General features: G+C 45.4%; 3 protein-coding genes across 4 annotated transcripts; 2 read left to right on the top strand and 1 right to left on the bottom strand.

The window, feature by feature from the left end:
* The first annotated feature begins 10368 nt into the window (after positions 1-10368).
* Positions 10369-12600, top strand: LOC141021024 (uncharacterized). Its single transcript, XM_073495958.1, has 3 exons — positions 10369-10557; positions 11393-11497; positions 11974-12600. Exons 1-3 carry the CDS (start codon positions 10378-10380, stop codon positions 12067-12069), a joined length of 381 nt encoding a protein of 126 aa, XP_073352059.1. The 5' UTR covers positions 10369-10377; the 3' UTR covers positions 12070-12600.
* Positions 12601-39945: 27345 nt separating this feature from the next.
* LOC109739543 (probable ion channel POLLUX) lies at positions 39946-44887 on the top strand. Of its 2 annotated transcripts, none has more exons than XR_012205440.1 (12): positions 39946-40638; positions 40731-40799; positions 40897-41508; positions 41938-42120; positions 42231-42290; positions 42383-42586; positions 42737-42985; positions 43124-43222; positions 43303-43497; positions 43691-43767; positions 43859-44122; positions 44326-44887. XR_012205440.1 is itself a non-coding variant. In XM_020298626.4 (12 exons), exons 1-12 carry the CDS (start codon positions 40066-40068, stop codon positions 44542-44544), a joined length of 2820 nt encoding a protein of 939 aa, XP_020154215.1. In that variant the 5' UTR covers positions 39946-40065; the 3' UTR covers positions 44545-44887. The 2 variants fall into 2 exon arrangements, 1 of the variants encoding a protein (XP_020154215.1); XM_020298626.4 differs by having other exon boundaries at positions 43675-43767.
* A 655-nt stretch (positions 44888-45542) lies between these two features.
* Positions 45543-50001, bottom strand: LOC109739544 (serine/threonine-protein kinase SAPK4). Its single transcript, XM_020298627.4, has 9 exons — positions 49554-50001; positions 49332-49406; positions 48741-48842; positions 48602-48655; positions 48281-48373; positions 48102-48194; positions 46426-46530; positions 46224-46322; positions 45543-46120 (listed from the first exon to the last, which is right to left on the bottom strand). Exons 1-9 carry the CDS (start codon positions 49671-49673, stop codon positions 45770-45772), a joined length of 1092 nt encoding a protein of 363 aa, XP_020154216.1. The 5' UTR covers positions 49674-50001; the 3' UTR covers positions 45543-45769.
* Between the last annotated feature and the right edge of the window lie 21906 nt (positions 50002-71907).

Raw genomic sequence — 71907 nt, 5'->3', positions numbered from 1 at the left:
GATTTTTGTCCTCTTTTCCAAACTTGTCCTCATCAGGAGTGCAGTAATCCTTGTATATGTCATCAGGGATTTCAAAAGCAGTATTAACCTCGGGCCTCTTTCCTCCCTTCTGTGGCTTCTTTCCATCAGCCATTTTCTTCAGATGAGGAATTTGAACAATGGAATTCTCTGAAGAAGTATGCAACTTTTCTTCAAGGAACGCTGCAAATGAGTTAAGTTGATGAGAACCTAGTGATTCAGCAGCGGACATGAGTACCTGTGAACAGAGTATAGTTGCGAGGAATTTGGAAAGGTCATATGCGTTCTCAGAAGGTTTTTTCAAAAAGAACAAGTTTGAGGAATTTGACCAGATGAGTCTTGAGGAATTTCACTAAGCTTTCTTTGTCTTAGGTTCCAGAGTTGTATAGATCAAAGATCCACACAATTGAGGAATCTTGAAGAAAAACGTAGCTTAGAGAAACGTATCAAGAACAGATGACATGTGAGGTGTTTAGTGTGTGAGGATTTAAAAAAACACCTTTGAGGATTTTGTAGAAATCATTTGAATCAAAGAGGGCAGTAAAAGTAACTTTTAATTACCCTGGACGAAGAACACGACGAACTGTGAGGTGGAGATGTGAAGTTCGTCTATGCAAATCTTCCACGCCCTAACTCGGCGGAGGAAGATAGCTACGGCGGCGGCGGAGTGAAGATTTCCGCGGCCGGCGCAAGTACGGCGGCGACGAGGTTGAGGCAGTGAAGCTCTTCCTCACCGGCGACGATGAAGTAGCGGTGGCGCTAGGGTTTGAGAAGCTCGAGCGGGAGAGAGAGGTCGAGCAGAGTAAAGGAAGTGAGGAAGGGGAGAGGGGTATTTATAGCCACGGTGAAGAACTATTCGCCCGAAGATTTTGGACGAACGTTCCCCTGACCCTTCTCATTCGCTTGACATGTGTCACCCACGTACTGAGAAGTGGAGATCGTGTGAGATCGTGGGTGAATAGATAAGTGTTATCGTGGAATGCGGAACGGTTTGAGCGGCAAAACCAAAAATTTTGGATAAGATAAGTTTTAAAGTTGCGTTCGCAAATTCTTCAGCTGACAAGGACACAGTGAAGATTTTGAACGAGTTTCAAATAGAACGCACATGAAGAATTTGTGAATAGATTGGGTTGAGTATAGCATAGAGGGGGAAGGGTCCGATCACATTCACTTAGCAGAAAAACCAACTTGAAAAATTAGCCATAAGTGAATGTTGTATATATATATATATATATAGCCAATGAAGAAAAACGACGGAAACAGTGAAGACATTGCAAAGTTGAAGAATTTGAACAACTCAGGAATTTCAAAACTGAGGAAAAACTCAAATTGAAGATTTCCAACTTTTGGTGGTGGCGTGACCCACCGTATAAGAATAATGATTTCAGACACTGCGTACAATTGTCGTAGGGTTCTGAGAATCAAATTCTTTGTTAATTTCTTCACACTTAGAGTGTTATTCTTCATTGATTGAATAAAAACGTTTCTTCATGTGTTGCACATCTAAGTCATCAATTTTGCATAAGTGTTAGGATGAGTGTCATTTTCAAAGAACATTCGAAGATTCTAAGATATTTAGCTCACACCACAACTTGCTAAATCTCTTCTCATCCAAGGGCTTTGTGAAGATATCGGCTAGCTGTTCTTCAGTCTTCACATGCTCAATAGAAATGTCGCCCTTCAACACATGATCGCGAAGAAAATGATGACGAATCTGAATGTGCTTTGTCTTCGAGTGCTGAACTGGGTTGTGAGCAATCTTGATGGCACTCTCATTGTCATAGAAGAGAGGCACATTCTTCACATTGACGCCGTAGTCCTTGAGAGTTTGCTTCATCCATAGCAATTGAGCACAGCAAGAACCAACAGCAATGTACTCAGCTTCAACAGTAGACAGTGATACGCAGTTCTGTTTCTTCGAGGACCAACAGACCAAAGATCGTCCGAGGAAATGACATGTACCAGATGTAGACTTGCGGTCCACATGATCACCAGCATTGTCAGAGTCAGAATATCCAATGAGATCAAAAGCCGAGCCCTTGGGGTACATAATCCAAGTGTTGGTCTGTGAGCTAGATATCGAAGAATATGTTTCACAGCCTTATGTTGTGATTCCTTCGGTGTAGCTTGAAATCGGGCACACATGCAAAAACTAAGCATTATATCTGGCCTAGATGCACATAAGTACAATAAAGAACCAATCATGGAGCGGTATACCTTATGATCGAAGTCAATACCATTTTCATCAGTGCACAGATGGCCATTTGTGGGCATAGGAATTTTGACGCCTTTGCAATCTTGCATGCCGAATTTCCTCAGTACATCCTTGAGGTATTTCTCCTGAGATATGAATATGCCATTGCGCCGTTGACGAATTTGAAGACCTAAGAAGAATTTCAATTCTCCCATCATAGACATTTGATATTCTTCACTCATCAGATAGGCAAATTCATCACTATAACGTTGGTCAGTACAGCCAAAGATAATATCATCAACATATATTTGGCACACAAATAGTTCACCATCATAAGACTTAGTGAAAAGAGTAGAGTCGAGTGAACCGGGTTTGAAGCCTTTCTTCATGAGGAATTCCTTCAAAGTATCATACCACGCCCGAGGGGCCTGCTTGAGGCCATAGAGGGCCTTATTGAGTCTGAAGACTTTGTCTGGATGCTTTGGATCTTCAAAACCTGGGGGTTGAGCAACATATACTTCTTCCTCAAGCTTACCATTGAGGAATGCACTTTTCACATCCATTTGATATAAAGTGATATCATGATGGTTAGCATAAGCAAGTAATATGCGAATAGCCTCAAGTCTAGCAACAGGTGCAAAAGTTTCATCGAAATCAATTCCTTCAACCTGTGTGTAGCCTTGAGCTACTAGCCGTGCCTTATTCCTCACCACAAGGCCATTTTCATCTTGCTTGTTGCGGTAGATCCACTTTGTGCCAATGATATTGTGCTTGCGAGGATCTGGACGTTTGACCAGTTGCCAGGCGTTGTTGAGCTCGAATTGATGTAATTCTTCTTGCATGGTCTGAATCCACTCAGGCTCCAGAAATGCTTCATCTACCTTAGTGGGCTCTGTGATAGAGACAAAAGCATAGTGCCCACAAAATTTAGATAAATGTGAAGCTTTTGAGCGTGTGAGAGGACCTGGTGCTTCAATGTCATCGATGATCTTTTCAACTTGCACTTCTTTTGCAACGCGAGGATGAGCTGGTTGTCGTCGAGGAATTTGATCAGCATTTTCTTCAGCACCATTTTCTTCAGCATTTTCTCCACGTTCATTAGCTCGACGTTCTTCATGTTCCGGAATGAATTCTTCAGCAGATTCTTCGATAGGAATGACATCCTCGGTAGCCTTGAACTTGATAGTTTCCTCAGGTGCTGGTTCATCTATCACAGAAGGTAGGTGCTCTCTTTGCGAGCCATTAGTTTCATCGAACCGCACATCTACAGTTTCAACAACCTTGTGAAGAACGTTGTTGAAGACTCTGTATGTGTGCGAGTCCTTTCCGTAACCAAGCATAAAACCTTCATGTGCTTTCGGTGCAAATTTAGCATTGTAATGAGGATCTCTAATCCAACATTTAGCACCGAAAACTTTGAAATAACTCACATTGGGTTTCTTGTCAGTGAGGAGTTCATAAGCAGTCTAAGGACGTGAGAAATGAAAGTTCATTTCTTCATGATTAGCCTGCGTCCATTCAGGCACTTTTCAGGTCTCCAGCAAATTCTTTAGACATTTGAGCACGTCTGGAGACCTGTCCCTGCATAAGAGACTAGTTCTTTTTCTTCACCACCCACATCTGAAGGGGTGGCAAAGAGTTCATCACTCTGCGAGCTGCATACGAGAAAGGTGGCATAGAAGCCAATCCATTTCGTTTCACATAAGAGGAGTTAGGGTAAGCATATGAATAAGCAGAGAAATTCTTTGAGGACTTATGAACATAAGGATTAGAAGAATAATGCTCATATTCATATACCTTAGCTCTTCCCTGCGAGACAGAGTTGTTAGCACGATAATAATCATATGAGGACTTTGATCCTTTTGAGGAATAAGATCCACGTGAGGAATTCGGTCCGTATGAGGACTTGGATCCATATGAAGAATTTGGTCCATATGAAGAATTTGATCTGGGCTTCCTATTCTTCACAGCTGGTGTCATGAGGACATTCACCTGAAGACTTTCAAGGCACCTTTTGGGAACCCAGATTTTCTTCATAGGGGAACCGTTCCTGCAGTTAGTGCCAACATATCTAGCAAATACTTCACCATTCTGATTTTTGAACAGTTTATAGTTGGAGTCAAATGACTCATCAGAAGAATGAGAAGATTCACATGTAAAGCCAGATAAATTAGATGGATCAACTAGAGGTCCCTTTGCAGCAACCCATGAGGTTTTGGGGTACTGCTCAGGCTTCCAATATGTACCATCAGCATTGAGTTTCCTCTCAAAGGCAATATCCTCTTTTCTAGGGTTCCTGTTGAGGATCTGCTTTTTAAGCACATCACAAAGAGTCTGATGCCCTTTGAGGCTTTTGTACATGCCTGTCATGTACAATTCCTTCAGCCCTGCATCGTCAGTTATACTAGCAATGTCCTTAGATGAGGAATTAGTGATAGCAGAGGCAGGTGAAGAATTTGTAACATTAGAAGCATTTGAACATTCAGGTGAAGAATTAGCAGATTCACGTTCAATGCACTTTAAGCATGGAGGAACAAATTCTTCCTGAGAAGCGCTGATTTGTTGAGCAAGTAATGAATCGCTCTCCTTCTGAAGATCTTCATAACTCACTCTTAGCTTCTCAAGATCTTGCTTTCTTTGAAGAAATTCATAAGAAAGCTTCTCATGATCAGATAAGAGAGTGTTATGATGACCTTGAAGGTTGTCAAACCTAGCCTGAAGTCTCTGAAGATTTTCAGTCAAGGTTTTAGTGCGATCCATTTCTTCACCCAACATATCATCACTTTTGTCTAGCATGTTTTGAACCTTTTCAAAAGCCCTTTGTTGTTTCACAGCAATCTTAGCAAGTTTAGAATAGCTGGGCTTGAGGTTTTCATCAGATTCATTCTCACTTGATTCAGAGGAGGTATATTTGAGTACCTTGGCACCCTTTGCCATGAAGCAATAGGTGGGAGCATAGTCATCATTGCCTTCATCAAGCCTGTTGGTGAAGCCATTTTCTTCAGAGTTGAAGATAGACTTGCTGACGAATGCAGTAGCGAGAGCCAGACTCGCCACACCAGACTCGGACTCCTCAGATGCCCCCTCTTCCTCATTTTCTTTAGATTCAGCCTCAGTCCATTTCCTTGCCAATGAATGCCCGAGCCTTCTTGGAGCTGCTCTTCTTGTGTGATGAAGATTTTGAGGATTTTGATGATGAAGATTTGGAGGATTTCTTCTTTTTCTTCGCATCATCAGAACTATAATCCTTGTATTTCTTCTTCTTTGATTCCTTTTCCCACTGAGGACAATCTTGAATGTAGTGTCCAGGTTTCTTGCATTTGTGACAAAGCCTTTTCTTGTAGTCACTGGACAAGGAATCATCACTCCTTGAGGGTCTTCCAAAGCGACCACGTCTTGAGAACTTCTGAAATTTCTTCACGAGCAGTGCTAGTTCATGGCTCAGTTCTTCAGGATCACCAAGGATGCTGCCAGAGTCTTCATCTTCAGACTCAGAAACTGCTTTGGCCTTCAGTGCACGTGATCTGCCATAGCTCGAACCATAGAGATCTCTCTTTTCAGCAAGCTGGAACTCATGAGTATTCAGCCTCTCGAGGATATCAGCGGGATCAAGTGACTTGTAATCAGCACGTTCTTGTATCATCAATGCCAGAGTATCAAATGAGGAATCAAGCGATCTCAACAATTTCTTCACCACCTCATGGTCGGTGATGTCAGTGGCACCAAGCGCTTGATGCTCATTTGAGATGTCAGTGAGGCAATCGAAGGTTTGTTGAACATTTTCATTGTCGAGTCTTTTGAAGCGGTTGAAGAGATTGCGAAGAACATCAACTCGAGAGTCATGCTGAGTTGAGACTCCTTCATTCACTTTGGACAGCCTATCCCAGATAAGCTTAGCAGTTTCCAAAGCACTCACTCTTCCATACTGTCCTTTGCTCAGATGGCCACATATGATATTCTTCGCTTGAGAGTCGAGTTGCTTGAATCTCTTCACATCAGCAGCATTCAGAGAAGGTGTGACTGAGGGAACACCATTTTCCACAACATACCAGAGATCGTTATCAATTGCCTCAAGATGCATTCGCATCTTATTCTTCCAGAAGGGGTAGTCCGTCCCATCGAAGGTAGGACACCCAGCAGAGACCTTGATCATACCTACGGTCGACATAACTAAAACTCCAGGCGGTTAAACCAAAATCACACAAAACAAGGGAGTACCTTGCTCTGATACCAATTGAAAGTGCGTTATATCGACTAGAGGGGGGTGAATAGGCGATTTTTATGAATTCTTCACTGAGGAATTTGCGGGTGAGGAAATTCCTTAGTGAAGAACTACTTGCAGCGGAATAAGTACTCAGAAGTAAACATAACCGGATACAAGCATGGTCACCATGATGAAATGAAGACAAAGGATAACACAGGATGAAGACAAACAGACTGAAGAAATTGAACTGAGGAAATTGAGAAAGTCTTCATTCAAAGTCTTCAAACACAGATATGACAAGCACACAACACAGTAATGAGGAAATGAAAGAGTTGAGGAAATAGAACCAGTAGGCTTGGTGAAGACAATGATTTGGTAGACCAGTTCCAAGTGTTGTCTCAGTTGTACATCTGGTTGGAGCGGCTAGGTATTTAAACCCGAGGACACACAGTCCCGGACACATAGTCCTCATCGTATTCTCCTTGAGCTAAGGTCACACAGACCGCGTCCAATCACTCGCGGTAAGTCTTCAGGTTACTTCCGAACCTTCACAAACTCGGTCACTCGACGATCCACAATTCCTCTTGGATGCTTTAGACCATGACGCCTAACCGTCTGGAAGAAGCACAGTCTTCAAAGGTAACAAGCGTCGGATCCACCCAGGATCAATCTCTTCAGTGATGCTCAATCACTTTGGGTTTGTAGGTGTTTGGGTTTGGGTTTTCCTCACTCGATGCTTTTCGCTCAAAGTCCTCGGAGGATGGGATGCTCTCAAATGACAAGTGTCAGTTTCTCTCGGAGCAGCCAACCAGCTAGTGGTTGTAGGGGGCGGCTATTTATAGCCTAGGGAGCAGCCCGATATGATAAGACATAAATGCCCTTCAATGATATGACCGTTAGGTGGGTAGATATTTTGGGACAGCTGGCACAAGGCACAACAACGGTCGGAAATTTGAGGCTCAAATTCCTCAGGGCTATCATGTTCCCCACTGTGTAGGCAATCCGCACTGGCGAATTCCTAACTCCTCAGTCAGAACAAATTCCTTAGAGACCAGAAGAACTTCGTCTCTGTTACTGAAGAATATGACTGAACTGTATGATATTTCCAATGGCTTCACTCGAAGGGATTGGTAGGTGTAGGATTTTGAGTTGAGCATCACATGGAAATTTTTCCTTAGTATTTTCTCGACCCCCTTTAACAGTATGGTGTTTCCTATGACTCAAGAAAGAGAAAATGAAACTGCGAAAACAAAAGTCTTCACGCTTCATGTTCCTCAAATGAATACCAAGTCTTCAAGGTCACACCAATTTCTTCACTTTCAAAGTCTTCAGAAATCCAAAGTCTTCAGTCGAAGAACTTCATTTTTAGGGGTCGACTTTCTCTGTAAATATCAAACTCCTCATAGACTTATAGACCTGTGTACACTCATAAACACATTAGTCTCTTAACCTACAAGTCTTCAATACACCAAAATCACTAAGGGGCACTAGATGCACTTACACAGCCTGCTCTCCTCCCGCCCCTTCTTGCAACCCTAAGATTTATTTTGTGCCGCACCATTCATGATTGTTCATGTTCGGTTGTGTTCGTTCAATGGTTTATCTCTTTGTTGTGCTGCTAGGAGAATTGCTTGGCCACTACAGAATTCAACTAACTGTGCCATCAAACTCACCTGTAAGTGACACACTTATGGTTTTATGAATTGCTGATGCTACTCTCAGAAGTGTTGAAATGACTTCAGAGCTCAGGAGGTTCTCAATCTTGTGTACATGTTAGTGTTGTATATTGCCTCCTTTTAGTCTCACTACTGGTCCCTCTCACACTACTTCACTGTCATCATTTATCAAGTGTGCAACATGTTACTTTCTCACATGTGTACCGTTTTTTAGTTTGTATCTACTGTTGCGGAATGCGGAGTACATCCTTTTTTGTTTTTTATAAATGTCATTCTGTGTAGTTACCCATCTTCCGTTGCTCTTTGTTCCTGTTCGATGGTGGCGCCCTAGGAACGGATGACTAAATTTAGTCATGTTGTCATGTGTGAGGGTGATGTGAAAGGATGAACAAATAATTGGATCTTCAGTAAGATCGCTCAATAGATGGTTTCATGTGCTTGTACTAATTCCGAATTATTTCAGTGTTGCCACATTTTCCAATGGGGTGAAATACATCACAGGTGGTTATTCAAGTAGTACTTCAACGAGGTCATTATAAATACATTCTGATTAGGTAGAGGCGTGCGTCATGTGTTTTAGTTTCTGATAGGAACACAAAATAAATCTATTTAACTCTTTAGACAATTGCATGCACGTCGCACACTTATGGCATGACGGCGAATCAAAATGCACAAAGCAAATGCAATATGACTTGACACTTTAATTTATAGGAACATGTATAAATTGTGAGTGGATTTTTGTTTGATCAGCATTGTTCCTCTGTATGCTGACATGCTTATTGATTTGGTGATCATTCATCATTTATAGTTTGCACGTGCATAGATACAAGCAGTGAACAAATGGATCATTCATGTTTCCTCTCTCGGTTTTAAGGGTACACCTTCTCTCTTCATAGACTTGTACACCAGCCTTGCTTTCTTATACTTAGGACTGCATAACTCTCACTTACTTTTGTATGAAACATACAGTATGCACAAGTTCCAGTTACTAAATTAAAGCTATTTCCTTTTACCATTCAGAATGTTGCAAGCTATCAAGCCATACCATATCCCTCTCCATGATGTATGCATACCCCCCCCCCCTAAGCATTCAAGAGAAAGTAGAAGAGTCCTTGGAACTCAGGTCCTTTTTTTCTGTGATCTTTCTATTTCTCTGCTTTTGTGCATGAAGTTGTATTTTCAAGCAATGGATTGATGCAATGTCAAGATTACTCTTGTGTTGTTTTTCTATGATCTTGCTATTTTTTTTGCTTTTGTGGTTTATGTTCCCACATGCCCATCTATCATTTATGATTAATTCCAGTCTGTACCGGTTCTTGCCTCTTGTCAGTATTTTTGGCATGCAATTTGATATGCCTGTGTTGACTAGAGGAAAGACTATGCCCTAGGCTTACCATTATGGATATTTCCATATGTTAAGTTTTAATTCATTAGCATATTGTCTTTTTTTAATTCATTGCAACCCCCTTTTTTTGTTCATGATAGCCATCTGATGCTTTTGGTTTATGGACAAAACATGCATGTGTACAAAGTGGTGAATTGCATTTCACAGGGCAAGATAACCAAGAGTAAAAGAACACATGGTATTCTCTAACACAACAAAGCGATAAATTTGGTCTATTGGTGCAGATAAAGAACAAAAAACTTATTTGAAAGATGTTTACCCTGCCAGTGAGTGGGTTGTGTTTGTCATCATATACTACACATCACTTGTCAGTTTTGCTTAGAGATCTCATATTCAGAGTCTCCAGTATTTTGAGGAGCTTAAGAGAAAAACTAACCAATACTTCATCTTTTTTTTGCAAGGAACCATCACATGATCTCATGGCAATAGATGGTTATATATTTTTGCTCCCCGATGCACTGATATTTTGAGAATATATTCATGCCTAAATAATGCAGTTGGAAGTGATATATGTGTTCACTAGAATGGACTTTCTTACTTGACAAAACATATCAGACTTGAAAAATGATGCCTTGAAGCAAAGGGTGAAGAGTATAGCTCAGGAGCGAGTAATTCAACATGGTAAGTAATTTCAGATGCCCTCTTAGTTTTGAGGCAGTGAGATTCTCCTGCTTAGGCATTTCCTGCATGACTTGCTCTTGTTTCTTATTTCAGATATTCAGTTTCTTAATGAACAAAGCCCAAAAGCGACGCCACCGCTTCCAACCCTAAGCGGCACAACCACTCCCAATAAATAACCTAACCTAGCTATTCATTATTGCACCCATCCGCATTTCTACACACTTCTGATCAGAGCCCTCTAGGGTTTTCTTCCACCACCATGCGTGGCTGCGAGCGATGCAGGCTCTACAAGAAGAATCTCGCCAAGGTGCACAACTACAGAAAGGCGACTGTGTCGCCAGCGCTCCGCGGCAACCAGATCCGCAAGAAACACACCCATCGCCGGAAGGAGGACGCTCCGATAGCTCGAGTCGCGCTACACGGCGCCGCAATTCATCGGGTACATCAATTCAACTCTATTCTCATGGACACTTCTAATAAAATATTCAGATCCGCTTTTCAAGCACTAGCTCATGCATTACAAGGTCGTATCTGCTCTTTGTAGTTCAAGCATTAGTTTAATTTACTCTGTGATTTATCTGATTGGCTTTAGGTTAAGTTCATGGATTATATTACTTTACTTTGGTCATTGATTAAGTTTTTCACTTCAGGATTAATTAAATGAATGCTTAACTATTCGCATCTTCCTGTCATACTTGTACTTTAAAACCTTTGATTCATGTCTCTCGAACAAAGGGGATCAGATGGGTTGTGCATACACTTGCGTTCTTCAAAATAGTTTAGCCGAGTTCATTACATGGGGCCTCTATGTTTTTCTTGCTCTATTCACGGTGTATGGAATCATTATTATAGCCCTATAATTTCCTTTCTGCACCTACCTATAAGAAGAAGATGGCCTGAGGTGATTTGCTTCTGTTTTCATGATATATAAGTGTAGGCTCTATTGCTGCCAAATTTTGTTCATGTTTTGGTATAAATTGTCTCTTGTTTCCTGCAATTTGGTTCCTACAATGAGTTGCATTTCTCATATAAAATTAATGTGATGTAGTTTATCAATATCACCTGAATTAGACCATCTGATTCATGGTAGTGGTATAGTGGAACAAAAATACTTTCTGAGTTAATGTGTTCTTTTTCTATATCTAGAACTGCTCTTTCATTTCGATTTGTCAAAAGTTTGACTTGCTTGTGATGGTTAATATCTAGAATTGTTTCATGGAGTACTATTATTTTTATCTATACTTTAAGCGTTTGCTTATTCCTCATGAAAAAAGGTGGTCACATCGGTGGCGCTCCGCGGCAACCAGATCCACAAGAAACGCATCCATCGCAGGCAAGAACACACTCAAGCCGCACTAATTGGCGGCGCAACCCATCAGGTACAACACTTCACTCTATTCTCATGGAAACTTCTGTCAAAACATTCAGATATGCTTTTCATGCACTGGCTCATGCGTTACAAGATAGTGTTTGCTCTTTGTGGCTCAATCATTAGTTTCATTTAGTCTGTGATTTACCTCATTGCCTTTAGGATTAGTCCATAGATTATACTATTTTAATTTGGTCATTGATTAAGTTTTTTGCTTCAGTATCAATTACATAAATGGTTAGCTCTCCGCATCGCGCGTGTCGTACTCTTGCACTTTAAAAATATCTGATTCATGGCTCTTGGCCAAAGGGGGTCAGATGGGTTGTGCATGCACTTGTGTTTTTCAAAATAATTTACCTAAGTTCAGTACATGGGGCCTGATACGTCGATTTTGCATCATGCTTTTATATCAATATTTATTGCATTATGGGCTGTTATTACACACTATTTCACAATACTTATGCCTATTCTCCCTTATTTTACAAGGTTTACATAAGGAGGGAGAATGCCGGCAGCTGGAATTCTGGGCTGGAAAACGAGCAAATATTAGAGACCTATTCTGCACAACTCCAAAAGTCCTGAAACTCCACGAAAGTTATTTTTGGAAATAATAAAAAATATTGAGCGGAAGAAATACCAGAGGGGGCCCACACCCTGGCCACGAGAGTGGAGGCGCGCCCTACCCCCCTGGGCGCGCCCCCTGCCTCGTGGGCCCCCTTATGGCCTTCCGGTGCCCATCTTCTGCTATATGAAGTCTTTCGTCTGAAGAAAAATCATAAGCAAGCTTTCGGGATGAGACTCAGCCGCCACGAGGCGGAACCTTGGCGGAACCAATCTAGGGCTCTGGCGGAGCTGTTCTGCAGGGGACACTTCCCTCCGGGAGGGGGAAATCATCGCCATCGTCATCACCAACGCTCCTCTCATCGTGAGAGGCCAATCTCCATCAACATCTTCACCAGCACCATCTCCTCTCAAACCCTAGTTCATCTCTTGTATCCAATTCTTGTCTCTAAGTCTAGGATTGGTACCTGTAGGTTGCTAGTAGTGTTGATTACTCCTTGTAGTTGATGCTAGTTGGTTTATTTGGTGGAAGATCATATGTTCAGATCCTATATGCATATTAATACTCCTCTAATTATGAACATGAATATGCTTTGTGAGTAGTTACGTTTGTTCCTGAGGACATGGGAGAAGTCTTGCTATTAGTAGTCATGTGAATTTGGTAATCGTTCGATATTTTGATGAGATGTATGTTGTCTATCCTCTAGTGGTGTTATGTGAACGTCGACTACATGACACTTCACCATTATTTGGGCCTAGAGGAAGGCATTGGGAAGTAATAAGTAGATGATGGGTTGCTAGAGTGACAGAAGCTTAAACCCTAGTTTATGCGTTGCTTCGTAAGGGGCTGATTTGGATCCACATGTTTCATGCTATGGTTAGGTTTACCTTAATACTTCTTTTGTAGTTGCGGATGCTTGCAATAGGGGTTAATCATAAGTGGGATGCTTGTCCAAGTAAGGACAGCACCCAAGCACCGGTCCACCCACATATCAAATTATCAAAGTACCGAATGCGAATCATATGAACGTGATGAAAACTAGCTTGACGATAATTCCCATGTGTCCTCGGGAGCGCTTTTCTCTATATAAGAGTTTGTCCAGGCTTGTCCTTTGCTACAAAAAGGATTGGGCCACCTTGCTGCACTTTATTTACTTTTGTTACTTGTTGCTCGTTACAAATTATCTTATCACAAAACTATCTGTTACCTATAATTTCAGGGCTTGCAGAGAATACCTTGCTGAAAACCGCTTATCATTTCCTTCTGCTCCTCGTTGGGTTCGACACTATTACTTATCGAAAGGACTACGATAGATCCCCTATACTTGTGGGTCATCAAGACTCTTTTCTGGCGCCGTTGCCGGGGAGTGAAGTGCCTTTGGTAGGTGGAATTTGGTAAGGAAAAATTTATATAGTGTGCTGAAATTTACTGTCACTTGTTACTATGGAAAGTAATCCTCTGAGGGGCTTGTTCGGGGTATCTTCACCCCGACCAGTAGAGCAAAGAGTTGCTCCTCAACCTACTGAACCTACTGAAAATGAAAATGTCTACTTTGAAATTCCTTCGGGTATGTTAGAAAAACTGCTGGCTAATCCTTTTGCAGGAGACGGAGCAATGCATCTTGATGAGCACCTAATATATGTGGATGAAGTTTGTGGATTATTTAAGCTTGCAGGTATACCCGATGATGTTATTAAGAAGAAGGTCTTCCCTTTATCTTTGAACTGAGATGCATTGACATGGTATAGGCTATGTGATGATATGGGATCATGGAACTACAAACGATTGAAATTGGAATTTCATCAGAAGTTCTATCCTATGCATCTTGTTCATCGTGATCGCAATTATATATATAATTTTTGGCCTCACGAAGGAGAAAGCATCGCTCAAGCTTGGGGGAGGCTTAAATCAATGTTATATTCATGCCCCAATCATGATCTCCCAAGAGAAATAATTATTCAAGAAACTTATGCTCGGCTTTCTGATAACAATCGCACCATGCTCGATACTTCTTGTGCTGGCTCTTTTATGATGAAGACCATTGAATTCAAATGGGATTTATTGGAAAGAATTAAACGCAACTCTGAAGATTGGGATCTCGACGAAGGTAAGGAGTCAGGTATGACACCTAAGTTTGATTGTGTTAAATCTTTTATGGATACCGATGTTTTCCGTAAATTTAGCACTAAATATGGACTTGATTCTGAGATAGTAGCTTCTTTCTGTGAATCCTTTGCTACTCATGTTGATCTCCCTAAGGAGAAGTGGTTTAAATATCACCCTCCCATAGAAGTAAAAGTAGCTGCACCTATTAAAGTTGAAGAAAAGACTATCACTTATAATGATCCTATTGTTCCTACTACCTATGTTGAGAAACCACCTTTCCCTGTTAGAATAAAGGATCATGCTAAAGCTTCAATTGTGGTTCGTAAAAGCAATATAAGAACTTATACACCTCCTGAGCAAGTTAAAGTTGAACCTAATATTGCTATTGTTAAAGATCTCTTGTCTGATAATATTGATGGGCATGTTATTCATTTCCGTGATGAAACTGCTAGAATTGCCAAACCTTGTGCTAAAGATAAACATAGACCTGTGGTAGGCATGCCTGTTATTTCTGTTAAAATAGGAGATCATTGTTATCATGGCTTATGCGATATGGGTGCTAGTGCTAGTGCTATACCTCATGACTTATACAAAGAAATTATGCATGATATTGCACCTGCTGAGATAGAAGATATTGATGTTACCATCAAGCTTGCCAATAGAGATACCATATCACCCATTGGAATTGTTAGAGATGTTGAGGTCTTGTGTGGGAAAACTAAATATCCTGCTAATTTTCTTGTTCTTGGTTCCCCACAAGATAGCTTTTGTCCCATTATATTTGGTAGACCCTTCTTAAACACTATTAATGCTAGGATAGACTGCGAAAAGGATGTTGTTACTATTGGTCTAGGTGATATGTCTCATGAGTTTAATTTCTCTAAATTTCGTAGACAACACCGTGAAGAGGAATTGCCTAGTAAGGATGAAATTATTGGTCTTGCTTCTATTGCCGTACCTCCTAATGATCCTTTGGAACAATATTTGCTAGACCATGAAAATGATATGTTTATGAATGAAAGAAGGGAAATAGATGAAGTATTCTTTAAACAGGAACCCATCCTGAAACACAATTTGCCTGTAGAAATCCTAGGGGATCCTCCTCCACCCAAGGGTGATCCCGTGTTTGAGCTTAAACCATTACTTGATACTCTGAAATATGCTTATCTTGATGAGAAAAAGATATATCCTGTTATTATTAGTGCTAACCTTTCAGAGCATGAAGAAGAGAGATTATTGAAAACTCTGAAGAAGCACCGCACTGCTATTGGGTATACTCTTGATGATCTTAAGGGCATTAGTCCCACTCTATGTCAACACAAAATAAATTTAGAGACCGATGCCAAACCAGTTCGTGATCACCAACAACGGCTGAATCCTAAGATGAAAGAAGTGGTAAGAAATGAAATACTAAAGCTCCTTGAGGCAGGTATAATTTATCCCGTTGCTGATAGTCAGTGGGTAAGTCTTGTCCATTGTGTTCCTAAGAAAGGAGGTATTACTGTCGTTCCTAATGATAAAGATGAATTGATCCCGCAAAGAATTATTACAGGTTATAGGATGGTAATTGATTTCCGCAAATTGAATAAAGCTACTAAAAAGGATCATTACCCCTTACCTTTTATCGATCAAATGCTAGAAAGATTATCCAAACATACACATTTTTGCTTTCTAGATGGTTATTCTGGTTTCTCTCAAATACCTGTGTCAGCTGATGATCAATCAAAGACCACTTTTACTTGCCCTTTCGGTACTTTTGCTTATAGACGTATGCCTTTTGGTTTATGTAATGCACCTGCTACCTTTCAAAGATGCATGATGGCTATATTCTCTGACTTTTGTGAAAAGATTTGTGAGGTTTTCATGGACGATTACTCCGTCTATGGATCCTCTTTTGATGATTGCTTGAGCAACCTTGATCGAGTTTTGCAGAGATGTGAAGAAACTAATCTTGTCTTGAACTAGGAGAAGTGCCACTTTATGGTTAATGAAGGTATTGTCTTGGGGCATAAAATTTCTGAAAGAGGTATTGAAGTTGATAAAGCCAAGGTTGATGCTATTGAAAAGATGCCATGTCCCAAGGACATTAAAGGTATAAGAAGTTTCCTTGGTCATTCCGGTTTTTATAGGAGGTTCATTAAGGACTTCTCAAAAATTTCTCGGCCTCTGACTAATTTATTACAAAAATATATACCATTTGTCTTTGATGATGATTCTGTAGAAGCATTTGAAATACTTAAGAAAGCATTGATCTCTGCACCTATTGTTCAGCCACTTGATTGGAATTTACCCTTTGAAATTATGTGTGATGCTAGTGATTATGCTGTAGGTGCTGTTCTAGGGCAAAGAGTTGATAAGAAATTAAATGTTATTCAATATGCTAGTAAAACTCTAGACAATGCTCAGAAAAATTATGCTACTACTGAAAAAGAACTCTTAGCAGTTGTATTTGCTTGTGATAAGTTCAGACCTTATATTGTTGATTCTAAAGTAACTATTCACATAGATCATGTTGCTATTAAATATCTTATGGAAAAGAAAGATGCTAAACCTAGACTTATTAGATGGGTTCTTTTGCTACAAGAATTTGATCTACATATTATTGATAGAAAGGGAGCTGAGAACCCCGTTGCAGACAACTTGTCTAGGTTAGAAAATGTTCTTTATGACCCACTACCTATTGATGATAGCTTTCCTGATGAACAATTAAATGTCATAAATGCTTCTCGTACTACTCCATGGTATGCTGATTATGCTAATTACATCGTTCCTAAATTCATACCACCTAGTTTCACATACCAACAAAAGAAAAAGTTTTTCTATGACTTGAGACATTACTTTTGGGATGACCCACATCTTTATAAAGAAGGAGTAGATGGTGTTATTAGACGTTGTGTACCTGAGCATGAACATGAACAGATCCTACGCAAGTGTCACTCTGAGGCTTATGGAGGACACCACACTGGAGACAGAACTGCACATAAGGTATTGCAATCCAGTTTTTATTAGCCTACTCTCTTCAAGGATGCCCGTAAGTTTGTTTTATCTTGTGATGAATGTCAAAGAATTGGTAATATTAGTAGACGTCAAGAAATGCCTATGAATTATTCACTTGTCATTGAACCATTTGATGTTTGGGGCTTTGATTATGTGGGACCTTTTCCTGCCTCTAATGGATACACACATATTTTAGTTGCTATTGATTACGTTACTAAGTGGGTAGAAGCTATTCCAACTAGTAGTGCTGATCATAACACTTCTATTTAAATGCTTAAAGAAGTTATTTTTCCGAGGTTTGGAGTCCCTAGATATTTAATGACTGATGGTGGTTCACATTTTATTCATGGTGCTTTCTGAAAAATGCTTGCTAAATATGATGTTAATCGTAGAATTGCATCTGCTTATCACCCACAGTCTAGTGGTCAGGTAGAATTGAGCAATAGAGAGCTCAAATTAATTTTGCAAAAGACTGTTAATAGATTTAGAAAGAATTGGTCCAAGAAACTTGATGATGCATTATGGGCCTATAGAACTGCATATAAAAATCCTATGGGTATGTCTCCGTATAAAATGGTTTATGGAAAAGCATGTCACTTACCTCTCGAACTAGAACATAAGGCTTATTGGGCTATTAAGGAGCTCAACTATGATTTCAAACTTGCCGGTGAGAAGAGGTTATTTGACATTAGCTCACTTGATGAATGGAGAACCCAAGCCTATGAGAATGCCAAATTGTTTAAAGAAAAAGTTAAAAGATGGCATGACAAAAGGATACAAAAGCGTGAGTTTAATGTAGGTGATTATGTATTGCTATACAACTCTCGTTTAAGATTTTTGCAGGGAAACTTCTCTCTAAATGGGAAGGCCCTTACGTTATCGAGGAGGTCTATCATTCCGGTGCCATAAAAAACAACAACTTCGAAGGCACAAATCCGAAGGTGGTGAACAGTCAAAGAATTAAACATTATATCTCAGGTAATCCTATAAATGTGGAAACCAATGTTATTGAAACCGTAACCCCAGAGGAATACATAAGGGACACTTTCCGGAACATTTCAGATTCCGAAAAGGAATAGGTATGTGGTACGGTAAGTAAACCGACTCCAAAACAGTTCTAAAGGCAATTTTTCTCCGTTTTGGAATATTTAGAAAAATAGAAAAATAAGAAGCAGTCCGGGAAGGACACAAGGCCTCCACGAGGATGGAGGGCGCGCCCTACCCTACTGGGCGCGCCCCCCTGTCTCGTGGGCACCTCGTGGGCACCTCGTGCGCTCTCTGGACTCCGTTTTCTTGCATGATACGTATTTTGGTCGGTAAAAATTCATTATATAATCTCCCGAAGGTTTTGACTCATGTATCACGCAAATATCCTCTGTTCTTGTTTCGAGCTATTTTTCTGACAGATCTAGATCATCATGACGTCTCCAAGTGCCCCCAAGGACAAGTTCTTCGAGAAGGTCACCAATCCCTACCTCGCGGAGGTGCTGCAACACCCTCAAACCATTGAGATGCATGAGGGGGTGCTGCACATCTGCGATGTTGAGGGACCGAGGAAGACCGGAAGCGTGGAGACAAGGCTCGAGGCAATGGAGCAACAAGTTTTCAAGTGCCAGGAGATGGTGGAGTGTGGACTTGATTCCAATCACATGATGATCGCGGAGTTCACCAACAACCACAAGCTGGATGCCAAGGACATTGGGGAGGCCATCTTCAAGCTCCACGAGAAAATCGAGCACCTCCAAGCCCAAATCTATTACCTGCAAAACCAAAACTGTGAGTATGAATATAGATTCAAGAGAATGAGTTTGGCTGCAGATTTGAGGATCCCGGAGACTCGATCATCCTTCTATGATGGTGAGCCCATGCCTTGGAAGATGGACGACAAGACTACTTCATCAACAACCCCATCACCACCACTTCTGAGGAAGGAGACATAACCACATGGGTATGGGCACTCCCCTTGGCAACTGCCAAGCTTGGGGGAGGTGCCCCGGTATCGTATCACCATCACATCTCTATCTTTACCTTTTTCTTAGTTCGATCCTTTTAGTAGTATCTTGATCTAGTAGAATAAAGTTTTGGTATGATCTAGTTTTGAGTTTTGCTTTATGATCTTTCTATGTAATCGAGTCCGTGAGCTATATATATAATAAAGATTAGTGTTGAGTCAAGGGCTTGATTATCTTGCTATGATCTTGAGTGAATAAAAGAAAGAGAAAAGAATAAAAAGAAACAAAGAGATCATATTGATTTTATGGAGAGTAATGACTTCACATAGAAAGAGTATGATGATTAAAAGTTGTTGAAAGTTGACAAACATAGCTTTGGTCATCGTTGCAATTAATAGGAACTAATAAAGAAAGAGAGGTTTCACATATAAATATACTATCTTGGACATCTTTTATGATTGCGAGCACTCATTAAAATATGACATGCTAAAGAGTTGATGTTGGACAAGGAAGACAACGTAATGGGTTATGTTTTCTTATATCTGAGATAAAGTATATTGTCATGGATCATCCAACCTGTTGAGCTTGCCTTTCCCCCTCATGCTAGCCAAATTCTTTGCACCAAGTAGAGATACTACTTGTGCTTCCAAAAACCCTTAAACCAGTTTTGTCATGAGAGTCCACCATATCTACCTATGGATTGAGTAAGATCCTTCAAGTAAGTTGTCATCGGTGCAAGCAATAAAAATTGCTCTCTAAATATGTATGATTGATTGGTGTGGAGGAAATAAGCTTTATACGATCTTGTGATGTGGAAGAAATAAAAGCGACGGACTGCATAATAAAGGTTCATATCACAAGTGGCAATATAAAGTGACGTTCTTTCGCATTAAGATTTTGTGCATCCAACCCTGAAAGCGCATGGCAACCTTTGCTTCCCTCTGCGAAGGGCTTATCTTTTATGTTTATCTTCTACCTTATGCAAGAGTCATGGTGATCTTCACCTTTCCTTTTTACATTTTATCCTTTGGCAAGCATAGTATGTTGGAAAGATCCTGATATATATATATATATATAATTGGATGTAAGTTAGCATGACTTATTATTGTTGACATTATCCTTGAGGTAAAAGGTTGGGAGGCGAAACTATAAGCCCCTATCTTTCTCCGTGTCCGATTAAAACTCCGTAACCACAAGTATTGCGTGACTGTTAGCAATTGTGAAAGACTAAATGATAGTTGAGTATGTGGACTTGCTGAAAAGCTTTGACATAGACTCTTTCTGATGTTATGATAAATTGCAATTGCTTCAGTGACTGAGATTGTAGTTTGTTGGTTCTCAATAAAGTTTCTGATTCATACTTTGCATTGTGAATAGATTATTACTTGAGCATAAGAGATCATATGACAATATCCATATATGTTGCTGTTATGAGAATGATCATGATGCCCTCATGTCCGTATTTTATTTTATCGACACCTCTACCTCTAAACATGTGGACATATTTATCGTTATCGGCTTTCGCTTGAGGACAAGCGAGGTCTAAGCTTGGTGGAGTTGATACGTCCATTTTGCATCATGCTTTTATATCAATATTTATTGCATTATGGGCTGCTATTACACATTATGTCATAATACTTATGCCTATTCTCTCTTATTTTACAAGGTTTACATAAGGAGGGAGAATGCCGGCAGATGGAATTCTGGGCTGGAAAAGGAGCAAATATTAGAGACCTATTCTGCACAACTCCAAAAGTCCTGAAACTCCACGAAAGTTATTTTTGGAAATAATAAAAAATATTGAGCGAAAGAAATACCAGAGGGGGCCCACACCCTGGCCACGAGGGTGGGGGGCGCGCCCTACCCCCTGGGCGCGCCCCCTGCCTCGTGGGCCCCCTGTTGGCCTTCCGGTGCCCATCTTCTGCTATATGAAGTCTTTCGTCCGAAGAAAAATCATAAGCAAGCTTTTGGGACAAGACTCCGCCGCCACGAGGCGGAACCAATCTAGGGCTCTGGCGGAGCTGTTCTGCCGGGGACACTTCCCTCCGGGAGGGGGAAATCATCGCCATCGTCATCACCAACGCTCCTCTCATCGGGAGAGGGTAATCTCCATCAACATCTTCACCAGCACCATCTCCTCTCAAACCCTAGTTCATCTCTTGTATCCAATTCTTGTCTCTAAGTCTAGGATTGGTACCTGTAGGTTGCTAGTAGTGTTGATTACTCCTTGTAGTTGATGCTAGTTGGTTTATTTGGTGGAAGATCATATGTTCAGATCCTATATGCATATTAATACTCCTCTAATTATGAACATGAATATGCTTTGTGAGTAGTTACGTTTGTCCCTGAGGACATGGGAGAAGTCTTGCTATTAGTAGTCATGTGAATTTGGTATTCGTTCGATATTTTGATGAGATGTATGTTGTCTATCCTCTAGTGGTGTTATGTGAACGTCGACTACATGACACTTCACCATTATTTGGGCCTAGAGGTAGGCATTGGGAAGTAATAAGTAGATGATGGGTTTCTAGAGTGACAGAAGCTTAAACCCTAGTTTATGCGTTGCTTCGTAAGGGGCTGATTTGGATCCACATGTTTCATGCTATGGTTAGGTTTACCTTAATACTTCTTTTGTAGTTGCAGATGCTTGCAATAGGGGTTAATCATAAGTGGGATGCTTGTCCAAGTAAGGACAGCACCCAAGCACCGGTCCACCCACATATCAAATTATCAAAGTACCGAACGCGAATCATATGAACGTGATGAAAACTAGCTTGACGATAATTCCCATGTGTCCTCGGGAGCGCTTTTCTCTATATAAGAGTTTGTCCAGGCTTGTCCTTTGCTACAAAAAGGATTGGGCCACCTTGCTGCACTTTATTTACTTTTGTTACTTGTTGCTTGTTACAAATTATCTTATCACAAAACTATCTGTTACCTATAATTTCAGTGCTTGCAGAGAATACCTTGTTGAAAACCGCTTATCATTTCCTTCTGCTCCTCGTTGGTTTCGACACTCTTACTTATCGAAAGGACTACGATAGATCCCCTATACTTGTGGGTCATCAGGGCCTCTATTTCTTTCCTCTTCTATTTTCGCTATATGGAAACGTTACTGTACGAATCCAATTTCCTTCTATGTTGGTAACCTGATGCATTCAAAAATAATAATTAACTACCAGATCTTATACCTGTTTACACATTTCTCACAGAAATGATATATATGACATGATTATTTCCTGAACAAGGACCATGTGTGTTTACTCTCGTTGTACGTCTCTCAACCATATTGATGTATTTAGTTGCTCAATACTAATAAAGCTCATTCTCCAATTTCTAATTATGTATAAAATCTGCTTCCTTGCATATACTTCCTCTAAATTATCACACATCTAATTCTTCCTCATCTACATTACAAAAACTAAAATGCACATAAAGGCTACATGCACTTCATCGCTGCTCAAACAGTTCTCATTTACAGACCTATTTCTTCTATCACTAACGGCAATACTCATCCTGGATATCTTCCTTTCAACTAAAAATCTTCTTATTTGCATTCAGGAGCTCTTTTATTAATGTTGCATTTCTGTACACCGGCATTTTCTGCTGAAGACTGTTTTTTGTATAGTTCAGAAACTTGTTTGTTTTTTATTATGTATTGTTCACAGCTTCTCAACATATAGCACAACGTTCAGCTGTGGCAAATACTGAAAATGTTAACTTAGGTACCCAGTATTCATATTCTCAAGCCACTAACATATGAAGCTACTCCATCATCTCAAGGGGCTATTGCTGGTACATTAAGCAGAGTTCAGTTCAGAGGCTACTCCGTCAATCATGTTATTTACATATTTATGCGATTGTCACTTGTTAGCTTGTTAACTTTGAATTAAAATCATTTTTTTGTTGAATTTTCTAGTGGTGATTGTATAGTGCGCATATTGTTGAGCTGCCCGATGGGTACCCAGTGGGTATGGGTACCCGGTGGGTTTGGGTATGGGCATGGTTTTGTACCCGTGGGCATGGGTATGGGTGAGGTTTTGTGCCCGTGAGCAACATGGGCATGGGTATGAGATTATTGTACCCGCCTCATACCCTATCAATCGATACTATAGAGTCCCACTTTTTTATTGATGTTTTAACATGTTGATTAATTCTCACTAAATATTTGTGCTTGTAACTTTATTTTTTGAACACAACTGCTAATGCTTTAGTGACATGCACCCACTATGTGAAAATGATAAATTTGAATTGCCATGTCTATCTCTAAGCTCAATTTTCTTTCGCCGGCATTCTTGCTCACTATAATACTTTCTTCTCAACGAGATTCATTCAACTCTCTTTTGCAATATTACCGATTGCTTACTATATGAACTTTGGTACAAGTTATTTTCATTTGTTTGTTCTTAGCTCATACATTATGTTGTAGAAACTCAAAATTATGATCTACCCTGGCCCGCGTATTCACGTGCACAATTGCACCTCCAAGTCAGGTGCGCACAGGACCGCCCAGGAGGCGCGCCCCAACCACTAGTTTAAGTTATCTGCTATAGCTTTCTTCATGTCAAGTATCTGTTCCTTCGACCATGAGATCATGCAACTCCCGGATACCAAAGGAATACCTTGTGTGCTATCAAATGTCACTTCATAATTGGGTGATCATAAAGGTGCTCTACAGGTATCTTTGAGGGTGTCTGTTGGGTTGGCATGGATCGAGGCTGGGATTTGTCACTCCGTTTGACGGAGAGGTATCTATGGGCCCTCTCGGTAATACAACATCACAAGAAGCTTGCAAGCAATGTGACTAAGGAGTTAGTCACGGGATCTTGTATTATAGAAGGAGTAAAGAGACTTGCCGGTAATGAGATTGAACTAGGTATGAGATACTGACGATCGAATCTCGGGCAAGTAACATACCGACAGACAAAGGGAACTACATACAGGATTAACCGAATTCTTGACATCGTGGTTCAACCGATAAAGATCTTCGTGGAATATGTACAAAACAATATGGGCATCCAGGTCCAGCTATTGGTTATTGACCGGAGAGGTGTCTCGGTCATGACTACATGATTCTCGAACCCGCAGGGTCGCACGCTTAATGTTCGTTGACGCTAGAGTAGTATTGGGATATTTGATGATTGGTAACCGAATGTTGTTCAGAGTCACAGATGAGATCCTGGACGTCACGAGGAGTCTCAGAATGGTCGGGAGGTAAATATTTATATATGGAAAGTTGTTTTCAGGGTTCCGGAATTTTTTTCAGTTTTTTCGGTATTGTACCGGGAAGCTTCCAGAAGGTTCCAGAAACTTCCAGAGGAGTCCGGAAGTCCACCAAGGGTCCCACCACGTCCCAAGGGTCAGCATGGGCTGAGGGGAGGCGCCATGGCCTTATTGGGCCAGGCGCACACAAGTCCCTCAAGGCCCATGCAGTTGGGAAAGGTGGAAAGTCCACTTTTGTATGGAAGGGAAGGAGGAGGACTAGGATTCCACCTCCTCCCCCCTTGGCTGCGCCCTAGGGTTTGGAGGGGCTATTCCCCACGCCCCTCCACCAATATATAGAGGGGAGGTGTGCCCCAAGAGGACACACAAAGCCCTGGCGCCCCTCTCTCTCCCGTTACTCTGTAGTTCCACCGTCTCATCCCGGCGACGCTTAGTGAAGCATTGTCGGTGCTCCACCACCACCATCACCACCACGCCGTCATGTTGATTGTGATCCCATCTACTTCTCATCTCCCTCTTGTTGGATCAAGAAGGAGGAGACGTCATCGAGCCGCACGTGTGCTAAACTCGGAGGTGTCGTCCGTTCGGCACTAGATCGGTTGGATCGTGATCGGATCGTGAAGAGTATGACTACATCAACCGCATTATATACGTGCTTAGCGATCTACAAGGGTATGTATATGCTCTCCCCCTCCCATAGCTATTCATCTCCATGGATAGATCTTGCGTGTGCGTAGAATTTTTTTTGTTTTCCTTGCAACGTTCCCAAACAAGATGGGGATGTGTTACCGAAGTTCCCTCCCTTTAGGGGAGGTACGTCTCCGTTGGAGCGGTGTGTAGGCACAACGCTCCCCAAGAAGCTACTAGGGCCACCGTATTCTCCTCACGCCATCGCACAATGCAAGATGCCATGATTTCACTAGTGGTGCCCTTGAAGGCGGCGACCGAACCTTTACAAACAAGGTTGGGGCTCTCTCCACAACTTATTTGGAGGCTCCCAACACCACCACGAAGCCTCACCGCAATGGAATGTGGCTCGGAGGTGACCTCTTTAGTCTAGGGTGCCCAAACACCCAACAGTAACAAGATCCGCAGTGGATTAGTGGGGAGGGGGGAATCAATATCTCTTGGTGGAAGTGTAGATCAAGGCCCTCTCCTCCAAACCCTAGAAGATCAACAAGTTTTGATGGCTAGGGAGAGGGTTGGGCGAAAATGAGATTTAGGGAAACAAGAAAGCTTGGAGGAAAAGAGGTGGTCTTCTTGGGGAAGAAGACCCCTTTTATATAGTGGGACGAAATATCCAACCGTTATGCTCATCCCGCAGTAAAGCGGTACTACCGTTTCAGGCGGCGGCACCAGCCAGCAAGTACACTAGTACTGAAGTGGTAGTGCCGCTGGAGCGGTACTCCCTTCCATCGGAGCGTTACTACCCGTTAGGATCGCTTGGCCCAGTGGAACCATGGGACTGAAGTTGTATCAGAGCATCAGTACCGCACGAAACGGTACTCGGGTTAACTACCGCCCTAGGTACCGTGAATGCTGCAAAGGGTAATAGAAGCCCCAAAATAAGCGGCAGTAGAATGCGGAAGTACCATAATAAGTGGTACTATCGCTCTACTATCATGGTACTTTTGTTAATTGTGGGAGGGCTAGCGGAAGGCCCAAAACAAGCGGTTGTGTGTACGTTACTGGTCTGCGGTAGTACCGCCAAGCAGTACTACCGCTTGAGTGCTACAAACTTGCCCAAGCAAAAGTAGTGGACTCCTCCATGTTTCTAGAATGGTTAGTGGGTGCATATGAGTACGTGTACGTGTTGATTCCACCCTAACCTTTCCAAAATGGACCCCCTCTTAATAGTATGGTTTTCCTACGACTCAAATCCATCGAAAAAGAAACGTCGAAAAAACTGTCTTCACTCTCTATCACCGAGGGGAATAAAATCGTCTTGTGCCATGCATAAGAATAACTGAAATGCTCAATGCACACCGTTAGTCCGCAAATAGCATTGTCATCAATCACCAAAACTATTAGAGAGAAATATGCCCTAACAATCTCCCCCTTTTGGTGGATTGATGACAACACCCGATTTGCACAAAGGATATCAAGGAATATAATGCAAACCAAAAATCTACAAAATATAGACGGGCTCCCCCTAGATGTGTGCACTATTTGAATATGTTTTTTGAATGCAAAGCACACACAGTAGGATCAACACTCCCCCTATATTTTATAGACTAGGCAATACTTGCAACAAACATAATATGAACACTAAGCATGGTTGCAAGTATGAGCATGTGAGCATGAAGATAAAGGGCAACAGTATAAGCTTCTCCACACAGAACATAAAACATAATAAAGATAAATAATGTAGTGTATGTCTCACACCATACATAAGCATAGTCTCAAGGTCTCAAACCAAAGCAAAGCAAATAAGATAAAGAGTTCACAAGCATAGAAAGCGAAGCAAATAAAGGCAAAGAGTGACTCGGCAACCCTACAAATCACCTGGTCCTAAACTCTCTCCCCCTTTGGCATCAAGACGCCAAAAGGCAAAGAGTGACACTACGTGTCCCCAGGTGGTAGCACTACTCCTCATCCATGGAGTTATTGGTCTCCTCCTCATCACCATCGTGTTCCTCAGACTCAATGATCTCCTCATCAACACCAGGTGCAGAGGTGGATGCGTTGGAATCATCTGTGTCTTTCCAGCGACAGCTGTTGGAGATCCACCTCTCCGCGGAAGTAATCTTGTCCTCAGAACCACTTGGAGCCTCCAAGTCCAACTTTTATCATCATGGCCACCTGGCGACGATGAGACATCTTCTCCGCTGCATGAGCCTCATACATCTTGTGCTGCATGTCGATCTGAAGGAAGAAAAGTTTCCTCACCTTCCTCTTGAGCTTGCCAGCCCATATTGGCTGCTCAATGGTTGGCACATAATCAGGCTCATCAGACTCTCCATACTTAGCACACGGAATCTCAACCTCGGGAGCCAATGCAGTGTTGGAAATATGCCCTAGAGGCAATAATAAATGGTTATTATTATATTTCTTTGTTCATGGTAATTGTCTATTATTCATGCTATAATTGTATTATCCGGAAATCGTAATACATGTGTGAATACATAGACCACAAAGTGTCCCTAGTAAGCCTCTAGTTGACTAGCTCGTTGATCGACAGATAGTCATGGTTTCCTGACTATGGACATTGGATGTCATTGATAACGGGATCACATCATTAGGAGAATGATGTGATGGACAAGACCCAATCCTAAGCATAGCATAAAAGATTGTGTAGTTTCGTTTGCTAGAGCTTTTCCAATGTCAAGTATCTTTTCCTTAGACCATGAGATCGTGCAACTCCCGGATACCGTAAGAGTGCTTTGGGTGTGCCAAACGTCACAACGTAACTGGGTGACTATAAAGGTGCACTACGGGTATCTCCGAAAGTGTCTGTTGGGTTGGCACGGATCGAGACTGGGATTTGTCACTCCGTGTGACGGAGAGGTATCTCTGGGCCCACTCGGTAATGCATCATCATAATGAGCTCAATGTGACTAAGGCGTTAGTCACGGGATCATGCATTGCGGTACGAGTAAAGAGACTTGCCAGTAACGAGATTGAACAAGGTATTGGGATACCGACGATCGAATCTCGGGCAAGTAACATGCCGATTGACAAAGGGAATTGCATACGGGATTGATTGAATCCTCGACACCGTGGTTCATCCGATGAGATCATCGTGGAACATGTGGGAGCCAACATGGGTATCCAGATCCCGCTGTTGGTTATTGACCGGAGAGGCGTCTCGGTCATGTCTGCATGTCTCCCGAACCCGTAGGGTCTACACACTTAAGGTTCGGTGACGCTAGGGTTGTAGAGATATATGTATGCGGAAACCCGAAAGTTGTTCGGAGTCCTGGATGAGATCCCGGACGTCACGAGAGGTTCCGGAATGGTCCGGAGGTGAAGAATTATATATAGGAAGTCCAGTTTCGGCCACCGGGAAAGTTTCGGGGGTTACCGGTATTGTACCGGGACCACCGGAAGGATCCCGGGGGTCCATCGGGTGGGGCCACCTATCCCGGAGGGCCCCATGGGCTGAAAGTGGAAGGGAACCAGCCCTTAGTGGGCTGGGGCGCCCCCCTTGGGCCTCCCCCCATGCGCCTAGGGTTGGGAACCCTAGGGGGGAGTTCCCCCTTGCCTTGGGGGGCAAGGCAACCCCTTCCCCCCCTTTGGCCGCCGCCCCCCCTTTGGATCTCATCTCCAGGGCCGGCGCCCCCCCAGGGGGCCTATATAAAGGGGGGGAGGGAGGGCAGCATACTACAGCCTTGGGCGCCTCCCTCCTCCCCTGCAACACCTCTCTCTCTCTCGCGTAGAAGCTCGGCGAAGCCCTGCCGGAGAACCGCTACATCCACCACCACGCCGTCGTGCTGTTGGATCTCCATCAACCTCTCCTTCCCCCTTGCTGGATCAAGAAGGAGGAGACGTCGCTGCACCGTACGTGTGTTGAACGCGGAGGTGCCGTCCGTTCGGCATTCGGTCATCGGTGATTTGGATCACGGCGAGTACGACTCCGTCATCCACATTTATTGGAACGCTTCCGCTCGCGATCTACAAGGGTATGTAGATGCACTCCCTTCCCCTCGTTGCTAGTATACTCCATAGATGCATCTTGGTGAACGTAGGAAAATTTTAAAATTATGCTACGATTCCCAACAGTGGCATCATGAGCCAGGTCTATGCGTAGTTACTATGCACGAGTAGAACACAAAGCAGTTGTGGGTGTTGAGTTTGCCAATTCTTCTTGCCGCTACTAGTCGTTTCTTGTTTCGGCGGCATTGTAGGATGAAGCGGCCCGGACCGACCTTACACGTACGCTTACGTGAGACAGGTTCCACCGACTGACATGCACTAGTTGCATAAGGTGGCCAGCGGGTGTCTGTCTCTCCTACTTTAGTCGGAACGGATTCGATGAAAAGGGTCCTTATGAAGGGTAAATAGAAATTGGCAAATCACGTTGTGGTCATACGTAGGTAAGAAATCGTTCTTGCTAGAAACCTACAAACCACGTAAAAACTTGCAACAACAATTAGAGGACGTCTAACTGGTTTTTGCAGCAAGTGCTATGTGATGTGATATGGCCAGAAGATGTGATGAATGATATATGTGATGTATGAGATTGATCATATTCTTGTAATAGGAATCACGACTTGCATTTCGATGAGTATGACAACCGGCAGGAGCCATAGGAGTTGTCTTTATTATTTTGCATGACCTGCGTGTCATTGAATAACGCCATGTAAATTACTTTACTTTGTTGCTAAACGGGTTAGCCATAGAAGTAGAAGTAATCGTTGGCGTGACGACTTCATGAAGACACAATGATGGAGATCATGATGATGGAGATCATGGTGTCATGCCGGTGACAAAGATGATCATGGTGCCCCGAAGATGGAGATCAAAGGAGCATGATGATATTGGCCATATCATGTCACTATTTGATTGCATGTGATGTTTATCATGTTTTTACATCTTATTTGCTTAGAACGACGGTAGCAAGTAGGATGATCCCTTATAATAATTTCAAGAAAGTGTTCACCCTAACTGTGCACCGTTGCGAAGGTTCGTTGTTTCGAAGCACCACGTGATGATCGAGTGTGATAGATTCTAACGTTCGAATACAACGGGTGTTGACGAGCCTAGCATGTACAGACATGGCCTCGGAACACACGCAATACACTTAGGTTGACTTGACGAGCCTAGCATGTACAGACATGGCCTCGGAACACGGAGGACCGAAAGGTCGAGCATGAGTCGTATAGAAGATACGATCAACATGGAGATGTTCACCGATCTTGACTAGTCCGTCTCACGTGATGATCGGACACGGCCTAGTTGAATTCGGATCATGTTTCACTTAGATGACTAGAGGGATGTCTATCTGAGTGGGAGTTCATTAAAAATTTGATTAGATGAACTTAATTATCATGAACTTAGTCTAAAATCTTTACACTATGTATTGTAGATCAAATGGCCCACGTTGTCCTCAATTTCAACGCGTTCCTAGAGAAAACCAAGCTGAAAGATGATGGCAGCAACTATACGGACTGGGTCCGGAACCTGAGGATCATCCTCATAGCAGCCAAGAAAGATTATGTCTTAGAAGCACCGCTAGGTGAAGCACCAATCCCTGAGAACCAAGACGTTATGAACGCTTGGCAGCAGCGTGCTGATGATTACTCCCTCGTTCAGTGCGGCATGCTTTACAGCTTAGAACCGGGTCTCCAAAAGCGTTTTGAGAAACATGGAGCATATGAGATGTTCGAGGAGCTGAAACTGGTTTTTCAAGCTCATGCCCGGGTCGAGAGATATGATGTCTCCGACAAGTTCTTCAGCTGTAAAATGGAGGAGAACAGTTCTGTTAGTGAGCGCATACTCAGAATGTCTGGGTTGCATAACCGCTTGTCTCAGCTTGGAGTTAATCTCCCGGATGACGCGGTCGTTGACAGAATCCTCCAGTCGCTTCCACCAAGCTACAAGAGCTTTGTGATGAACTTCAATATGCAGGGGATGGAAAAGACCATTCCTGAGGTATATTCAATGCTGAAATCAGCTGAGGTAGAAATCAGAAAAGAACATCAAGTGTTGATGGTGAATAAAACCACTAAGTTCAAGAAGGGCAAGGGTAAGAAGAACTTCAAGAAGGACGGCAAGGGAGTTGCCGCGCCCGGTAAGCCAGTTACCGGGAAGAAGTCAAAGAATGGACCCAAGCCCGAGACTGAGTGCTTTTATTGCAAGGGAAGTGGTCACTGGAAGCGGAACTGCCCCAAATATTTAGCGGACAAGAAGAAGGCCGGCAACACCCAAGGTATATGTGATATACAAGTAATTGATGTGTACCTTACCAGTACTCGTAGTAGCTCCTGGGTATTTGATACCGGTGCGGTTGCTCATATTTGTAACTCAAAGCAGGAACTACGGAATAAACGGAGACTGGCAAAGGACGAGGTGACGATGCGCGTCGGGAATGGTCCCAAGGTCGATGTGATCGCCGTTGGCACGCTACCTCTGCATCTACCCACGGGATTAGTTTTAAACCTCAATAATTGTTATTTAGTGCCAGCTTTGAGCATGAACGTTGTATCTGGATCTCGTTTAATTCGAGATGGCTACTCATTTAAATCTGAGAATAATGGTTGTTCTATTTATTTGAGAGATATGTTTTATGGTCATGCCCTGCTGGTCAATGGTTTATTTTTGATGAATCTCGAACGTGATGTTACACATGTTCATAGTGTGAATACCAAAAGATGTAAAGTTGATAACGATAGTCCCACATACTTGTGGCACTACCGCCTTGGTCACATTGGTGTCAAGCGCATGAAGAAGCTCCATGCAGATGGACTTTTGGAGTCTCTTGATTACGAATCATTTGACACGTGCGAACCATGCCTCATGGGTAAGATGACCAAGACTCCGTTCTCCGGAACAATGGAGCGAGCAACCAACTTATTGGAAATCATACATACCGATGTGTGTGGTCCAATGAGTGTTGAGGCTCGCGGAGGATATCGTTATGTTCTCACTCTCACTGATGATTTAAGTAGATATGGGTATGTCTACCTGATGAAACACAAGTCTGAAACCTTTGAAAAGTTCAAGGAATTTCAGAGTGAAGTTGAGAATCAACGTGACAGGAGAATAAAATTCCTACGATCAGATCGTGGTGGAGAATATTTAAGTCACGAGTTTGGTGCACACTTAAGGAAATGTGGAATAGTTTCACAACTCACGCCGCCTGGAACACCTCAGAGAAATGGTGTGTCCGAACATCGTAATCGCACTCTATTGGATATGGTGCGATCTATGATGTCTCTTACCGATTTACCGCTCTCATTTTGGGGTTATGCTTTAGAGACTGCCGCATTCACTTTAAATAGGGCTCCGTCGAAATCCGTTGAGACGACACCATATGAATTATGGTTTGGGAAGAAACCTAAGCCGTCGTTTCTAAAAGTTTGGGGATGCGATGCTTATGTCAAGAAACTTCAACCTGAAAAGCTCGAACCCAAATCGGAAAAATGCGTCTTCATAGGATACCCTAAGGAAACTATTGGGTATACCTTCTACCTCAGATCCGAAGGCAAGATCTTCGTTGCCAAGAATGGGTCCTTTCTGGAGAAGGAGTTTCTCTCGAAAGAATTGAGTGGGAGGAAAGTGGAACTTGATGAGGTGATAGTCACCCCTTCCGAACCGGAAAGTAGCGCAGCGCGGGAAAATGTTCCTGTGGTGCCTACACCGACTAGGGAGGAAGTTAATGATAATGATCATGAAGCTTCGAATCAAGTTACTGAACTTCGTAGGTCCACAAGGACACGTTCCGCACCAGAGTGGTACGGCAACCCTGTCCTGGAAATCATGTTGTTAGACAACGGTGAACCTTCGAACTATGAAGAAGCGATGGCGGGCCCGGATTCCGACAAATGGCTAGAAGCCATGAAATCCGAGATAGAATCCATGTATGAAAACAAAGTATGGACTTTGACTGACTTGCCCGATGAGCGGCGACCCATAGAAAACAAATGGATCTTTAAGAAGAAGACGGACGCAGATGGTAATGTGACCATCTACAAAGCTCGACTTGTCGCTAAGGGTTATCGACAAGTTCAAGGGGTTGACTACGATGAGACTTTCTCACCCGTAGCGAAGCTGAAGTCCGTCCGAATCATGTTAGCAATTGCCGCATACTATGATTATGAGATATGGCAGATGGATGTCAAAACGGCATTCCTTAACGGCTTCCTTAAGGAAGAGTTGTATATGATGCAGCCGGAAGGTTTTGTCGATCCTAAGAATGCTAACAAAGTATGCAAGCTCCAACGCTCAATTTATGGGCTGGTGCAAGCATCTCGGAGTTGGAACATTCGCTTTGATGAGATGATCAAAGCGTTTGGGTTTACACAGACTTATGGAGAAGCCTGTGTTTACAAGAAAGTGAGTGGGAGCTTTGTAGCATTTCTCATATTATATGTGGATGACATATTGTTGATGGGAAATGATATAGAATTCTTGGAGAGTATAAAGGCCTATTTGAATAAGTGTTTTTCAATGAAGGACCTTGGAGAAGCTGCTTATATATTAGGCATCAAGATCTATAGAGATAGATCAAGACGCCTCATTGGTCTTTCACAAAGTACATACCTTGACAAGATATTGAAGAAGTTCAATATGGATCAGTCCAAGAAGGGGTTCTTGCCTGTATTGCAAGGTGTGCAATTGAGCACGGCTCAATGCCCGACCACGGCAGAAGATATAGAAGAGATGAGTGTCATCCCCTATGCCTCGGCCATAGGGTCTATTATGTATGCCATGCTGTGTACCAGACCTGATGTAAACCTTGCCGTAAGTTTGGTAGGAAGGTACCAAAGTAATCCCGGCAAGGAACACTGGACAGCGGTCAAGAATATCCTGAAGTACCTGAAGAGGACTAAGGATATGTTTCTCGTTTATGGAGGTGACGAAGAGCTTGTCGTAAAGGGTTACGTCGACGCTAGCTTCGACACAGATCTGGATGACTCGAAGTCACAAACCGGATACGTGTATATTTTGAATGGAGGAGCAGTAAGCTGGTGCAGTTGCAAGCAAAGCGTCGTGGCGGGATCTACATGTGAAGCGGAGTACATGGCAGCCTCGGAGGCAGCACAGGAAGCAGTCTGGATGAAGGAGTTCATTACCGACCTAGGGGTGATTCCCAATGCGTCGGGCCCAATGACTCTCTTCTGTGACAACACTGGAGCCATTGCCCTTACGAAGGAGCCCAGGTTTCACAGGAAGACCAGGCATATCAAGCGTCGCTTGAACTCCATTCGTGAAAGTGTTCAAAATGGAGACATAGATATTTGTAAAGTACACACGGACCTGAATGTAGCAGATCCGTTGACTAAACCTCTCCCTAGGGCAAAACATGATCAACACCAGGACGCAATGGGTGTTCGATTCATCACAATGTAACTAGATTATTGACTCTAGTGCAAGTGGAAGACTGTTGGAAATATGCCCTAGAGGCAATAATAAATGGTTATTATTATATTTCTTTGTTCATGGTAATTGTCTATTATTCATGCTATAATTGTATTATCCGGAAATCGTAATACATGTGTGAATACATAGACCACAAAGTGTCCCTAGTAAGCCTCTAGTTGACTAGCTCGTTGATCGACAGATAGTCATGGTTTCCTGACTATGGACATTGGATGTCATTGATAACGGGATCACATCATTAGGAGAATGATGTGATGGACAAGACCCAATCCTAAGCATAGCATAAAAGATTGTGTAGTTTCGTTTGCTAGAGCTTTTCCAATGTCAAGTATCTTTTCCTTAGACCATGAGATCGTGCAACTCCCGGATACCGTAAGAGTGCTTTGGGTGTGCCAAACGTCACAACGTAACTGGGTGACTATAAAGGTGCACTACGGGTATCTCCGAAAGTGTCTGTTGGGTTGGCACGGATCGAGACTGGGATTTGTCACTCCGTGTGACGGAGAGGTATCTCTGGGCCCACTCGGTAATGCATCATCATAATGAGCTCAATGTGACTAAGGCGTTAGTCACGGGATCATGCATTGCGGTACGAGTAAAGAGACTTGCCAGTAACGAGATTGAACAAGGTATTGGGATACCGACGATCGAATCTCGGGCAAGTAACATACCGATTGACAAAGGGAATTGCATACGGGATTGATTGAATCCTCGACACCGTGGTTCATCCGATGAGATCATCGTGGAACATGTGGGAGCCAACATGGGTATCCAGATCCCGCTGTTGGTTATTGACCGGAGAGGCGTCTCGGTCATGTCTGCATGTCTCCCGAACCCGTAGGGTCTACACACTTAAGGTTCGGTGACGCTAGGGTTGTAGAGATATATGTATGCGGAAACCCGAAAGTTGTTCGGAGTCCCGGATGAGATCCCGGACGTCACGAGAGGTTTCGGAATGGTCCGGAGGTGAAGAATTATATATAGGAAGTCCAGTTTCGGCCACCGGGAAAGTTTCGGGGGTTACCGGTACTGTACCGGGACCACCGGAAGGATCCCGGGGGTCCACCGGGTGGGGCCACCTATCCCGGAGGGCCCCGTGGGCTGAAAGTGGAAGGTAACCAGCCCTTAGTGGGCTGGGGCGCCCCCCTTGGGCCTCCCCCCATGCGCCTAGAGTTGGGAACCCTAGGGGGGGAGTTCCCCCTTGCCTTGGGGGGCAAGGCAACCCCTTCCCCCCCTTTGGCCGCCGCCCCCCCCTTTGGATCTCATCTCCAGGGCCGGCGCCCCCCCAGGGGGCCTATATAAAGGGGGGGAGGGAGGGCAGCATACTACAGCCTTGGGCGCCTCCCTCCTCCCCTGCAACACCTCTCTCTCTCGCGCAGAAGCTCGGCGAAGCCCTGCCGGAGAACCGCTACATCCACCACCACGCCGTCGTGCTGTTGGATCTCCATCAACCTCTCCTTCCCCCTTGCTGGATCAAGAAGGAGGAGACGTCGCTGCACCGTACGTGTGTTGAACGCGGAGGTGCCGTCCGTTCGGCACTCGGTCATCGGTGATTTGGATCACGGCGAGTACGACTCCGTCATCCACGTTCATTGGAACGCTTCCGCTCGCGATCTACAAGGGTATGTAGATGCACTCCCTTCCCCTCGTTGCTACTATACTCCATAGATGCATCTTGGTGAACGTAGGAAAATTTTAAAATTATGCTACGATTCCCAACATGCAGGACCCCAATGCTCCTTCTACCTCAGCCTGATCTCCTCATGAGAAACTAAGGACCGGTCTCAAGGATCTCGTTGGGGAACTGTGAGCACCAAGTATCTACAAAGCTTGAAGATATATGAAGCATAGATCGACACCTTCTGGCCATAAACTGCAGAGCCAAGCTCAGTCCACATCACGTGTGACACATCCAGAATAGATGTCTTGCCCTTCTCCTTCCGGCACATGAGAAGCATGTCAGCCAGGTAACCATGCACCATGTCAAAGTTTTCCACCCTAGGAAAAAGGGAGTGCCTGAAGATGCGGTGCATAATGTCCAGAAACGGAATCAGCTCATTGACTTCTCCCTTGGCAGTCTTCTTGATGGTGGTGTACCAAAGCAACTTGTGCTTGCGAGTAGGAGTCGAATTCCTGTGAGGGCGAAGACCAAGAGCGTTGTTCAAACCATCATCGTTGTAGCCCAAGTTGTTCATGAATGTCTTAATGTCTTCCAGTTAGTCTGCAACTGCCTGCCATGGGTCATCCAAGTGAGGGTCATGTCATCATACCAATAAACGTTGTGGTATAGAACTGTGCCACCATCAACGGGTCAAAGTCTTGGTTGAAAGTGATGATCTTAATGATATCAAACTACTCACATAGAGCAAGAGCTTCTTCAAAGTACGCCAAGTCCTTCTGCATGTGCTCAGGTGTTGGGAAACATAGTAGAGAACAAAAAATCCACACCTACGATCACCCAAGATCAATATGAAGATGCATAACGGGTTGGGATCAGGATCGTTACTGTCACCGAGTTGCAGTGGAAGAAGAACGTGATGGTGTAGATCGTACTTGGAGTCCATCGAACCGGCGATGAATAATCCCTTGTACTATCCATGAACAGTCCCTCGAATTGAAGACCAAAAGCACGACCTCTATACTTGGTTGCAAGCGTGCAACCTTCATGATCCGGCAACGCTTCACCGTCCAGAGCTAATCGTTGCCGAAGAATTAGAGGGAGGAGATTAGAACCACACAGGGCTTCTAAATATGAGGACAAGAGGATTAGCATAGCTCTAATTAGTCAACTAGGACCAAATAAACTAGAACTAGAAGATAGAGGAGGCTCCAAGACTTGTATATCCAATAGAGCAAAAAAACCTAGTATATGCAGGTTAGAGGAGGAGGAGGGGGGCAGCCACCAAGGAGGGAAAGACCCTCCTTGGGGTGCCGGCCAAGGGGGAGGAGTAGGGCTCCTCCCCTAGTCCAGTTCCCCCCCCCCCCACCCATACGGCAAGTGGGGCTCCACTTCCTTATGGGCCATTGTGGCCCTTAATTCCTTCCACCACTTGACCTTTTAAGACCCGTTGATATTAAATTAAATATATAAATTTTGTAAATATTTTTAGACCATTATATATATAATTTAACATCCCCAGAAACATTTTCCACCTATATATATTTATCGGTAATACCCGATATTCATAGAAACCCTTCCGGTGACCCCGAAATGCTTCCGGATCCTCTCGAAACTATTCTGAATATTAATGAAAAAATCCACAAATATGTTCTTATCACTCCCGTCCTACTAACACTCAGCAGATCATGATTGCCTTAATCTTGTGACCCCGTAGGTTCGGTAACTCATCGACGTGAACGAACCGTTCGTTCAATGACCGACGACGGAACCGTGGACATCCATATCGATCCCTAAGAGCACATGAATGATATTCGAGTGAACCTTTGGTTATCATGTGATGTTCCCTTTGCTTTCCGATACTTCACAAAACCCGGGGTGCATTGGTATCCTCCTGAGTCATCACCATGCTCACTATACCGAAATCCTTGTTACCAGTTTTGTTCTTCTTTCTCGTTATTGTGTTCCGGCATCCCCATGACGAAGTCACCTATGTCTTGCCAGACGATGATTGATGTCGTTGCATCAAGAGGGCCCTAAGGATATCTCTCCATCGTCAGAGGAGCAAATCCCACTCTTGAGCTACCCGGCCACTTGTCAAACTTTCCGATGTGCCCGTAAGTTGTCGTTTTGATCACCGTATTACAGGTGACGTTTGAGCAACCCCAAAGCCATCGTAGGGTAAGAAGTGACCACGATACTCTCATGGTCTAAGGAGCAAATTCACACGTTAACACTACGTGTTAGTACAATTGATTACAGACGATATTAACTCAATTCATAACAGACAAGATTGGGTTGAGTCAATATGATCGTTCTTCCGACATCATAATCTCAATATTGTTTTAGGACTATCGCTACACTTAACGATATCGTAAGATCCGGAAAACGTGATCACCAACAACACTTGAGCTTATCCCAGAGGCAAGACTAGGAACCTTTTATTTAACTGTTTATCATTCTACACGTGCATATGAGTTTTCCACTGAGTCGCATATTTCAGGATCATAGCAGTTATAGCATGAAATGTAAACTTTTTAATTATGAAATATGAAAATATAATAATACATATATTATTGCATGTAGGGCATATTTCCAACACGAGGTTCACTGACTTGGTCTTGACAAACATGTTCTTCTTGCTCTTGATCACATCGTGATATACCGATGCCTGATCTCTGTTTCAGAACGGACAATTCACCAGAGCTGGATCCTAAGGACAATGATGCATTGCTACAGAACCATAAACATGATTCAGCTGTTCGTGCATTGCTACAGAACCATAAACATGAGTCAGTTGTTCGTGCATTGTTTATACAAGAAGCAATGCATCGTGTAATACTAAGGAGAAGAAAGTCAATTAAGTAGCCAACGCCGCACTTGCGTAAATGTGGCAACGATGAGGGCATCATTGCAAGATATGATTTTATTTTTCTCTCATCAAATTGAAGGGTGTGGTGGGTTCTAGATGGATGAGGAAGATTGGAGTGGAGCGGGGGCGAGAACTCACTACCAACACCGCCACCAACTCCAATTTATAGGCTGGTAGAGACATGTTATTATTTTTTGAAAAAAAAATACTACTAGTAATTACAACACCAGAAACGGTGTTCTCTAAAGGGGAAATTTGACGATTGCAAAAAGGGAAAAGAAAAGAACAACTCTTTTAGGGCGAACTAAAAAGGAAAAAAAAAAAACTTGTGTGCTCCTTGGATGCTCGCTCGGCTAGCAAGAAAGCAAGCGACCTGAAAGGAACACCAGGAATTCGAAAAAAAAAACAGGACATGTGCTCTGTTGCCGTGCCATACGAGCCGCTGCAATAAACAAACGAATTACTGCTCCAATCAGGGATGGAAAGTTCTGTCCTGAAATTAACAACGCACGAGCACAGGCTCTCATGCCAACACAAATTACACCGCCAGCTGAAGCAGTTAACTAAACCTCCTTTTTTTTCCTACAATAACATGGGCCGGCAAGGTTTCGTCCGGTCCGGCGATCCGCCGACGGACGGCCGCGATCCGGCGCCCTCGCCCCCAAGTGGAGCGGCGGACGGACCAGATCACCCGGCCTCCCACCGGTTCCACATGACCCAGGTCCGGTCCGGCGGTTTACGCGCGGAAATGAAAAGGAAGAGAGATCAGATCACGGCACGGGACGGGAGACCAGATCACGGCACGGGACGGGGGATCCATCCGTCGCTGTTGGTGTTGGGCTCCGGCTGCCTTTGCGGCTGCCCACGCGCGCCGCACGTGCGCCTCCGCCACGGCGCCACGATCGCCGCCTCCGCCTCCCGCGGTGACCGCCTCCGCCGAACTAGCTACGCCATGCCGCCGCTGTCCCGCTCACTCCACAGGCACGGCCAACTAACCGTTCACTAAAGAACTACTCACAGCGGATGACAGGTGGGGTCGCCCCACTAGTCATGGTCTGGTGATCCTGTCCGGGGTCGCCGGGATAACTAATCACGTGGTTAAAGTGGAAGAATTCTGCGGAGTGGCTTATTACTGCCACCACCAGCTGGGCGAGCGCCGGACGGGGGGAGAGGGGGAGCTCGAGCTCGGGCTCCGCTGCTGCTAATGGCGGAGAGCGACGGCGGCGAGGCAGACCCCGGCGCGGGCCGCCCGGCCGGCGGCGACGACCCGGCCCCGCGCACGCAACGGCCGCAGCTCGCCAAATCGCGCACCATCGCCGGCTCCGCCGCGGCCGCGGCCGCCGCTTCCGCCGAGATAAGGCGGGGCGGGAGGGACGGCGGCATCCTCGCCCGCCGCTCCACGGCGGCGGCGGCGCCCCTCCCGCAGGTGCCCAGGCGGCTCACCGTCGCCGTGGACGACCCCTCCCACGCGGCGCCCAACGCCGGCGTGCTCGACCGCGACTGGTGCTACCCGTCCTTCCTCGGCCCGCACGCCTCGCGCCCGCGCCCGCCGCGCCAGCAGCAGACGCCGCCGCCCGCCGCCCCCGCCCGCCGGAACCCTAGCAGCAACCCCGCCACCACGCGGAGGGTGGCGGCCTCGCAGCGGGACGAGGAGAAGTCCCTGGCCTCCGTGGTCAAGCAGTCCGCGCTGCTCGGGGAGAGGAGGCCGCTCTCGCCTCCGCCCCCGCCGCTGCCGCGCGCTCGCCGATTCGATCTCTCCCCGTACTGCCTCCTACTAGTAAGCAATGCCATTTAAAGCTCCAGCCTTATTTGCAACAGCTGACTTACTATTCTGGTCCATTTCCTTACCGGTGAATTAATTGCTTGCAGTTGCTGGTCGTAACCGTCACAAGCTCTTCCCTGGCATTCTGGCAGTGGATGAAAGTGCTGGGACTCCAGGTTACCTATCTATTTCAGCTGCCAAAATTGTGTGGTGCCAGTTGGTTTCACCATAACTGATTTCGCTGACAGCTTAGAAGCACTTGCGTTTTTGCAGAAAAAGGTCAGATCATGCGGTGGTGGTGCTGATGCTGTGGACAGTGAGGAAACTGCTGAGACATCCTGGGTTCTCGGGGACCCTGGTTCCGGCTTTGTTAGCTCCGAGAGCTGGAAATTAGCTCCGATGCTTGCTCTGGCAATACCGTTATTCCTTTTTAAATACGCCGACCAGCTGCGGCGAAAGAAAGAAAATTCCAGCAGGGCGAGAAGCACCGAGGAAGAAGTGCCTCTCGAGAAGCGGATTGCTTACAAGGTTGATGTGTTCTTCTCAGGGCATCCGTATGCTAAGCTGCTTGCCCTCCTGATCGCCACTGTAGTTCTCATCGCCTCGGGCGGCATTGCGCTGTTTTCTGTTAGTGGCAGTGGGTTCCTGGAGGCTCTTTGGCTTTCTTGGACTTTTGTGGCAGATTCAGGAAACCATGCTGACCAGGTTGGCTTCGGTCCAAGGATTGTGTCCGTGTCGATTAGCGCTGGTGGCATGCTGGTGTTTGCCACGATGCTCGGGCTTGTGTCAGATGCCATATCGGAGAAGGTGGATTCTTGGCGTAAGGGGAAAAGTGAGGTGATAGAGGTCAACCATATACTAATCCTCGGATGGAGCGACAAGCTGGTAATGTTCTGGTGAAATATTGCTTGAGTATCAATACTAACAAGTAACAAATCAGTCAGGCAGCAGATAACTTAGTAAAGCATCCTGTGATAGAACCTGACGATTCCCTAGTAGCGCGTTTCTGAAGTAGGCTTGTAAGAAATGTTAATGTATGCTGACTTGTAGGATTTCATTTTCACGGATTCAATGCACATTATGCTTTCAAGACTTAATTATGTATTTTAAATTCCATTTTAGACAAACCAACTTGGGAAGTTAAATGTTGGTATTTTTTCACCATTTTTAGTCACTTTATGCACTTTACTTTGTACATTATCCTCCAATCTTACCGAGGGAAGTTGTGCACTGAGCACTGAGGTTTATTTGCTTGCTTGGGTTTGATAAAGACTGAATCAACTGGCTTACTACTTGTTTCACTATGTGGAGCAGGGCTCTCTTCTGAAGCAGCTAGCTATAGCGAATAAAAGCATTGGTGGTGGTGTAGTTGTTGTCCTGGCAGAAAGAGACAAGGAAGAGATGGAGATGGACATAGGAAAGCTAGGATTTGACTTCATGGGAACATCTGTAATATGTAGAAGCGGCAGTCCTCTGATCCTAGCAGATCTGAAGAAGGTACCGAGCTATTCTTCTGATCTTCCACTATGAATACACTCCTCGGATGGTTTCTTTTCATGCTATGTGTTATGTAAATATCTATCTGAAATGCCCTTTCCTCCCCACAGGTTTCTGTTTCCAAAGCACGTGCTATTATTGTTTTAGCATCTGATGAAAATGCAGATCAAGTTAGTGTTTTCTTCTATCCTCCTTTACTATTTTGGGGTTAATAGCCCATATAATTATTTGCTCAACGTTCATTTTCTCCATTCTACCCCAGAGTGATGCACGAGCTTTGCGCGTCGTACTGAGCCTGACTGGAGTAAAAGAGGGCTTAAGGGGGCATATTGTTGTAGAGATGAGTGACCTTGACAATGAACCTTTAGTGAAATTGGTTGGAGGTGAACTAATTGAAACAGTTGTTGCCCATGATGTCATTGGACGTTTGATGATACAATGTGCACTCCAACCTGGCTTGGCACAGGTACATTTCAATGTAACACTTGGTTCTGCAATAAGAAGGAAAAGAAAGAAAATCTTTGAGCCTGGCATACTAAACTGCAATGCTATTTGGTCCTGTATTTTTGCCCGGGATGTATTTCCATGATTCCTAACCCACCATATTCTTTTGCAGATATGGGAGGATATTTTGGGATTTGAAAATGCAGAATTCTATATAAAAAGATGGCCAGAATTGGATGGCATGCGGTTTGGGGATGTGTTAATCTCATTCCCTGATGCTGTGCCTTGCGGAGTGAAGCTTGCGTCAAGATTTGGAAGTATATTAATGAATCCGGATGATGATTATGTTTTAAGAGAAGGTGATGAGATCCTTGTTATAGCAGAAGATGATGATACTTATGCACCTGCTCCTCTACCAGAGGTTAATTTTCTGAGCTATGCTTAATGTTGTATAATATTTAGTCTCTTTGTACCAACTATCATCAAGCCAGTCATACTGCCCAGATAAAACATTCCTACTCACTTAGATTTTTATGTGATCTATGTTATTTCTTGTCAGGTCCATAAGGGTTTTCTACCTAACGTTCCCACCCCTCCTAAATATCCAGAGAAAATTTTGTTCTGTGGTTGGCGACGTGACATCCACGATATGATAATGGTAAGTTAACCTGCGCATTTTGCCAGGATCGATGTACGTTTACGCACATTTTGGATATGAATGTTGGTGCTGTTGTGTAGGTTCTAGAAGCATTTCTTGCTCCAGGTTCTGAATTGTGGATGTTCAATGAGGTGCCAGAGAAGGCGAGGGAGACAAAACTGACTGACGGTGGTATGGATATTCTTGGACTAACAAACATTAAACTTGTACACAAAGAAGGGAATGCTGTCATCCGGCGGCACTTAGAAAGCTTGCCTCTTGAGACCTTTGACTCTGTGAGTATATGCCCTACCATAGAGACAAATATAGTACTCTGAACGTTTCTATTCAAACAATGATTGTTTTTATGAAACCATCAATGTTGTCCAAAATAGTTAGTCATCTTGGCTCGCATTTCTTCTACTCAGCTTACCTATGCTGAAATACACCCATTGCTAACTTTGAAACCACAGATTTTAATTCTTGCAGATGAGTCGGTGGAGGACTCCATTGTACAATCGGATTCACGGTCCCTAGCTACACTTCTTCTAATTCGTGACGTTCAGGTGAGCAACAAGCAGCCTGGCTGTAGCATATATAACTGACAGTGCACAGGTAGATGGCCGCTGCATTACTGATGTGTACCTTCTTCTGTAGTCCAAACGTCTTCCGTCGAAGGAGTCAAAATCACCTCTACATCACAATGGCTTCTCTCACAGCTCCTGGATCCGGAAGATGCAGCATGCATCGGACAAATCAATAATAATCAGTGAGATACTGGACTCAAGAACTAGAAACCTTGTATCTGTCTCCAAAATCAGCGATTACGTCCTGTCAAATGAACTTGTCAGTATGGCATTAGCAATGGTAGCAGAAGACAAGCAAATCAACAGAGTTCTCGAGGAACTTTTTGCTGAGGAGGTACTATCTAAATTGTGACATAATTTGAATTGTGCTTTAATATTGCAATAACATGCTTTTTCCACAATCTATGTGTACAAGCCACACTTACCAGTTAACAATGACTTGAAGCATCTCTATTTAATGACGTACCAGATGATAGTTTTAAAGTTAACTACCCAGCGACCTGCCTTAGATCTGACCGTGGTAATCCTATGGTACAGGGCAACGAGATGTGCATACGGTCTGCTGAGTTTTACCTGTACGAACAAGAGGAGTTGAGTTTCCTGGACATAATGGTGAGGGCTCGTGAGAGAGACGAGATTGTGATCGGCTACCGGCTTGCAAACACCGATGAGGCAATCATTAATCCAGAGCACAAGTCAGAGATTAAGAAGTGGTCTCTAGACGACGTGTTTGTTGTGATCGCGAAAGGTGACTGACTAGTTTTACAATGTCATCTCACATTTTTTGAAGCACAAGTGTATACTATGATAGTAATAATAGTACAATACTAATCCATGCTAGTTGATAGAAATGATAACCGGGCAAAGCATATTGGCACTGTACATGTCGGTTCCTATCGTCTCCGTAGCATTCAGTTCACCTCAACGTAGGTAACTTCGGCGCCCCAGCCAGAGGTTGTTGCTGATGAGTAAATAAGCAGTACAGTGGGTCAATGCAGTAGGAATAGCTTGTGATTCATGTTGTATTTTGTAAGCTCGCGGCTAATTACTGAATCCATGATAATGCTATATGCCATGCTGTGTTGATGTTCAAAGGAAAGAGGACATGCAGTGTATTCTGCAAAGGCTCCTGTAATTCTGTCTAAACATAGCTGAACAGCGTGCATCTTCGTTTTTTTACTTATGCCATGCTATGTTGATGTTCCAAGAAACCATAGCTGTACTTGTGCACAGGGCATCTTGGTTCTTTTACTTTCTATTTAGACTTGTTAAGTTTAGTTGCAAATCGAGCAGCAACTGTGAAATAGAGCATCTCCCTGCTAGAAGCATATCGTCGGAGGTATGTGCTGGTGCTAGCTCGTTTACTGTCGAGACACTAAAGAACGTTTGAATCCTGGCATGTCTACCAGTTTGGGAGTTGTAGCTGTAGGTGGTGCTTGCGGTCATCACAGCATGTGGAGATGGCTGCACCAACTGGTAGGAATATTTGGTACCGGTTTAGGATGGGTTGGTGGAACTAACTGCTGTACCAAAAGTAGCACAGAGACATTCTGAAGAGGGTGTATCCACCTTAACACCCACGCTGGTGCCAGTGGCATTTACAACGCGCCTGGCATTTCAAGTAAAGAACGTTTTCTTTTAGCAAGGACCACTTCAAGCACTGAACAAATTGCCAGTTTTAGGGCGAACCACAGAATGCGTCGGCAATGCCTCATGATTTAAACATGAACCGCTGGACAGCCTGAGGCGAGCTATTTCTCCCGGTCACGGGGAATACAAGCATAAGCTTTATATGTACATAAGTTTCTCTGTCAAGAGCCAAATATTACAGCATTCATCAAGCCCCCTTTGTCCCATGTAAATTATGTTACAGGAACCAAAACCAAACAGAAGCAAACTTCCAGCAAAAATTGCATACCCCACTGAGCGCAGAAGTTCCACGATAGGCCGACTATCTACAGGTAACTTACTCCGCATACTTTCATGATATGCGTAGCGAGCTCATGCGGAGCTCTCCGCTTGCATGAACCTCCTTGACCCTCTTGTCGTACTCATCCTCCTCTTCCTCCTCCACCACTTCTGGTCTCTCTTCCTCTTCCTTCTCTTCCTCGTCGTCTGAACCCTCATCGCCCCAACCATAGCTTGGCCTGGATGACTTTGGCATGGTCCTTGCCTCCTGGACAATCTTCATGATCTCTTCTGAAGTCTGCTCTGAAAAAGAAGGCACGGCATTATCCCTCCTGAAGTACATGGCCTGCGCCGTCTCTGTGAGCTCCCTTGGCAGGTTCTTCAGGAACCATGGGTGGCTCTTTATCTCCCTCATCGTGATTCTCTGGGCAGCATTCAAATTATCACGTCAACGCGATGTCACTTGCTATGAAACATGGTGACTTCCTAAAAAGAAGCAGGCAAAAGATACAGTTTGAGGTCATTACCTTCGATGGGACGTTAACAAAGATACGGGCCATAAGCTGTCGGCATTCCATGGATATGTGGACATGATCAGGTATAGTATATTGCACGGACATTATTCGCTGTAGATGAAGATTGGCCATAATGAGGGTCATTTGATGTGCAAAAGGAAATACAGTCAGCCAAAATAGGATAAATCTGCGTCGCATAATTCTAGAATGTCACCTGAATGGTCTTGCGTATATTCTTTGGGTCATCCTGGTCTTCAAATGGATAGCCTCCCACAAGCATGACGTAAAGAGTCACCCCACAAGACCACACATCTGCAAGCTACATTAACAAGATCAATTGCTGCTAATTAGTATAGCTCAAGAATACTCTCATATCATACTAGCTAATACCATTAGGACGGCGTACAAAGTTCAGGACCGACATCTGACAATCTCTTATGTGACTATGATTGGCATGGTTTACTGTAGGATGCTAAACTTCAGATTCAGTTACCGCACAGGAAAATTGTGTTGACTCTGCAGTGTCAAGATAAAGCATCCTGATGGGACTTATGCTTGATTGCTGAATCACTTTCATTTGGTGCAGTTCCGTTCTGTTGTTACACTATTCTATTTAGCCTAAAGGTTCCTTGCATTGTTAAAATAAGTTTCAGTGTGCTAGCATACTAATAATTCATGCCAGTACAGCAGCATGAAAGAAAATGTGAAGCACAGTCAGCATAGCTCATCTAACATAAGCATATTACATTCAAGAAGTTGAGTAAGAAATACCAATGTTTAAAGCAAAATAACTGAACTGAACACATGTGCTACAATGTGGACTGAATAATATGCCAACACAATGTATCTTTGTATCAAGCCATGACATCACATTTCCTACAATGTGAACTGGAACAAGACATCCTTGCATATATGTTGTATGGTATGGTTCTGTAGATCTAGGTGCATCTACCATGCTCTAAAAGTTAGACTTCGTAAAATACAATGGATTCAATAGAAGCAAACAGCAAGGCAGGAAAGTAGGCTGCAGAAAATTTTCCATGATAGGGGCCGCGCTGGACTTACTATTTTTACCAGGCAAACCTACCTACCTATTTGCGACAAAATGATTTAAACAAGAAACTAGAATCCAAAAACTCCATGAATAGTTAAAAAGGTGAATCATATCTAGAAACATGTAGAATCTAGAGGATAAGAACCTATTTTGTGGATGGATGGTCTGCATTCACCAAATAGCCCACTCCACTTTTCCGATGTCAACATCCTTTGTTGTACATCTTACCTCGACAAACCAAACAGAAGATGTTCCAGCACCTCATGCTGACAATGACTCCTCATCAAACAGAAGCTTGCCAAGAGAATTTCAGATAATCTGTTTGTCCAATATTTGTGGTATTTTTTAAATATAATATAATGTATTGTCCATCAGAACTTAATAAATAAAGCTAAATATCAAGCATTTCCTAAAATATTTCCCCTGCTTTTGGATAATGCAAGCTTTTGGGAGGGAGTCCTTTAGCCTTGGAGTGCCCGTCATTCAACCAGACTTTTGATTAATTGAGGGGCTAAGCATATGTAACGTCACAATCATGACGCAAGTGCATCCACTAAATGGTTTCAACGGAGAAGTTTAAATAGTGTCAAGGCACCGGCTATTTAACCACTCAGAAAGGCTTGGCGAAATGCCCAAATACTTGTAACTTTCAGCAAAATCATGAGTAAAACTTGCATACTATATTATACATGTGGAAACCACAAGATGAAAAAGATATTTGCACATACAATGCCTAGAAACGAGGTTTGTTCTAATGACCTAACAGATTATCTTGCAAAGGACTAACAGAAACCAGATACGGTAAATGCAAAACAATAAAAAAAATACAAACTCACCTTTCCATCATACTCCCGGCGGGATAGCACCTCTGGTGCAATATATGCTGGCGTCCCCACTGCTGATTTGGGCCTTGAATGCAGTACTGATGACTGATCCAGAAATGGGTAGAACAGTTTCTGTGAGAATTTACAGACATCGATAACTTAAAGGTTCGAAACGTGGGTTCAGGGACAACCTTGGAGTAGCCAAAATCACATATTTTGAGCCGTGGAGCTGCACTGCCATCCAAGAGAACATTCTCCAGCTTCAAATCTCTATGGCATATTTGCTGGTATATGACAAGATTGTCCCGAGAATCAAGTTAATAGAAATACAGTACACTAGATCTTGGCTCATACATAAGACTGCAGAACGTTAACAGTGAAACCGGCCGTGAAACATAAAAGAAACTTGAAAGGTGAAACACTAGGCACACTAGTCATTTGTGCTTAAGGAAAGTGGGCAGCTGATTTGGATGTAAATTATTATAACAATACTCTTGCTTGCGTGTCCGTACCATGTGATGGCAGTAGCTCACACCACAGATCAACTGCTGAAAGAAATACCTTGCCTGCGTGAAGCAAAACCAGATTAAGTATTGCTCTTCCACCCAAATCCATAATAAGATTATAAATTTGAGGAATAAATCACGAGACCTCATCCTCACTGAAGCGCCCACGATCACAGATTCGCTCAAACAGCTCCCCACCTGCTGCGAACTCCATGACAATCATAAGATTTGTTGGCGTCAGTACCACCTGGAGAATTTTTCCCCAGAACAACTAATTAAAATCATGTGTGTGGACGCGTGGTTGTGATAAGGAACAAGTAAATAATAAAGCTAAAAGCACAATCTGATTCCTTCTCCCATCAAAAGTTTGTGCTATTACAATGCAAACAGAAAGATATGCCTTCATGTTTCAGGTGAATAATTGCCACGGAGAAGGTGTCTCTCAGCGACATGCATGTGTAACATGAGAATCCATGCCCAAACCACACAAATATACAGGGGGGGCTTGTGTAAAGCGAAATCAGGAAAGGGGGAAAAGGAAGGGAGGTATCAAACATTAGGTAGCAATCGAAGATTCCTCGCCACATGCAGTTAAGAGAATTTTTTACAGGGAAAAAAAATCATCCGCGCCATTCCTACCCCGTAAACACCAAACGATTTGTGTTCAGAAACGCGAAAATTTTGTTTTAAAAAACAGAGAGAGAATTGGGCCATGTGGACGAATTTTTGCACGAACCTCCTTGAAGCGGATGATGTTGGGGTGGCGCAGCGAGCGGTGGTTGATGATCTCCCTGTAGACATTCTCGTCAATCTGCAGGGCACAGATCCCCAAAACGGCAATTAATCCACCTCCCACCGGACAAGCAAGCCACCAGCCCAATTGCTCCTCCATGTATGTAGTAGTACAAACAAAAATAAATAAACGGAGAAGACGGGGGAAGAAAACAAAGGAACGAACCCGGTGGCCGCGCTCGATGCACTTGACGGCGACGAGCTCGCGGGTCTCGCGGTTGCGCATCAGCCGCGCCACCCCGAAGTTGCCCGACCCGATGTCCCGCACCGCCTCGTACTTCTCCATCCCCTCCCTCCCTCCGTCCGCCCCCCGCGCGTCGCCGGCAGCGCCCCCCTGCCCCTGCCCCTCGGCCTCCTCCCTCGCGCGCACGATCCCCGTGGGACCCACGACGGCCTGCCTGCCGGCCGGAGCCGCGGAACGGAGGGCACGGCAGCGGCGGCGGAAGGGCGCGAGGCGAGGCGAGGCTGCGGAAGGGTGCGGTGCGGTGGGGGCTCGCGCCGTGCCTCGTTCGTTGGGTCGGTAGGTTGGTTCCGGGCCGTGCCGCGGGTTGCGTCTGCGGTGGCGCGTGTGTGGGGGCGGTGCGTGGGCGTGTGTCGCGGGGAGGATTATATACCCAGGGGGGGAGGGGCGCGGCCAGCGAGGTGGAGGAGGAGCCAGGCGGGAGGGGGGTGGGGAGGTGGAGTGGGCGGAGGGGCTGCCCGGTGGGCCACGCCGTCGGCGGGTCCGCGTCACGCACCGTGGCGCGCGGACCCCGCTTGCCTGCCGCCTGCCTGGCTGGTTCCTGTTCGCCGCTGGATTCGTTTCGATGTGTCCAAAATGGTTCTCTCCTGCTGGAGCTTGCGCTGTTTGATCGGCGGAAAAATATCCCGGAGGGGAAAAACGGGAAAACATCCATTTGGTATCCTGCTGCTATGAATACCCTACCTGTTTCCATCGAAGGAATGATCCCACTGGGTATAATTAATGCTGTACTAATCAGATCACAGCGTCGCATGCCGGCTTTACTTTATCGTATCTTTGTGTTATCTTAGCCGGCTGATTTTGTGAACTGGGTAGTAATATTGTAGTTGTAGGGGGGAGAGTATCAGGGCATCTACAATGGTAGACTCTTACGCAGGGCGCTTACGGTGAAAAAATAAATAGCAGAAAATTGAAAAAGAGCTAGGAGCTTTATCCTCCAACGCAAGGCGCTAATGACATGCTCTAATATACGGAGGCCCCGCGTTCGTTTCTTTACTCGCGCGGCAAGAAAATAGCCAAGCGCTCAATGCCTTTCTTTGCATCGATGCGGCGTCGGGCGCTGGGAGTAGGCTGGGAATAGGCGTGCTAACTCGATTGACAGGAAAATTAATCCTGGCGCCTCTCCTTTAGCGCCTGCGTTGGACATGCCCTCATGTGCTTCCAACCCTCCATGATTTCATGCTACTGGAGCTCCCGGGTCGTTGGATCACGGATCCAACGGGCGTAGGAAGAGCTCAGCCAAACTTATGAGAAAACCCCTCGAGGAGTCCCGTGATTTTGCCCAGGTCCAAAGACTTCAAAGCTAACCATTACTAAAACATGAAAAGATAACATCAAGTGAGGCTTTACATGATCGTAGCTGGCATCCCAAATTCACAGGCATAGTGCTGAATAGTTTTGAAATCTGATAACACTTAACACCATTAGCTCATAAAATACAAACTACCACCACACAAGGCATTGCAAACTTGACCATAAAATTCAAACAAGCAACAAGCGCACAAGGCATGCAGACTACTCCCAGACACCAAAGTCCAACAACCACCATGACGGTCAACAGAAGCACGCAAACCGCTACTTCTGTAAACCATCGACACGTGGGTCACTACACCACAAAGGAACCTCAATCGGTTGGCTGCAGCTTGAGGAAAACACATCGACAAAACTAATAGACACCACTAAATCCACGTTGACAACCCAAAAAATGGGAACCATGCATTATGTAACAAAACACACCTTTCCTTTAGCGTCACCCATATACATTTGCTCCTAACTGTTTTATGTTTTTTGGATGCCTAGTCGAGAGCTAGCGTCATCCTTTTTGCTTTTGCTCCTAATTGGTTTTCTCATTTTGGATGTTGGAATATCGGATTAGGGCTAGAGCCACCCTTCTCGCTTATTGTTTTCTCCTTCACGAGGCAGTCAATCATCTTGGCTAGTCGAGGATTAGCAGCAGCCAACCTGCCAAGGAAATGACAAAGTTTTTTTTAAGAGGTGGCTTCCAATAGCAAGCACCAACATACAATTTGCATCAACCACATAAACCACCTACTCAATGGACTCGGTCGAATGAATGTCAGTAGAGTCAAAACTACCACTTTCCTCATTGGCGGACGCCTTGCAGAGGCATCAAGAGGGGAAGCAATATGGGTGCCATAATTATAGTTGAGACCTCAAGTTAGACCACCTTCTACCGCACCATTGATATTGGTGAAACAAGTTGACCACACAACTCCAGCAGGTTGGGCATTATCTGGAGCACCAAAGCCATGACCCCGTCGGTGGGCTCTCCCTCGATGACTGTTGACACACTATAGCTCGTCTAGAATTACAGAACCCCCCCCCCCCCACACACACAAGGAGTTTCGTTATTTTTCTCAGGTCCAAAGACTTCGAAGCTAACCGTTGAAATAAACATGAAATGCGACATACATGATCATAGCAGACATCCCAAATTCATAGGCATAGTGTTGAATAATGTTAAAATATGATAACACTTAACACCATTAGTTAATCACATAATCATATAAACAACATTGAGGGTATGACGTTAGAAGAACGATCATATTGAATCGACCCAAACTTGTCTATTATACTTTATGATTATATCGTCTGAAATCATCTATTATAACATGGAGGGTTAGCATGTGTTCCAGTTCCACAGACTATGAGAGTGTCTCGGTCACTTCTTACTGGATGGTAGGCTTTGGGGTTGCTCAAATGTCATCTATAACAAGGAGATCATAACGACAACTTTCAGGCTCACCGAAAAGTTTGACAAGTGACCGGATAGCTCGAGAGTGGGATTTGCTCCTCCGACGATGGAGAGATATTCTTAGGGCCCTCTCGATGTGACGACATCCATCATCGTCTGGCCAGACACATGTGACTACATCACGGGGATGCCGGAACACACTAACGAGAAAGAAGATCAAAACCGGTAACGAGAGCAATAGTATAGTGAGCATGGTGATGACTCAGGAGGATACCAATGCACACCGGGTTTTGTAAAGTATCGTGAAGCAAAGGGAACACCGCATGATAACCAAAGGTTCACTCTAATATCATTCGTGTAATCATAGGGACCGATATGGATGTCCACGGTTCTGCTATCGGTCATTGAAGGAAGGGGTTTCGTTCATGTCTATGATTTACCGAACCTACGGGGTCACTGTCGGTGTCAAAACCGGCGGATCTCGGGTAGGGGGTCCCGAACTGTGCGTCTGAGGTCGATGGTAACAGGAGACAGGGGACACGATGTTTACCCAGGTTCGGGCCCTCTTGATGGAGGTAGTACCCTACTTCCTGCTTGATTGATCTTGATGAATATGAAGATTACAAGAGTTGATCTACCACGAGATCGTAATGGCTAAACCCTAGATGTCTAGCATGTATGATTGTCGTCGCCTCTACAGACTAAACCCTCCGGTTTATATAGACACCGGAGGGGCCTAGGGTTGTACAGAGTCGGTTTACAGAGGAAGGAGTCATCATATCCGAACGTCAAGCTTGCCTTCCACGCCAAGGAGAGTCCTATCCGGGCACGGGAGGAAGTCTTCTGTGTTGTATCCTCACGGCCCATTAGTCCGGCCCACGTCACATAGCCTGGATGCCCGAGGACCCCTTAATCCAGGACTCCCTCAGTATCCCCCGAACCAGGCTTCAATGACGATGTGTCCGGCGTACCGATTGTCTTCGGCATTGCAAGGCGGGTTCCTCCTCCGATTACTTTAAAGCACCTGGCCCGAAGAGCTATACTCGGCTTGTGATTTAATGTCATACCCTTTGGCTTCTGCGCCTCCATTGCTTCTGCCTCCACGTGTCGAGCGAATACAAAAGGTCAGGGTATTTTTTGCACATAACACCCTGGCCATGTAAAAAAGGCGTCTATTTAAAGGGATTGGATCTCAGATCCCATTCCACACCAAGCTTGATCCGACTCACATGGCCCGGGTTGGACCTCGGGGGTCAGATGCACAAGAGATTCCAGTTAGTTTGGTATATGACCAAGTAAAGATAGCCGCCAAGTATTCCCAACAGGATTGTAAGCTAGACAGCCTATTAGACGTCATAGAGGTAGAAGTTTTTGAGTCCAAGTGACTATGTACTTCAATTGAAAAATTTGTCCCTAGCCGGATTGTAAAACGATTGTCATGGCAGACCTTTTCGCTTCGACCTCTGGACCCGAAGGTGCGGAGTGTTTCTGAATACCAGAGCGGTAATATAGACCGGGTTATGCGTGGAAACCAGACGTAGGGGTCATAGTTGCTTGAACAGACAAGTTGTATCTGGCTAGCTATGTTATATTACGTGTTGATTGTAAGAAACATCTTCCAGGGAGAATAGTTCCGTTAAGGGTTCCTTTCCCTGGGTGAACATGCGTTAGTATGCATGCCCGAACTGTGATTGAAAAATTGCAGTATACGTAACATCTGGGGTTCACAGTGTAATTTAGGGTATAACATCTTTAATCCGCCGACCGAATATTCCCTTAAGAACGCTAGCTTTCGGCTTCACCCAGTCTGAGGTACACGTCCGGATGACCCGGCTGTAACAATCGCAGAGGTGCTCCCTTTATGCTCTAGCCGAACAAACGGGAACGTAGGGCATAAGCACAGGAGCCAGGCAACCCAGCTTGGCAAAAAATTAAGTCATAATGGTGCATATAATGGTGAAGAAAAGGTACATATAAGGAAAGGATACATATGTGGTGAGCTTGATGCTCGGAAAATAATAATAAGCTTCTGCAAAAGAAGCCCCCAGGCATTGTGGGCGTATACATTTAATGATGTGTACGTTATAGGTGTGCGGTTTGGCCGCACAAGAGCTATAGAGCTATAGAAAAAGTTGAAGAGAGATAAACTAGAAACAAAGGGAGAAGAAGACGAACAAAGATTATGGCTCTAGGCGTAGAATCTTCGGAGTCTGGCGGCATTCCACGGGTTCGGCTATATGCGATTGTCCGATGCATCACGCAGGCGGTATGCTCCTCCAGTGAGAACTTCATCTATAATGAAGGGATCCTCCCACTTGGGCTTGAGTTTGTCCTTTTTATTTTTTGGCAAGCATAGAACGAGTTCACCAACATTGTAAGTCTTGGCCCGCACTTCTCTGCTTTGGTATCTGCGAGCCTGTTGTTGATAGAATGCAGAACGAGCTTTTGCAACATCGCCCTCCTCTTCCAGGGCATCTAGACTGTCCCGCCGATCAAGCTCGGCCTCTCTCTCTTCATACATGCGCACTCGAGGTGAGTCATGAATGATGTCGCAGGGCAAAACGGCCTCTGCGCCATACACCATAAAGAATGGTGTGTATCCGGTAGTGCGATTGGGCATGGTTCGCAGCCCCCAGAGTACGGAGTCGAGCTCCTCAACCCAGTGCTTGTCTGATTCTTTCAAAGACCGCACTAGTCTAGGTTTAATGCCGCTCATGATAAGACCATTAGCTCGTTCGACTTGACCGTTTGTTTGTGGGTGATAGACGAAGGCGTAATCGAGCTTAATGCCCAGGTTAGCACACCAGGTTTTCACTTCATCGGCTGTAAAATTGGAGTCGTTATCGGTGATGATGCTATGTGGGACACCGTAACGGTGCACGACACTGGATATAAAGTCTATCACTGGTCCGGCCTTGGCCGTTTTAACTGGTTTGGCCTCTATCCACTTGGTGAATTTATCTACCATGACCAGCAAATATGTTTTCTTGTGGCTTCCTCGTTTAAGGGGTGCAACCATATCAAGCCCCCAGACCGCAAAAGGCCAAGTAATGGGGATTGTTTGTAGAGTGCTAGGCGGCATATGGCTTTGATTGGCGAAAAGCTGGCATCCGACACAACGTTTGGCAAGGTCCTGTGCATCTGCTCGGGCCGTCGGCCAAAAGAAACCTGTACGGAAGGCTTTACTTACAAGGGCCTGAGCTGCGGCATGGTAACTGCCGACACCAGCATGGATTTCGGCCAGAAGCTGCCGTCCCTCTTCTTCGGAGATACATCTTTGAAGGACTCCGGTAGCGCTTTTCTTGTACAGCTCTCCGGCATGGACCTTGTAGGCTTTCGAACGCCGGACAATGCAGCGACCCTCATTCTGATCCTCAGGGAGCTCTTGCCTATTAAGGTAGGCTAAAAAGGGTTCGGTCAAGGGGCAATTACTGCCATTATTAGATGGGCCGATGGTGTTATTTCGGTGGCTGAGCCCCCGATGATATCGGTATTGTGTTCGGAATCTGGGGGTATAATCGGATCCGGACTGGTGTTGCTGCTCTCCTCCTGCCACACCACGGATGGCTTGAAGAGCCATTCCAGAAAGATGTTAGGCGGGACGGGGTCGCGCTTGGCGCCAATGCGAGCAAGGACATCCGCCGCTTGATTACTTTCTCGAGCCACATGATGAAACTCGAGTCCCTCGAACCGAGCTGATATTTTGAGTATGGTGTTACGATAGGCCGCCATCTTTGGATCTTTGGCGTCGAAGTCTCCATTTATTTGGGATATTGCGAGATTTGAATCCCCGCGCACCTCCAGGCGTTGTATGCCCATGGAGGCAGCCATCCGAAGACCATGCAGTAAGGCCTCGTATTCGGCTGCATTGTTGGGGTCTGTGTATAATATTTGGAGTACGTACTGGACTGTGTCTCCGGTGAGGGACGTTAAGACAACGCCCACTCCTAAGCCGGCCAACATTTTAGAGCCATCGAAGTGCATGACCCAGTTGGAATATGTGCCGTACTCTTTAGGGAGTTCGGTCTCTGTCCATTTGGCAACGAAGTCGGCCAATACTTGGGATTTAATTGCTCGGTGCGGTTTGTATGTTATGTCGAATGGCAGGAGCTCAATGGCCCATTTGGCAATCCGGCCCGTAGCATCGCAGTTGTTTATTATGTCATTGAGTGGTACTTCGGAAGCCACAGTGATCGATCATTCTTGGAAGTAGTGTCGTAGCTTCCGGGATGCCATGAAGACCGCATACGCTATCTTTTGGTAATGAGGGTACCGAGATTTGCATGGTGTGAGGACAGTGGATACGTAGTATACCGGTTTTTGAAGCGGGTATTTGTGTTTGTTCTCCTTTCACTCACCGCGCTCACCATCTGGTGTGTTGCAGAGATGTATAATAACATTGGTTCGCCAACGTTTGGCGCGGCCAGGATTGGGTTGCTTGCTAAAAGAGCCTTTATTTCTTCCAGTACGGCCTTTGCTGCATCCGTCCACTCGAAGTGATCGGTGCGTCGGAGAAGGCGATAAAGTGGCAATGCTTTTTCTCCTAGTCTGGAGATAAAGCGGCTTAAAGCTACCACGCATCCGGCTAGTTTTTGGACCCGTTTAAGGTCCGTTGGTGTAGCCAATTGTGACAAAGCTCGGATTTTGGCTGGATTTGCCTCAATTCCTCTATTGGAAACGATGAAGCCCAGCAGTTTTCCAGCGGGAACGCCGAAAACACACTTTTCCGGATTGAGCTTGATGTCATATGTACGGAGGTTGTCGAATGTGAGACGCAGGTCGTCTATTAATGACTCGACGTGACTAGTCTTGATGACGACGTCATCCACATATGCTTCAACTGTCTTGCCGATTTGTTTCTCTAGGCATGTTTGAATCATGCGTTGGTAGGTGGCGCTGGTGTTTTTAAGCCCAAAGGGCATAGTGTTGAAGCAGAAAGGCCCGCACGGGGTAATGAATGCCGTTGCGGCTTGATCGGACTCCTTCATTTCGATTTGGTGGTATCCGGAGTATGCGTCGAGGAAACACAGTGAGTCGTGTCCTGCAGTAGCATCAATAATCTAGCGATGCGGGGGAGGGGGGAGGGATCCTTAGGGCAGGCCTTGTTGAGGTCTTTGAAATTGACGCACACGCGCCAGGATTTATCCTTCTTTGGTACCATCACCAGGTTTGCTAGCCAGTCCGGGTGTTTTATTTCTCTGACGAATCTGGCCTCGATTAACTTGGCTAGCTCCTCCCCCATAGCTTGTCGTTTGGGTTCAGAAAAGCGCCGCAGTGTTTGCTTGACCGGCTTATATCCCTGCAATATATTGAGGCTATGTTCGGCCAACCTGCGTGGGATTCCTGGAATATCGGAAGGGTGCCAGGCGAATATGTCCCAGTTCTCGCGCAGGAACGCTCATAGTGCGACGTCAACCGTTGGGTCCAGCTGTGCCCGGATGGAAGCTGTCTTCTTGGGGTCCGTCGGGTGGACTTGAAATTTGACTATTTCGTCTGCTGGTTTGAAGGAGGTGGGTTTGGGGCGTTTATCAAGGATTACGTTGTCCCTATCCACCGTGGAGCATAGTGCAGTTAACTCTTTGGCCGCGAGGGCCTCAGACAGTGCCTCGAGGGCCAGGGATGCGGTTTTGTTTTCGGCACGGAGTGCTATGTCCGGATCACTGGCAAGAGTGATAATACCGTTGGGCCCGGGCATCTTGAGCTTCATATACCCGTAATGAGGTATAGCTTGAAAGCGTGTGAATGCATCTCGCCCCAACAGGGCGTGATATCCACTGTTGAAAGGGGCCACTTGGAAGGTTATCTCTTCGGACCGATAGTTCTCCAGCGTGCCGAATACCACATCGAGTGTAATTTTTCCCGTGCATCGCGCCTCCCAGCTGGGAATGATCCCCCAGAAGGTCGTTTTACTTTGCTCGATGCGGCTCCTGTCTATTTCCATTTTGTTGAGTGTATCCTCGTAGATGAGGTTTAGTCCGCTGCCGCCGTCCATGAGCACTTTAGTGAGCCGAAAGCCATCAACAATTGGATTGAGGACCAAGGTGGCTGGTGAGGGAGTCCTGGACTAAGGGATCCTCGGGCGTCCGGCCTGTTATCTGTTGGGCCGGACTGATGGGCTATGAAGACATGAAGGCCGAAGACTATACCCGTGTCCGGATTGGACTCTACTCGGCGTGGAAGGCAAGCTAGGCGACCGATTATGAAGATTTCCTCCTATGTAACCGACTCCATGTAACCCTAGATCTCTCCGGTGTCTATATAAACTGGAGAGCATAGTCCGGATAGGACAGATTCATTACCATATACTCATAGGCTAGACTTCTAGGGTTTAGCCATTACGATCTCGTGGTAGATCAACTCTTGTAATACTCATATTCATCAAGATCAATCAAGCAGGAAGTAGGGTATTACCTCCATAGAGAGGGCCCGAACCTGGGTAAACATTGTGTCCCCCGTCTCCTGCTACCATCGATCCTAGACGCACAGTTCGGGACCCCCTACCCGAGATCCGCTGGTTTTGACATCGACATTGGTGCTTTCATTGAGAGTTCCACTGTGCCGTCGGCAAAGGACTCGATGGCCCCTTCGATCGTCAGTAATGGCGTGGTCCAGGGAGAAACCTTCCTCCCCGGACAGATCTTCGTATTCGGCGGCTTCGCACTGCGGGCCAACTCGCTTGGCCATCTGGAGCAGATCGATAGTTACGCCCCTGGCCACCAGGTCAGGTTCGGAAGCTTAAACTACGTCGCAGATATCCATGGAGACTTGATCTTCGAGGGGTTTTGTCGTGGTTTTGTCATGGCAGATGTCCTAGAGAAAGGACTTGGTTGTGGAGCCATCGCTACGGGTTAGCTTAAAGGGGTTAAAGCGGACAAGGGACGCAAGAGAGTTTTATACTAGTTCGGCCCCTTACGATGAAGGTAAAAGCCTACGTCTAGTTGTGATGGAATTGATGGGGTTTCGATGACCAGGGAGCGAATACGCTTTTCCTGGGTCTCGAGGTGTTGTCTGTTGTCCTTTGAACCGCCGCCGGGTCGTCCCCTTATATACATGGGTTGACGCCTGTCGGTTTACAGACTCCGAGGCCGGCTCATAATCGTGTCCGGCTCGGTCTCTGCTACCTCTATCTTACAACACAAGTTTACATATCAATGCCGGTTTGTGTCTACAGGCCTTAAACCGGCTTTGGGCCTTGGGCCTTCATGAAGCGTCACCGTCTGTCTTCATAGGCTTCAGATACGGATGAACTACTTATGGGGTTAACCCGGCCTCTCCTGGCCGGTTTACGCCTAGTGGTAATATCCCCAACATTAGGCCCCAGATTGATTTGAACTGGTTCATGTCAATCCTCAATACTTAAGAAATTTTCTTCTTCAACATCTTCATATAATCTTGTAAACCGTCGTGATGCCATCTTCTAGGATCATGGTAAACCGCCGTGACGTCACCTGCTATTTAAAACTCTGTATAATCCACCTTCATTGATGAGCCTCCGACAATCGACGCGACAACTCCGCCTCATATCCAAAAAATCGGCTCCTCGATTTTCGCGACTGTCATTTATCTCCCTTATAAATAGGGCCAGGGGGTCTTTCCATTTTCCCCCTCATACCTCTTCGCATCATCGTCATCCTCGCGACGTCCGAGCCCTCGACCTCAGCCGCCGCCGTCGACCTTCGACTGCTGCACCAACCTTGGCCGCTGCATCGACCTGAACGTACCAGAGCTCCTCCGCGCGCCGCCGCTGCTCGACAGCCTCCGTAAGTCTCCCCTTCTCTTACCATAGATCTGCACTTAGGGTTTCTGTCGTTCATCAGTGTTCTTCGCTCGAACCTTCTTTATCCTTACTTATACCCATGGATTAGATCCAAGAACCACATAGATCTCGCGCAGTGGTAGTTTTAGCACCTGTTTGATATCTAACTCATCCCGTTTAAGTAGAAAATCCCATCTGAATCTTCATCAACTGCTTCGGTACCAATATTTAGGTCTGAATATATTTTCATTTTCTGACATGCGGTAGATCCAAAATTACAATGCCCACTTGTGAAACCTGTTTTTCTCTTCACTTATACATCCTTAACACCAGATTGGGTGGTTTAACTTTATATACAAAATGATGACCCAATAGATACCATTAGTCCCCTGTTGAACCGCCAATGCATTACACTGTTTCCATTGTCAGACTCCGATTTACGAATAACCAAATCCGGTTTGTCAATATGCTTGTATCCTCATACTGCTGCATAGTTGTCCACTGTAATTCTTAAACCGGCAATAATCATGTTTCAGATTTCCCTTGTCATGGCCAAGCAAGTCTATGAATGCAATTGGGCTCCCTCTCGAGTAACCGAACAACAGTTAAGCAACCTTGTAAAAACGGGCGCTTTAGCTAAAAAAGATGTCATCCACTGGAGGGTCCCTGGCCCGGAAAATCCTCCTACACCCAAGGATGGATAGGTAGTCGTATTCACTGATCATCTCGGACGAGGTTTTAGTCCTCCTGGTTCAAAAAATTTCCGAGATGTACTGTCCAATTTTCAGCTGCGTCCTCAAGACATCGGTCCCAATTCTGTGACCAACATCTGCCACTTCCAAGTCTTTTGTGAGGTTTATCTACAAGAGTAACCTTCAGTCAAACTGTTTAGGGATTTCTTTCACTTAAACCGTCGCACAGAATTCTCAGATGGACCCAATACGGAATTGGGCGGAATGGCGGTTCAAAAAAGGAAGGAAGTCACCTTCCCTCATGCCAAACTCCACATTCACCCCAAAGAGTGGAACCAGACTTGGTTTTACTGCATGGATACATCTCCATCTGATGAGAACCCCCTACCGGGTTACCGCCCTAAACGTCTTAGCAACACACATCCTTTTCCTCAAAGGTTGACGGCAAGAGAAAGGGCCAACAATGCTCCCCAATTATCAAAGCTCAGAGCCTTCATGGCGAACGGTTTGACATGAGTGGATCTTGCTCGTTGCTGGATAAGCTGGAGTATTCTGCCCTTAAGCCGGCGCCCCGGTTTGATGTGTGAGTACACGGGGAGTTTGAAGGATGCTCAGCGGCACATTGACATTCAGCTTACAGATGCAGAAGTCACTGAAGCTGTAAAAAAGATACTGAACGAACCGGGGGCTGTCTGTGCCCAAACCGGACTACTCCCTTTCTGCACCTTCAACAAACCGCCAGCTGTAAGAATCATATAATCTTTTTTTTCTGACGTTGCTTCTGTCCAAATATTCTCTGAAAGTGTGATTATTTTCTCACAGGGTGACGATCCATTCTGGAACAAGAAACCGTCACAAGACAAATCGGCGAAGCCGCAAGACAAACCGGTCAAGCCAGTTTGTCCAAAGACCAAGGTTATTAAAAAACCTGCCAAGAGAAGGACTACTGCATCCTCCGATCCACCAGCTGATGATGATGTGGGTAATCCGGAACCAGAGGTAGAACTTGACTCTCTTGGTTCATTTTTCATACATCTCATTGACAATGATTATTATCAGGATGACGCTGAAGGCAGTCATGCTGAGGACATAGAGGTAACCATTCTTTCCTCCGATTCAGATCCTCTGCCAACATCAAAAATCCGTCAAGCAAACCGGAAAGTAAAATTTTCTCACCCTCTTGCTTATTTGGACCCAAACTTTCTTTTGAAGACGCAGCAGCACGAGGCTCGCCGTACAACCCGGCACAGCGGCCAGGTAGTTACCTCCGCCGGTTTACCGAACAGTCCGGTTCGGAAACGCCGATCAGAGGTCTCTTATCCCATTGATACTTCATGCCCAAAAGCAGGTTGTTTTTGCCATCCTCTTAACCCGTCTGATTCAAATTATCAGGGTACTTCTCACTCATCCTCTGGCGAGTCATCAGCCACACAGCTTCCACCCCTCAAAACAGTTCCTGGGTGAGCTATGCACATGTCTTTATTCTTGATGTGTTATCTTTACATACTGTACTGATCCTTATGTCTATCTTTTCTCAACGCCAAGCCAAGACCCAGCAAGAAGGCTCGGTTAAACAAACCGACTGATGATAATGTAGCTGCTGAACTGGAAGCAACTCCAGATCCGGAAGAAACCGAAGCTGACGACATGCTCAATGATCCGCCGCCTCAAGACCATGACTTCCTTGCCGAACAAGTGCAAGTTGACACTACCAGCCATGCAGACCGGCCAACCAGCCCTATCCGAACTGATGACAAACCGGCCAGTCCGGTTAAAGGTACTGATAAACCGCCAACTCCAGCAAAGGCTGCTGATGACCAAGATGATGACGTTATGATTACTGGCACTGGCCACACCACTCTTGGCAACCCTGTCGCTTTGTCAAAGCATACCGCCAAGGACGAGCTTTCTGCTATCGGCAAAGGCAAGTGGAATGCCGATTTATCAAGCTACGCCAATCTCAATGCTCAAGACATTCACTCTGGCTTCTTGAACCGTCTGTATACCAGTCGTGATTATGAAGCTAGTTTGGTAAACTTGATGAAGGAGCGATATGAGGTAACTACTATTTTTCTCTTTTGTCCAATTGCAGTTTATCAACTCCTAGTAGCCCCCAAGTGACGGTTTATGATACCAATCTAAACCGGGACTTTTGTCATAACTTACCTTTGCATGTTTAGCCTCCAGGGACATGATTACCTTTTTAAGATGAACTGGTTCCTTAAAATTTTCCATACTACTCTTTCACCGGTATAGCCCCAAAGGGCCGGTTTAACTTTATAAAGATGAACCGGGACTATAGAAGAATTCCCATACCAACAGTTTTTGAAACACACATTAGCCCCCAAGTGCCAAGATTAATACTTGTATTGTGCTTGGGACTTGTAGAAATGTCTGATAAGGAGCAAATATGCAATAGCCCCCGAGTATCAAGGGGATAACTTGTTATGTGCTTGGTACTTCAAATATGTACTGTCAACTCATTATGTATCTGTCTCTTTATAGGCCGAGCTGAGCAAGAAGGAAAGCCAAACCGCTGATCTGCAAGAGAACATCAAGTCCCAACAGGCCGAAACTTACAAAGCAAAAAATGAACTAACGAGCGCCTTGGCCGCTATGGAAAAGCTAAAGGAGAGCTTTGCCAAGGAGCGGGCGGATTGGAACACAGAGAAATCTGCTTTGCGGAAAAGAGCTGAGGACACAGAAGCAGCTCTCAAACCGGTGGTAGACGAGCTGACTGGTGTAAAGCGGCAAGTACATGCGATGACCGCTGCTGTGTTTGGTAAGCATCTTTTCCTTAATACTTTCAACATATCTTCCCATGCGTTGCCGGTTTACTGATGTTTGCAATGATGCAAGAACTCACATTAGTCATCTGGGCTCTGATGTTCAGAAGAAGCTGAAGGCTGCCTATACGCTGATAGAACAACTGTATACCGGTGCTCAACGAATTATCTGCACTGCTTCTCACAATAAGCCGCCCCCGACGTTAATCAAGGATACCTTAGACAGGCTATCTATGCTGCCTGCCCGGGTAGAAGAGCTAAAGAGATCTGCTGCAAGGGCTGGCGCTCTGACCGCTCTAACCCGGGCAAAGGCGTGGGTGCCCGATCTTGACCCGGTGGACGTGGCTAAAGGCTTCCCAAGCTTAAAAGAAGATGGATCAGAATTTGGCCAGGAGGATCTCCGCACCATAAACCGGGAAGTACGTCCACTGGCTTGTCAATTGGCTGAAGAAGTTGATCTCTCACACTATCAGGCAAGCTATGATGAAAAGAACAGATGGGTTGCGGCGCCACTTCCAGAAGCGCAAAATCCGATCCCTCCAATCCGTAAGCACACGTATGCCCCTGATATTGAACCGTCAACCCTTGTAAGAGACGAAGCTGTGTTCCAAGCTTTAACTGGGATCGACTGGACAACTGTTGACTTCCAGCCGCTGGGTAGAAACGAAGAAGATGAACCGGTGCAAGATGATCCGCAGCCGTCAGGTCAAGCTGACAAGCAATCATAATCCGGGGGCCGGTTTAGTCTTTCACTTGCTGCAATGCTTACCGAGAAACAATTATTCTTTTGGGCACTGAAACGCCTTGTAATAGGCTAGTTAAAATACTTTGTCTGTTATGCCTTCGTGCATATTTATCTGCAACTAATGCGTGTTAATCCGCCATGCTTAAGATATGATGTTCATAATCCATAGCTATTTGTTCAAGCTGTTCCTGCAGATAAGAAGCTTAAAGCGCCCTGGCGGTTTACCACCGGGCGGGTCACTATACCCAAATATATATATGACCAAGGTTTATAATCAAGGTTGTAAAAGATAATCAAATATGGAAATATATGATACCTGTGACCTTTAGACATAGTGTTGGCTGACCAACCTTGTAATGAGGGTAATAACCCTAATCCGGAGTAAAAGTAACTCCTGTTATATGATGCCGGTTTACAATAAAACCGTTCCGGGTTGTGATAAACACCGGTTTATTCCATACTGGTGACTATGAGTCAAAACCAGACCGGGCTGATAGTCTCCGGATTATAACTTGATCATGTACTGACAACTTGTAGTTGACAGCCTAACCGGGTTGATAAACGCCGGTTTGAAAACATCACAAATGTTATGAAAACTCAGAAAACTCAGCAAAAGGCAAATAAAAACCGTTGTAGTCGAGGCTTTTCACGGGCTGCCAGGCCCCAAATTTGATCAAGAGGTGTAGCTATGGTTCGGGTTCGACCAAGCCCCCAAGTGATGGGGTGGCATTACGCCGATCAAGAGATGTAGCTATGGTTCGGGTTCGACCAAGCCCCCAAGTGATGCTGTGGCATTACGCCGATCAAGAGGTGTAGCTATGGTTCGGGTTCGACCAAGCCCCCAAGTGATGCTGTGGCATTACGCGGATCAAGAGGTGTAGCTATGGTTCGGATACGACCAAGCCCCCAAGTGATGCTGTGGCATTACGCCGATCAAGAGGTGTAGCTATGGTTCGGATACGACCAAGCCCCCAAGTGACCTAATATTAAGCTTTGAGAAGCTAAATCAAGGGGTAAACCGGACGCCGCTTTGTAAGCTCCATGTAACCACACATGTTATAAGAAAACAACAGATACCCCGATTTAGCTGAGGTTCTGGTTTATTATATTGATCATAATATATACAATGTCATAATATGTACATAAGCAGAGCCTGTAGCTCAAGTATAGTAGGGCCGAAGATGAGCAATATTCCACGGCCGGTTGGTCTCCTCCTCCGATTTACGTGAGTCTTTGCGCTCTCGAACATCAATTAGGTAATACGACCAGTTGTGTAGATTCTTGCTGACCACAAAGGGTCCTTCCAAGGGGGGGATAGCTTGTGCATATCCGTCTGATCCTGGATGAGCCGAAGCACCAAATCACCTTCTTGAAAGGTTCTGGTTCTAACCCGGCGGCTATGATAACGACGCAGATCTTGCTGATAAATCGCCGAACGGGCTGCCGCCATGTCACGCTCCTCATCTAACAGGTCAAGAGCTTCCTGCCGTGCCTTCTCGTTGTCAGCTTCAACGTATGCCGCTACACGAGGTGAGTCATGACGGATGTCACTAGGAAGAACCGCTTCCGCTCCATAAACCATGAAGAACGGTGTATATCCTGTCGGTCTGTTGGGTGTGGTATTGATGCTCCATAACACTGAAGGTAGCTCCTCAACCCAACAACCCGGCGTCCGTTGCAAAGGAACCATAAGCCGGGGTTTGATGCCTCTCAAGATCTCTTGATTGGCCCTCTCCGCTTGACCATTGGACTGAGGATGAGCCACTGATGACACATCAAGCCGGATGTGCTCACGTTGACAGAACTCCTTCATGGCACCCTTAGACAGATTGGTACCATTGTCTGTTATAATGTTGTGTGGAAAGCCAAACCGGAATATCACCTTTTTGATGAATTGAACCGCCGTGGCTGCGTCACACTTACTAACTGGCTCTGCCTCCACCCACTTCATGAACTTATCAACCGCCACCAAAAGGTGGGTCTTCTTATCCTTGGACCTCTTGAAAGGCCCAACCATATCCAGCCCCCAAGTTGCAAATGGCCAGCTGATTGGAATCATCCTCAATTCTTGAGCTGGTACATGAGCGCACCTTGAGAATTTCTGACAACCATCACATCTTTTGACCAAGTCCTCGGCATCAGCATGAGCTGTCAACCAATAGAAACCGTGACGAAACGCCTTGGCCACCAAAAATTTTGAACCGGCGTGGTGACCACAATCTCCTTCGTGGATCTCACGCAAAATTTCACGGCCTTCCTCAGGAGATACACAGCGTTGAAACGCCCCTGTCACACTGCAATGATGTAACTCTCCATTGATAATAGTCATGGACTTGGACCACCGGGTTATCTGCCTGGCCAAAGTTTCATCCTCTGGTAACTCGCCCCGGTTTATATATGCCAGATATGGAACCGTCCAATCCGGGATAACATGAAGAGCCACCACCAACTGGGCCTCCGGATCAGGAACAGCCAAATCCTCTTCACCAGGGAGCTTGACGGACTGATTATGCAAAATATCCAGGAAGACATTAGGTGGAACCGGTTTACGTTGGGAACCCAGGCGGCTTAAAGCGTCCGCCGCTTCATTCTTCCGCCGGTCCACATGATCCACCTGATAACCTTTAAAGTGACCTGCAACAATATCCACCTCACGACGATATGCTGCCATTAGTGGGTCCTTGGAATCCCAAGTGCCGCACACTTGCTGAGCCACCAGATCCGAGTCACCAAAGCACTTAACTCGGCTTAGGTTCATCTCCTTAGCCATCCGAAGACCATGGAGTAAAGCCTCATATTCAGCTGCATTGTTAGTGCAAGGGAACATTAAACGAAGAACATAACAAAACTTATCACCTTGTGGGGAAGTTAATACGACTCCAGCTCCCGAGCCCTCCAATTGCCTGGACCCATCAAAATGAATAGTCCAATAAGTGTGATCCGGCTTCTCCTCTAGCGCTTGTAATTCTGCCCAATCATTAATGAAATCCACAAGTGCCTGAGATTTGATCACCGTTCGGGGTATGTATTTCAACCCGTGAGGCCCGAGCTCGATAGCCCACTTAGCAATCCGACCAGTTGCTTCCCTGTTCTGGATGATATCCCCCAAAGGAGCAGAGCTGACCACCGTGATGGGATGACCTTGGAAATACTGCTTAAGCTTCCGGCTTGCCATGAAAACCCCATACACCAATTTTAGCCAATGCGGATACCTCTGCTTGGACTCAATAAGTACCTCACTAATATAGTAAACCGGCCGCTGAACTGGATATTCCTTTCCTGCCTCCTTGCGCTCCACCACAATAGCCACACTAACAGCCCGAGCATTAGCTGCCACATATAGCAACAATGGTTCTTTGTCCACTAGAGCAGCGAGAATCGGCGGATTAGCCAGCTGCCGCTTTAAGTCCTCAAATGCTTCATTAGCAGCGTCACTCCAGACAAAGTTATCCGTTTTCTTCAGCATCTGATATAAAGGGATGGCCTTCTCGCCAAGGCGACTGACAAACCGGCTCAATGCGGCAATCCGGCCTGCCAGGCGTTGAACATCATTGATACACTTCGGTTTAGCCAAGGAGGTGATGGCTTTGATTTTTTCCGGATTAGCTTCAATGCCCCTGTTAGACACCAAAAAACCCAAGAGCTTGCCTGCAGGTACACCAAAGATGCACTTGGCCGGATTAAGCATCATTTTATAAACCCGCAGGTTATCAAAGGTTTCCTTCAAGTCATCAATCAATGTCTCCTTCTTCCTTGATTTTACCACAATATCATCCACATAGGCGTGAACATTGCGGCCGATCTGTTCGTGCAGACAATTCTGCACACACCTTTGATAAGTCGCCTGGGCACTCTTGAGCCCAAAGGGCATCGATACATAGCAGAAGGCTCCAAAGGGAGTTATGAAAGCTGTCTTCTCCTGGTCCTTAACTGCCATTTTGATCTGATGATAACCAGAATATGCATCCAAAAAACTTAAACGCTCACAACCCGCCGTAGCATCAATAATTTGATCAATATAGGGAAGGGCAAAAGGATCTGCTGGACAAGCTTTATTGAGATCTATGTAGTCCACACACATACGCCAAGTGCCATTCTTCTTGAGGACCAGCACCGGATTAGCCAACCACTCAGGATGGAATACTTCAACGATAAATCCAGCCGCCAAGAGCCTGGCTACTTCTTCTCCAATAGCTTTGCGTCTTTCTTCATTGAACCGGCGAAGAAACTGCTTCACCGGTTTATACTTGGGATCAACATTGAGAGTGTGCTCAGCGAGTTCTCTCGGTACACCTGGCATGTCAGAAGGCTTCCATGCAAAGATGTCCCGATTCTCACGGATGAACTCGATGAGCGCGCTTTCCTATTTCGGATCCAAGTTAGCGCTGATGCTAAACTGCTTGGACGAATCGCCAGGCACGAAGTCAACAAGCTTAGTCTCATCGACTGATTTAAACTTCAGGGCCGAATCATGCTCTGTAGTTGGTTTCTTCAATGAAGTCATATCTGCCGGATCAACATTGTCTTTGTAAAACTTCAACTCTTCTGTTGCACAAACCGACTCAGCATAAGCCGCATCACCTTCTTCACACTCCAGAGCAGTCTTGCAGCTTCCATGCATGGTTATAGTTCCCTTGTGACCCGACATCTTGAGCTGCAGATAAACATAACAAGGCCGTGCCATAAATTTAGCATAAGCTGGCTGTCCAAATAGGGCATGATACGGGCTGCTGATTTTCACCACTTCAAAGGTCAAGGTTTCTGATACCGAGTCATTCTCATCTCCAAAAGCCACCTCCAGAGCTATTTTACCAACAGGATATGCCGACTTACCAGGCACCACACCATGGAACACCGTATTGGACGGTTTAAGATTTTTATCTGTTAACCCCATGCGACGGAAAGTTTCATAATAAAGGATATTGATACTGCTCCCTCCATCCATGAGTACCTTAGTGAACTTATAACCTCCCACCTGAGGTGCCACAACCAGAGCCAGATGACCCAGATTGTCAACCCGGGGCGGATGATCTTCTCTACTCCACACAATCGGCTGCTCGGACCAGCGTAAATAACGGGGCACCGCCGGTTCAACGGCATTCATCGCCCTTTTATGAAGCTTCTGATCGCGCTTGTCCAAGCTAGTGGTGAAGACATGATACTGTCCGCTATTCAACTGCTTCGGGTTGCTCTGGTAACCCGACTGCTGCTGCTGCTGATTGCCCTAATGATTATAGCCACCTTGATTGCCCTGATTACTTTGATTGTTATGTCCACCCTGATTACCGTGGAAGCCTGAACCGGAATTTCCTCCACCATAACCCGGCCCATGAGATCTGGGGCCTGAACTGCCTCCTGGTCCATGATCATACCGGAAAGAATCAGAATATTTGAACTCTTGCATGATGTAACAATCTTTCCAAAGGTGCGTGGATGGGTTCTCCTTCGTCCCATGATTTGGACATGGTTGGTTCAACAGATAAGATAAACGGTCCGGATTAGGATCTGGCCTTCCATCGCGCTGGGGCGGTTTACCCTTACGCCGCTGGCCCTTGTCATGTGTATTAGTGTTAGCCACAAAGTCTAAACCGTGGTCCGCTTTACGCTTGCCGCCGTTTCCATGACCCGCCGGGTTGTGGTGCTGCCCCTTAGCGTTGCCGCTCTTCTTTCCCTTCCCTGTCTTATCATCGTCATACTCGAGATCCTTGGTACTATCAGAATCGGCATACTTCACTAGTGCAGCCATGAGGGTTCCCATGTCATTACAATGACGTTTGAGCCATCCCAACTTCAACTTCAGGGGTTCAAACCGGCAATTGCCTTCCAAGGTTAAAACTGCGGTGTCAGCGTTGATGCGGTCCGATGAATGCAAAATCTCCGAAACCTGGCGCACCCAATGGGTCGTTGATTCTCCTTCCTCCTGGACACAGGCAGCTAAGTCCACAATTGACATGGGCTGCTTGCATGTATCCTTGAAATTCTGAATAAACCGGGCTCTCAATTCGGCCCATGACCTGATAGAATTAGCCGGTAAGCTCTTTAACCAAGTGCGGGCTGTCCCTTCTAGCATCATGGTGAAGTATTTCACACAAGCCGCATCATCCACATCCAGCATCTCCATGGCCATCTCGTAGCTTTCGACCCATGTTTCTGGGGACAAATCGGCGGTGTAATTTGGCACCTTGCGCGGGCCCTTGAAATCCTTGGGCAGGCGCACATTGCGCAACGCAGGGACAAGACATGGCACTCCCAAGGAACTAGAGGTAACTCCTGGTTCCACTGATGTGGTTGGACGAACCGGAGTAAGCTGACGGGCTTCATGCTGCGCCGCTAACTCGGCCTCTCTGCGTGCCCAAGCCTGGTTCACCACCTCCTGAGCATCACCAGCACCACCCGCCGGGTTATTGCCATGGGGCTGATCACGGTTCCGCGCATTGCTTGACACTGCCGGTTCATCCATACACCTGCTGTAACTCTGGCTTGGACGGGGAGTGGAATGAATCCGATCGCGACTATACGAATAAGCCTCCGGTTGAATCAAGGCTGTCTGAAGAAGCTCCTTAACCGGACGCGTCTTGACTGCCGCTGGAGATCCGCCTTCGATCGGGATGGCCGCCAGTCGTGAAGCGGCAGCGACAATGTTGTCCATCGGGTTAGAATAATGACCCGGTGGCGTGGGGACATGCAGTGCCACAATATTGTCCTGACGAGGCGGATCCACCAAACGTGGCTGAAACAGCGCTCCTGCCCCCGGTGCCTCCGTCCGGTTTACCACCGGCGGATTACTAGTCCCTGCTCCTAGGGTATTAAAGAGATTTCTAGCGTCATAAACCGGCGGTAGGCAAGATCGGTGCCTCCTCTTCAGGACTTCGTTCAACGCACTCTGATCCAGCATAATCCGGTAAGCTTGTGCATCCTGATCCGCCGGGTTAACCTCCGCCATCAGCGTTGCCAATGCGTCAAACAAATCAAATAGAACCCGAGCTGGTGGTCGCACAGGGACTCCTGCCCTGGCCGCTGCCGCCGCTGCTGATCCGGAAATCATCGCCGCCACGGTCGAAGAGTGGAGCGCTGATTGCGTGCCGGCCATGAAGATCGCAACCCAGTTTGGAAGATCAAAGGGGTTCGGAATACTGTCGCCATCGGAACAGCCCCCAATCCGGCCATCTTGTAACTGATATAACGACTCGGTCTCTCCGGTCGATGACTCGTCGCCGGAATAAACGACGGTCTCACCACCAGATTCCGATCTATCCTCAGATTCCCCTCCATGGATAACTCCCACGAAGGCACGCTTCATGACAGGCTTGACCCGGGCAGATCTCGCACGCTGAGCCGTCTCGACGAGGTTGGTGCAGATGTCCAGCTCAGGGCCCGTTTCGCCGATCTTGCCAATGAAGACGTGTATGCCACCAAAGGGGACCCGGTACCCGTACTCGATTGAGCCGGCCTCGGGGCCCCTGCCTGCATCGTCGATGTAGAGCTTGCCGCGACGACTTTTGGTCATCCGGCCCACAGCATAAACCTTGAGTCCTTCGAAGTTGCCCTCCAAGAACTTGAAACCATCGTGCGATAGCCCCACGA

Source organism: Aegilops tauschii, chromosome 3 (genome assembly GCF_002575655.3).
Source record: "Aegilops tauschii subsp. strangulata cultivar AL8/78 chromosome 3, Aet v6.0, whole genome shotgun sequence".
NCBI lineage: Eukaryota > Viridiplantae > Streptophyta > Magnoliopsida > Poales > Poaceae > Aegilops > Aegilops tauschii.
This window is presented reverse-complemented; position numbering and strand designations above follow the sequence as displayed.

Coding starts and splice junctions, on each gene's coding strand:
- LOC141021024 (XM_073495958.1), top strand. CDS start 10,378: ATGCGTGGCTGCGAGCGATGCAGGCTCTACAAGAAGAATCTCGCCAAG. Junction 10,558..11,392: donor ACGGCGCCGCAATTCATCGG/GTACATCAATTC, acceptor TCATGAAAAAAG/GTGGTCACATCGGTGGCGCT. Junction 11,498..11,973: donor TTGGCGGCGCAACCCATCAG/GTACAACACTTC, acceptor TTATTTTACAAG/GTTTACATAAGGAGGGAGAA.
- LOC109739543 (XM_020298626.4), top strand. CDS start 40,066: ATGGCGGAGAGCGACGGCGGCGAGGCAGACCCCGGCGCGGGCCGCCCG. Junction 40,800..40,896: donor TGAAAGTGCTGGGACTCCAG/GTTACCTATCTA, acceptor GCGTTTTTGCAG/AAAAAGGTCAGATCATGCGG. Junction 43,768..43,858: donor TTCTAATTCGTGACGTTCAG/GTGAGCAACAAG, acceptor CTTCTTCTGTAG/TCCAAACGTCTTCCGTCGAA.
- LOC109739544 (XM_020298627.4), bottom strand. CDS start 49,673: ATGGAGAAGTACGAGGCGGTGCGGGACATCGGGTCGGGCAACTTCGGG. Junction 48,195..48,280: donor GTGATTTTGGCTACTCCAAG/GTTGTCCCTGAA, acceptor TTTCTGGATCAG/TCATCAGTACTGCATTCAAG. Junction 46,531..48,101: donor GCCGGGAGTATGATGGAAAG/GTGAGTTTGTAT, acceptor TTGTTAATGTAG/CTTGCAGATGTGTGGTCTTG.